The 72,089-nt window shown below is 38.6% G+C and overlaps 2 protein-coding genes across 2 annotated transcripts; one reads left to right on the plus strand and one right to left on the minus strand.

Annotated features, from left to right (window-relative positions):
• Positions 1–4,571: 4,571 nt before the first annotated feature.
• On the plus strand, positions 4,572–7,712 carry RAG1 (recombination activating 1). The gene has a single exon (XM_063318070.1). The coding sequence runs from the start codon at positions 4,572–4,574 to the stop codon at positions 7,710–7,712; it is 3,141 nt and encodes a 1,046-aa protein (XP_063174140.1).
• Positions 7,713–23,771: 16,059 nt separating this feature from the next.
• RAG2 (recombination activating 2) lies at positions 23,772–25,358 on the minus strand. Its single transcript, XM_063293258.1, has one exon. It carries the CDS (start codon positions 25,356–25,358, stop codon positions 23,772–23,774), a length of 1,587 nt encoding a protein of 528 aa, XP_063149328.1.
• Positions 25,359–72,089: the final 46,731 nt, after the last annotated feature.

Raw genomic sequence — 72,089 nt, forward strand, 5'->3', positions numbered from 1 at the left:
GTGTGCTGGTTGGCTCAATGGAAGAAAGTTATCACGAACTTTGATTTAATCAATCCATTGCGGTGTGGTTCACTACAAAGAGTGAAAGCAACCTTCTCTATTATGGTATCCTCCAGGTATGTTGGATCACAACTCCAATAATTCTCAGCCAGCACTGGTTATGCAAATTGGAAATTACAGGAGTAAAGTCCATTATATATGGAAGGAACCAGGCTGGAAAAGCTTGACCTTGAATGAAACATTTCCTTAAAATGTCTAAGGAATGTCTTAATATAGAAGGCCATCAGCAGTTCAATCTTAACCACATTTGTTAATCCATTAAAATGGTGGGCCTAAACTTTGAGTAAACATGATCAGAATTGTTTTGCTAATCATCTGAACCTCTGCTTTAGTCAGTCTACATTCCTGATACATATCTGCATCTCTTTTCTATTTGATTTATGAGAACAAAATTCTAATGATGTATCAGATGATAGACATTTCAAGGTATGTTGTAAAAGCTACAGAGTACTTAAACTTGCATAACAATATAAGTTATATTTGTCCATGCAGACTTAAAAAGCAAAGGATACAATTTTTTCTTGTTCTTTTCAAGTGACATGTTTAAAAGTAGAGAATAAAGCTGTTTCGTTGTGATTACGTAAGTCTCGCAGTGGAACCAACAAATATTTTTAAAAGAAATATTTTTATTTTAGTATTGATCCTATAGAAAAAAGTGGAAGTAAAATGGCTAAATGCAAAATAAATGAATTGAGCCATTTACTGAAAGGAAAAAAAAAACCGCACACACCCAGCTTAGAGTTTTATCACGACTCAAAGGTCCAGATGATTTAAAGGCTTATTCTAGAGCAAGCAAAATTGAAGGTTAAAGCAGAAAGCACTTATATTTGGGAAATAAGCCCCACTGAAGTTAGTGGGGTTGGTTTTGTAGTACCTTTGCAAAGATTGGGTTGTTTAACCTTAAACATGATAATATTCAAAGAGCATTTATAAATGTCTCTTGTAACCTACATATTTCTTAGATTTAGAACATTTTCAGGTAAAAAGATTGAAGAAGTAGTTATCCTGATGTGCTTTAAGCCCATCTGTCTCCTATAATGAGATACTTAGTTCTTGTGGGATTTTATCCCTTATCTGTTTCATATGCTGTCAGGGTAGCTCATAACAGGGCTTCTATAGTGGCTTCAACCATCTGACGCATAGAAAGCAGCTGGTGATTATTATTTTTTTTCCTCAACCTGAATATAAAATATTGGGTAAACACTAAAACTAGATAAAACATGTAAAGAATGGTTTGGAGCACAAACAGGGAATTTATGGTGCTTTGGATGCTGTTGGCTTTGTAATGCAATCAGCCTTGGCCAACATAGCATAGGTAAGGAAATCTGGATATTGTTGGCAAATAACACTGGGAGGATTAGATTAGAACATTGCTTATTGGTTCAGCTACTACTTGTTGTGAATTTCTTCAGGCATTATATAGGGTGAAGGCCTGTATATAAAATAATTCTGGGTTAGTTAGAGTTGGCATTCTGCTATTATGTGTTTCTGATGTTATGGGTTTGATATAATTTGATTTTTTTCTGGAATAAAAGATAATTGAAGAGAAAGCTTAGGAAGCACAATTCTATGTGCCTCTAAGACACCTCTGCAAGCCTATAGGATATGACATAATTTAGATGATATGAATTCTTCTATTAGAATTTAGGAGCACTGAAACAAGGAAAGAGGGCTCCTTTTCTGTGAATCATTATGCAAAATTGTATATTTAGCAGGCTGGGTTTTTTCTATTTCTATTGGACAAGCTGTACCAGCCCAAGTTTCCATCTCCTTTACAGTTTTTAAAAGCACAGCCTTTGTCCCATGACCTGATTAAGAGTTAGCAAAGAATTCCAAAGAAGTGTCTTGCAATGTTTGCAGTGGGAACGAAGCACCTTTCTTTGAATGGTTAAAAAAGCCACATCTTTTGCAAAGTCACACAACTACTTCAAAAGTTGTCTCCTGATGCATGTGTGTGCATCACTGCTTCACTTTGTAGTGGCCCGGTGACAATGTTGCCTGTGCATGTGCATATATGCTTTCAAAACAGTCATGTGAGCCTTGCAGAAATTGTGGCTGCTTTCACAGTCTGAACCGCCTCTTTTAAATGCTTTGGACACATAAGCCTGATTTATATTTGAACACCTTAGTTGTTTTCTGGAAAAAAAAAAAAGCCAGTGAAAATCAGCCATTTTCCCACAGAATTTTGACATATGTTGGAGGTCCACATATGCAGAGCTGGAGCTGAATGATTTTTTTTTTTTTTTACTTCCCAGGCTGGCCTACAGCCCTCCTGATATTTTGTGGAGGTCTTGCTTCAAAGTAGTAACCTGGTGCAATTCTGCCTGGTTCAGACAAGGTCTCCCACTAAGAATATGAGTCCTTTTCCACTTGTACCAAACCATGATACAAATGTGGCCTGGCAACATATTTTTTCTACTATGCCCCCATGACATTGTTTTCATTTCCCCAGCCCATGAATGAGACAGCTTCCAGATGTCTTTAGCTATACCAGTATCAAAGAAGTGTGTTTTCCCTTCAGATAGAACCTTCCAGTGGCAGCTGCAAGCTGTGTAAAATCAGTTATGTTTTGCCACTAATTTACTTGAGAGACAAAGTCACATTGCTGGTGGTGGATGGGAATGAAATCAGAGCAACTGTTTCAGGCTGATGAGAACCTCCCCACCTCAGGTCCCTGGTCAGGATTGTTGGCTTCCATTCTGCTGCTGGCTCTGTAAAAAAAAACAAAACTGAGCAGTGCTAGTGTGGTTTAATTGTGTAATAGAGGTAGGATGGTCAGCCATATGTACTGCAGTTACTCTAACTCTGTGGCCCTTATCACTTTGATGCAAAGCTGAAACAGTGAAACAGATGAATGATTGGACACCCCCCTCCCCCAGTGGTTGTGTCCTGAATAGAACTCACAGGAATCTGGAACTCAGCATGTCTTGCCTAGAGAAAGAAAGGAAATGAAGAAGAGCAATTCCTAAATAAAGGTGCTGGTTGTGATTCAGATCCCTTTATATCTCTGACCTTTTTCTAACATTTATTGATTTAATTTTATTCAATTCAGGTTACAGCAGCATGGTGTCCTAACAGTCAGAAATCACGCTGAGACGAGGAATAGGTCTCTAGTGTTTATTACTGCTACATTAAACAGAATCCTAACAAACTGAAGAAGCGTGGGAAAAACCCAGACAGATAAACCCCAAAAGTTAAGGCGGGTCTGACCTGTGTCTCTTTGAATGGCTGCTTAATTCCTCAGTACTACGCATGCATTTTCCCCCCTGGACAGAGGCCCCCTCCTGCTCGCCATCAGTACTCATGACACATGGGGTATAGGAGGAGGGACACAGGAAGGAGCCTAGGGTTTATGAACAGAGTCCTACAGCCAAATCTGCCCCACTCCTCTTGCATTGCCAAGACTGGCAGATGTTTGTCCCAATAGCTAATGTTGTGCAGAAAAGAGAGGATAGTAAAGTTGGAGGAATCAACTAATTAATTTGCTTATCAGCTGCTACACATGCAAAATCAAGACAGCACAATTCAGCAGCAAGTTAGAAGAGCCTCAACAGAAGCGAGAGAGGATCAGCAGTGGGGTCTGCAAATTTGGAGCCAGTAGTCTTTTCTCATGAGTCAAGTTTGGATAGATAGTACTTTAAGACTGCAGTGAGAAAAAGTCCTGTGTAGGGTTAAAACTCCTTGAGTCAAACATATAAATTTGGGATATAAACATATCTTTGCATGTAGATTTAATTCTACCATTACCAAACTTGACCAATTTTTCGATATGGTTGTAAAATAAATCCTCTCTCATCCATCTGATCATCAGACATCCAAGGACATGTAAGATGATATTTTTCAGAACCCATTTTTTTCCTTTTGAAGCAAGTTTCCCTCCCATGTTCTCACTATTGATTTTCTGATGTTTAGAAAAGTTGTCTACTTTAAAAAGAGCTTTGTTCATTGTTTATTTAAAAAGTCCAAAATTCAACTGTTGTGTTAATAAAAATAGCTTTAAAAAAAATGGCAAATTTGTTCCTAGAGAGGAGAATGTGTGATCACATGGGGTAGCCAATCAGCACTCGGCAGAGCTGCAGGCCATGAAACCAGGATCCTTAAGTTCTGCTTTGCAAAGATGGGCTTTATGTATCAACCACAAGAGGCATGGTTCTAAAGATAATGAAGTAGCTCATTCAGATTTCTTCTTATGTTTACATAAGAACACATGTTCTTATGTGTTTAGAGATGCTTTGTCAAGACTGAAGACTGGTAATATTCATCTTTCTTCTGCTCACTGTGCAGGAATGTATTCATCCCTCTCCTAACCAACATGTTTATACACACTGTCAGTGCTTGATGGGCATTTTGGTGGAGATTAAATAAAATATTGTAGACTGTTTATTAATGATGCATTCTTAACATTTAGCATTGTTTTTAATTCATTTTACATCATATTGTTAATCATGAAAGTCCCTCATCAGTTTCTTTTCTCTCTCTTTCTTTCAATAGGTAATCCAACATCTGTCAGGATGGAGATGCTGCCGCCACCAAGCATGAACTTGTGTTTTGGACCAGAACATGTCCAAGAGCCATACATGAAATTTTCTGAATGGAAATTCAAGCTGTTCAAAGTGAGATCACTTGGAAAGCCTCTTCCTGAAGACAGCCACCAGGCTAACTGTGCTAAAGAAAAACTGACAGGTTCTCTGGACATCACTGATGAACAACCTAATGCAGCAGCTGTAATGCCACAAGTGCCCTTTGAAACAGACACTGAATTGAATAAAAATAGCTTGGCAACAGATAAAGATGCCTTTCGCATGAGCCAAAGAGAGATGGAAGCTCACCAAGCAAACCTGCAGCATCTCTGTCGCATCTGTGGAGGCTCACTGAAAACTAACCCTTACAAAACATATCATCCAGTTCATGGGCCAGTGGATGAGGAGACCCAGGCTCTTTTGAGAAAGAAAGAGAAAAGGGCCACTTCCTGGCCAGATCTTCTTGCCAAAGTCTTCAAGATTGATGTAAGGGGAGATATTGATACAACCCATCCTACCAATTTTTGTCACAATTGTTGGAATGTGATTCAAAGAAAAGTCAGCAATGCCCCACATGAAACACATCTTCTAGGGAAAGACACAGTGGAGTGGCATCCCCATTCATCAAGCTGTGATGTTTGTGATACTTCCTTTCGTGGAGTCAAGAGAAAGAAGCCAACCCTGAATTCACAGCTGAGCAAAAAGCTCAGGATTATTCCTGGATGTACTAGAAAAATAAGATGTGTAAGGAAGGTAAAGCAAATGAATAACAAAAATTTAATGAAAAAGATTTCAAACTGTAAGCAGATCCATTTCAGTACAAAGGTCCTTGCAATAGACTATCCCGTGGACTTTGTAAAGTCAATATCTTGCCAGATCTGTGAGCATATCCTGGCTGATCCAGTAGAAACAACATGTAAACACTTATTTTGTAGAGTCTGCATTCTTAAATGTCTTAAAGTAATGGGAAGCTATTGCCCATCTTGCCGATATCCTTGCTTTCCTACTGATCTGGTGAGTCCTGTAAAATCTTTCCTCAGCATCCTCAACAATTTAGTTGTGAGATGTCCAATAAAAGGCTGTCATGAGGAGGTCTTTTTGGAAAAATACTGCCAACATTGTTCTAATCATAAAGAGGCAGAAAGCAAAGACAGCTATGTCTATATCAACAAAGGTGGCCGACCGAGACAACATTTGCTTTCGTTGACCCGGAGAGCTCAAAAGCACCGCCTGCGAGAACTCAAGTGTCAAGTACAAGCTTTTGCAGAAAAAGAAGAAGGAGGAGATCTGAAGTCTGTGTGCCTAACTTTGTTCCTGCTGGCTTTGAGATCTAGAAATGAGCACAGACAAGCAGATGAATTGGAAGCCATAATGCAAGGGAAGGGATCGGACCTTCATCCAGCTGTTTGTTTGGCAATCCGAGTCAACACCTTTCTCAGCTGCAGCCAATACCATAAAATGTACAGGACTGTAAAGGCAATTACAGGAAGGCAGATTTTCCAGCCTTTGCACGCTCTCCGAACAGCTGAGAAGTCCCTTCTGCCTGGTTATCATCCCTTTGAATGGGAACCTCCCTTAAAAAATGTGTCTAGTAATACTGACGTAGGCATTATTGATGGGCTCTCAGGAATACAACAGTCTGTAGATGACTATCCAGTGGACACAATTGCAAAAAGATTTCGATATGATGCAGCATTGGTGGCTTCCCTTATGGATATAGAAGAAGACATCTTAGAAGGACTAAAAACCAATGACTTGGATGACTATTTGAAAGGACCCTTCACTGTAGTGATTAAAGAATCCTGTGATGGAATGGGAGATGTCAGTGAAAAGCATGGCAGTGGCCCAGCTGTTCCTGAAAAAGCAGTTCGATTCTCCTTTACCCTCATGAGCATCACTGTCACTCATGACAATGGCAGCGTGAAAATTTTTGAAGAAAACAAACCCAATTCAGAGCTGTGTTGTAAACCTTTGTGCCTTATGCTGGCTGATGAGTCAGACCATGAGACATTCACTACCATCCTGAGTCCCCTTATAGCAGAAAGGGAAGCCATGAAAAATAGTGCATTAATACTTTATATGGCTGGTATTTCTAGAATTTTCAAATTCATCTTTAGGGGCACTGGATATGATGAAAAGCTGGTCCGTGAAGTTGAGGGTCTTGAAGCCTCAGGTTCTACTTACATTTGTACACTTTGTGATGCCACCCGCCTGGAAGCCTCTCAGAATTTAGTCCTACATTCTATAACCAGGAGTCATGCTGAAAACCTAGAACGATATGAAGTGTGGCGGTCCAATCCATACCATGAAGCTGTTGACGAACTGCGCAGCCGAGTGAAAGGTGTTTCTGCCAAGCCTTTTATTGAGACTGTGCCTTCAATAGATGCCCTGCACTGTGACATTGGCAATGCAGCTGAATTTTACAAGATATTCCAGTTTGAGATTGGTGAGGTGTACAAACATCCCAGTGCGACCAAAGAAGAGAGAAAGAGGTGGCAGTCAACTCTTGACAAACATCTTAGAAAAAAGATGAATTTGAAACCTGTAACAAGGATGAATGGAAATTTTGCAAGAAAACTCATGAGTAGAGAGACTGTGGATGCGGTTTGTGAGCTAATAAAGTGTGAGGAGAGACATGAAGCCCTCAGAGAATTAATGGACCTTTACCTTAAGATGAAACCAGTATGGAGGTCTTCCTGTCCCACCAAGGAATGCCCAGAACTTGTATGTCAATACAGTTTCAACTCTCAGAGGTTTGCTGAGTTGCTGTCAACTAAATTCAGTTACAGATATGAGGGCAAGATTACCAATTACTTTCACAAAACACTTGCTCATGTTCCAGAAATTATAGAAAGGGATGGTTCTATTGGTGCCTGGGCAAGTGAGGGAAATGAGTCAGGCAACAAACTGTTCAGGCGCTTTCGAAAAATGAATGCTAGGCAGTCAAAATGTTATGAGATGGAAGATGTTTTGAAGCATCATTGGTTGTATACTTCAAAGCACTTACAAAAATTCATGAATGCTCATAATGCATTGAAAAGTCAGGGGGTCAAAATCAGGCCAGAACAGAGTGAGAGCAATGTCATGCTGATGGAAGATTCTTTGGAGATTTCTGATTTCATGGACTTCTAAGTGGAATTAAAGCTTGCATTGGTCTTGCAGCTGAAAAGCCATTAAAGTATTCATTTGCACCCAAAAATAGTGGAGAGGTTTTCTACACTGAGCTGTAAAAGCCTTGAGGAAAGCTGTTTGGTAGTGGGCTGTTCTGACAGCAGGTCCATAACATGAAAGTGTGTGAGCAGAAGTGGTCTTAACAGCCAATTCTGAAGAGGAAAACGGAACCAAAGGCAGTAATTCTTTTTCTGTGACTACATTTAATTACCATGCTGAAAGCAAAATAGAACAATTGCATTAAAGTTTGTAAAGAAATCAAAGGTTGATTATAATACATTGTTTTTATAAATATATATTAGCCATTCAAGGAATCTACCTAATTAAACACTTATTTTACTTTTTAATGGCTTCTGGCCTCCAATTCCTGATCAATCTTCAATATGGAGGCATTTACATACAAGCCCATTATTGCATGCAATTATAACTCCAAATATTGATTCAATATTTTTAACAGTTATTTCTAGTCAATCTCTTTAGACTTCACTGTTCTAAAGTTTTAGATTTTGAGTAAACACAAAGGAAGATTTGAAATAATACCCTTACAATGTATTTTAAGCTAGGCTATATATAGTTACCAGAAGTTAAACTCATTCTGAGGGAATCTTTACCTTTTATGGGCCCTGAAGCCAAAATTTGAAACTATGTCATTAATCTCTGCTTGATATATTCTTTGAGTTTTGAAATAGTTGGCAAATGCTGTAAATAGATCATTATACAGTATCAGTTCCTTAACTTCATAAGAGCTTTGCCAAGGTAGGATATATTTAAAATAACACACGGTTGAATTCAAACCATCCTGTTAATCATCATATATCTAATTAAAATTAATGAGATGGTGTGAATGGGATTTACATGCAGCTAACTCATTCTGAACTAGAGATAGGATAAATATTTGCCCTGTGAGACTTCTGCCATCAAATATATAGTACAGATTTTATAAAATTCACCAGTTCCATCATAAAGCAGAGTTTACTAGCAGAATCTACGTTTATGTAAAACTGTAACACTTTATAACAGGAGTAAAGAACCAGTGTCCTTCCAGCTGTTGCTCAGTTACAACACCCAGCATTTCCTTGAGGTTGCAGTTCAATAAGAGTTAGAGGGACATGAACATCAGCTCTCCATTATTGACTAAGTGTTTACCTCAAAGGACTGCTTGGGGAATATTTTTCAAATTCTTTAAACACATTGAAAGAGCAACTGGTATAGCCATTAGTAACAAACAGCTTTCCCCATTATAGTCAATCTAAACTGTGTTAAGAGTTTTAAAGCTGTTAGAAGAACAATGTAGGGGGAGGGGAAGAGAACTACAAGGATCCATTCCTTGTTCAGAAATAACTCACGAATATCCGGTTTTCATTAATACTTCTGAGAAATATTTTTACAGAAGAATATTTTATCTTCTCATGTCAGATTTCTTTGACTCTACAAGCAGAAACCAATGAATTGGAGCAAGCTGGTAGGAATGGTAGTGGTGGGAGACTTCAAGCATGGTTTCACAGGACATACTTATATTTACATGCTTATGCCTGCTTATTATCATGGGAGCATGTCAGGGAATGTGACACCAAGTTGCTTCATTTATGGTAGGTGGCTGCTACAATTCTTATCAACAATAATTTCTTATAGCTTGAAAGAATTCTCTAAGAATCTCTTTCACCTAAGTTTGCTTTTCTTTTAATTGCTTAGTAGGATTGTAATTAATATAAACTTAGGTTTTTTTGGTGTTGCTTACCTATTAGCCCTCATGGCTAGGATATATTTACAAAAGTATTTACACATTAGGATGTCACCTACTGTAGGATATGTTTTGTATTACACTCTTTTGTATTTGGTTGGCAAGTTTTGCGTGAATATTTCTATTGATGTAATATCAGCTGGTTTGTTTTTAAATAAATGTTTGTTCTATTATTTTAAGAAGAACACTTCCATTTTATTTTTGCATAATGTGATTTAGCTGGGCAGCAGAATTTGCACACACACACACAGAGTATTTAGGGGACAAATTGTGTCTTCTTCTTTGCTTCTAAAAAGGTAGATTTTCATATTCAGTATTTTCATTTTGTCCTAAGCATATTCCTTTGTTTCTGTTTACTAGCTAAGCCTGACACCAGAGACAGATTAGTTTTTGTTGCAAGAAAAAAAATGTGTATTTCTCTGCAGGGCAGTATTGTTTTTCTTCTCTCATACTCAAGGAGCCAGAAACTTTACTTATTAGAGCCAGTAGAAAAATATTACATCTGAGCTATGATTTTTCTTCAGAAGAAAGTTAGGATGCTATGTGTACCCTAGAGAAATTTAAGCACTTTGAACCACATTGTTTTTTTTAGTAGAGCCTCAGGAATACAAGTGGTGTCAATTATTCTCACTTGAGATATTAGTTTGGAGGTTACATTTTGAAATCCCCAAGACTGGTTTCCTTGGCCTGTGTTCTGTTATCAAGCAAAGGAGAGACTATTTTTTTTTGTTTGTAATTGCTCTGTATAAACTTTAATTCCCTTTTGTGTTTTCTTGGTCTTTGTCCCTGTTATTTAAATAAAGTGTCTCTTTAGTTGAGAGATTGGGAACTCATTTAGGCCAAAATAATACTCTTGGAAATGATTCTTTATGTATGGAGGAGAAAAACAATAGGGTAAAAGCACAGGCCTGCATCTGAATGAGATTTTTTTTTTAATGCCAAGAGATGCTCTGTGTATTGACTCAGGGCTAAGCAAATGGTTTATTGTGAAGCTTGGGGAGTTTTGAAGAGGCTATAAATAAGTGGAAGCACTGAACACTTTTTCTTCTCTTCAAAATTACATTTCCCTTCTCCACTAAATGGATAAAAACAAATTCACCTCACATGCTCACATCTTTAGTTGTGGGGGGTTTCGTTTTTTGTTTTTGTTCTTGCTTTTGTTATTAAATTGCTCAAACTGGGATTTCAATGTAATCATTTTCAGTAGTTTTTCTGTCTGAAGATTTATGTGTCTTAACAGCAGGATCCACAGCCAAGAAATCTTGACTGAAGCTAATTGAATTAATTCACTACATTAATTTAGCTATTGACAGGATTTCAATGTCATTTTGATTTAACTACCTTGTGGGTCAGGAGAGAAGCAGTGTGCGCTGGAACAATAGACACATCATCCAAATAAGCTACTTTCTATAGGCTCATCATATTCTTTATAGCAGTGTTTCTCAACCTCAACAGCTGTAAGATGGGTGGACTTCAACTTCATGCACACTGGCTGGGAGTTCTGGGAGTTGAAGTCCATGCATCTTAAAGTTGCTGAGGTTGAGAAACACTGTTTTATAGCACTGGAGTTAAAGAAATTGCCCAGAAAGGCATCAAACTGTAGCCAATATTGGCTGACTTTAGAAAGCCAATCAGAGTTGAACTTGAGTGGTACTTGAATGACAGGTCATCAGGAAATGCCAGGACTGTAGGCTAGACTTGGAAGTTAAAAAAAAGTCTGGTAAGAAGACAATGTAGATCACTTTTATATTGTTGCCAAGAAACCTACATTGTGGAGGTATCTATGAATTCACCATGTGTCAAGAATTTGGCTTCATTTCAGAGTTGCCTGTCATAAAAATTCTAATATCATGGTTAAGCCTTTCAGTGAGTAACAAATAATATGGTTATGAAGTCTCTCTATCCTCATGGGGTTTACTTTACTATACTCCTTTACTTTAATCATAATCATTTTACAATTCTCATTATTTCACCTCTACATACAGTTTAAACAATTACTCTGTCTTAACCTTGTCATCTTCAAGGATGTTTGCAAGATGATAATACTATGTTAACCTTACTACCTCTGTGAATAGCAGTAGACACAATGAGCTTAGGATATCCTGATACAAGAACAATGTCCTAACACTCAGATGACACTTTCAAATAATATTTGTCCAGGAAATGTATTTGTATTCTTTTCATTTTCTATTGTTAAGACAGCTTTTAAAATACATATTTTATTATTTCCTTTGGCATGGTTGAATACATCTCATGGACAATGCATTCAGAACATCAGTGGTCTTCGTCCATCCCAGTTCAATGGTGGGGAACATGTGGTCTTCCAGAATTCAATGAGCTGCATGAACTGGAAGGCAGTAGACTTCCCATCCTACTCTAATCTCTCCCAGCCCTCTTTGTCCACAACCTTCTCATTCAAACCTACTTACTTTTACTGGTACCAGGGTAACTGAGATGGAACAGCTGTATCCAGAAGGGCTATGCAATGCATTGGTTTTGGAGACAAAAAGATGCTTTGGAGCCTGTCAGGGCACTTACCCAGTAGCTGTCAGCAGCTCTTAAACCAGCTGCAACTATTTTTCAGGATCATGCAGCTGCCCTCTGTAGTGGCAGTGTGATCTCAGAAAAAAAAGATGATTTTGATTTAAGAAGTTTCAGACTGGTGCTACATGATTCCCTTGTGCACTCTGAAGTACCTTTTTAGTTTCAAATCTAAAGTACACCACAATTATTTTAAACAGACACAATGCATGCAGACATATCTTAGGAGCCTGATAGCAGCTTTTCCTAGGGAAAATGACATAAGAAGCTGTGAAGGCATTAACCGCAAAATAAGGTGCCTAAAGTTTTTCTACTCCTCACTTCTTTATTTTTGTCTTAAGACACTCCTCTTAAGGTTTAAATATGTGGTTGCTAATTAAGGGCACAGCTGAGATGAACCTCTGCTGTACACTCATTTTGCCAAAACTACCATTTACATAGGCATCATCAGCAGAACATAGATTTCTCTTATGTGGCCTTAGCTGGATTAGAGCATTGCTCCTCAACTGAACTCCCTTACAGAGACATCCACCAATGCATGACATAAATATACATGAACTTTCCAATTTAGCTATATGTTGTAGGCATATACAATATGCTAAAGTCACTTCAAAGGCCATATATCCTCTTACTTCACTGATTCTGATTTCCCTTTTGACTCTACATTCTGTCCTCCTCAGCTCATCCAGCATAACAAAATGGAAAGACCTTTGCTGAATTACAGGTAGTTTTTGCTTAACATGGAGGGACGCGGTGGCGCTGTGGGTTAAACCGCTGAGCTGCCGATCGGAAGGTCGGCGGTTCGAAACCGCGCGGCGGGGTGAGCTCCCATTGCTAGTCCCAGCTCCTGCTCACCTAGCAGTTCGAAAACATGCAAATGTGAGTAGATCAATAGGTACCGCTTCGGTGGGAAGGTAACGGCGTTCCGTGTCGTCATGCTGGCCACATGACCTGGAAGTGTCTATGACAACGCCGGCTCTAAGGCTTAGAAACGGAGATGAGCACTGCCCCCTAGAGTCGGACACGACTGGACTTTACGTCAAGGGAAACCTTTACCTTTACCTTTGCTTAACAACCATTTGTTTAGTGATGGTTCAGACTTACAATGGTACTGAAAAAACTGACAACTAGTCCTCACACTTATGACCATTACTGCATCCCCACAGTCATGTGATCACAATTTGGGGGCTTGGCAACTGGTTTGCATTTATGACTGTCACAACATCCTGTGGTCACATGATTGCCATTTTTGACCTTCCCGTCCAGCTTCTGGCAAGCAAAATCAATGGGGAACCATGTGATTTGCTTAACAACCATGTGGTTCATTTAACACCCACATCAATTCACTTAACAACTGCCACAAAAAAGGTTGTAAAATCAGGTCAGATTTTCTTAATGACCTCTTCACTTAGCAACTGAAATTCTGGTCCCAGTTGTGGTTGTTAAACAAGAACTACCTGTAGAGAATTTCAGAAGACACATCTAATTCTCAACCTATCTCACAAGATTGTTATAGGGTAAAATGGAGGAGTGAGTGCTACTGTGTGCGTATTGTCTTGAGCTCCTGAATGAAAGGTAAGATCCATCCATCCATCCATCCATCCATCCATCTATCCATCCATCCTAGGAGAATGTTTTCAGTGTTGACTCTTCACAACATGTACACTTTATGATTCTAAATTTGTTTAAACACATATAGAACACAATATATGCATTTCTAAGTGTTTGTGGTCATTCTTCATAAATATCACAAATGTTTAATAAAATCTTATCAGGTGTGTAGGAGCTAGGCTGGAAAAAAAGAAAATCATGACTAAAGCTTAGAGTCTTCCAATATGATGCAAATTGGCAGGATGTTTTCTTTTTTCAGGTCTCGCCCAAAAGAGAATGGACTGTTCCAGTGTTCTTTCAGCATATGTTTCAACTGTACAAAAGAAGCTACAACATATAATTCTCAGTAATGGCAGGTGAACTCACCTTGCCTCCATGCAGAATTGGCTTGTTTAATTATAAACAGTAGAAAAAACCCAAGTTTCCCAAGATTTCTGTCCCAGCTGATAATGTATGAGATGCAAAAATTAAAAGATTTGATCACTCAGACTGTGTATATGTATTGAGAGAAAGAGGCCTGTGGAAAAAGGGATACAGAATACCTATTAGTCAGAACTGTGACCTACCATTTATATACTCAGGAGTCTTGACTGTCCCTTTTGTCTAGTAGCATCTTACAAAAGGAAGGGAACTCCTTGTGAATACGATAAGGAATATTTTAGCAGTCTTCCCCATAGGTTTGTGTGGTGGAGACATATCTGTCTTCCTGGATACATTGTCTCTGTTTACTCTGGAGCAAGACATTTCAGACCAGGTATAGGAAACCTGATGTGCTTCAGATCTTTTGTATGTCATCTCTCACCAAATCCATTCCGTATAGCCAATGGCAAGTGATTGTGGGAACTGTGGTCCAACACATTTTGAGGTTATCAAGTTGCTTACCCTTGCTCTAGTTTAGACTGAAAGAGCTGTTCCAACCATATAGCCAGAGCTCTTGAAGCCACAGAGTGTGGCATTGAGTTACTGAATTGATAGTTATCAAGACATCATATATGCATGGCCACCTATTTCTTAGTGTCAGTAAACTAGTGATATTTAAAGAGAGCACAGAGAATTAAATTAATGTGGTATAGTAATTAAGAGAGCCAGTTTGGTGTAGTGGTTAAGGCACCAGGCTAGAAACTGGAAGACCATGAGTTCTAGTCCCACTTTAGGCATGAAGCTAACTGGATGACTTTGGGCCAGTCACTCTCTCTCAGCCCTGGGAAGGAAGCAATGGCAAGCCACTTCTGAAAACATTGCCAAGAAAACTGCAGGGACTTGTCCAGGCAGTCAGCATGAGCCAGCACTAACTCGAAGGCACAAAACCAACTAAACCAACCATGGTAATTAAGGTGTCAGATTGGGATTAAGGAGAGCCTCAAGGCCCTACTTGCCAGTTATAGCCATGAATGATGTGGCGCTTGTCATGATCTATCAGCCTGACCTATCTCAAAGGGCAGTCATGTGAAGATAAAATGAGGGGAGATTCTCATGTATGCTACTTTGAGCTCCCAGATGTAAGTAAGCTGTAAATGTATAAAAATCTAATACTGAACTGACTTCCTCCTTTATTTTTAATCCAGAAAGCCAGAGAAAGGGATACATAGGAAAGAGATATACAGATTTTTGAGAGAGAAATTTAGATTTAGTTCTGGATCAAGCTGGGAGGAGAGTTCTAGTGATTTACACCCCTGGGTTTTCTGATAAGCCATTTATCACATTGTATTGAAGCATACATTTAGAGAATAAGGAAGGGGGAATGTGGTTTTTGAAGTCCATCTATAGAACCCTTGAAGACAGAATATACCTTGGAGAAACATAGAACAATAAACATAGAACTGTTTATTGTTCAAATTCCTAGGTAAATAGAATAGGGTGGCACCCCAATTTCAATATAGTATCAGCTTCTTATTTTCTCTCTGGGCAAGAAGGAGTCTGAACAGAAAATTGCCTCAAAGTATAGGAAGGAGCTCTAATTTTTCAGGAACTGAGGCAAAACTTAAATATAGTTTTGCACAATGGAGCCTTTATAAGTTTATTTACTAAGAACAAAGCTTTGATTACAATTACATCCTGATCTGATTATGGTCATTGTATGTAGATTGAGTCAGGTAAGTATGGCTATTATAGAGTGGCTTGAATTAGTAGGTTATAGATAAGGAGGCTGTCTAACTTCAGGAGGAGATTAATTTGTTTCCTTCTCAGAGAAGTAATGCTTTCAGGAGATAGGATTATTCTAAACAAGAAAAATGAGCAAGAAAAAGCAAAGAGCTTGACAGAATTTTAAATAACTGTTATTATAGCTGTTTGGGAACCAGCTGCCTGTGAGCTACAAGATGGAGCTTGATTCAAAATGGCAGCTGAATCACTGGAACTGATGTGGCTGTAGGTTAGCCAATCTTCACAAGCCAACATGAAGTAGGTAATTCCATCTTCCCTCCAATATGAAACTACTTCCTCTAAATCTTTTTGTGTTATGGTGATTAAACCATTCATTCCCTCCTTTTTTATGCTGACACAATGAGTGCTTTAAGCATTCTCAGGTGTTGTTGTGACCTTTTGAATGGGACTAGCCCCACCTTCTAGAAGTCAAATCAACAGTGAGCACTGCTTTCGAGTTAATGGCGCAACACATGAAATCATGTTAAATTTAAGGATGTTCTAAATAGTTGTAGGAAAATTTTAAAAAAATAAAATAAAATAAACTTTTATTTCCCTCTCTGAACCCTCCAAATATGCACCTAGTTCAACAGCTAAAAGGCTGTATTTATAGTGAGAAGAATGGTACACTAATTTCTTGGAAAATAGGAGGTAGAAAGTCACCAGAAAAACAAAAAATAAAGAAAGAAAAAGATAAGAACAAAATATCCAAATAGCATTGTCTATATTGGTATGGTATATTGATAACATGACTAGATCTTTGGGAGAAATTTCATAGTTTAATTATTAGAAGGAAACAAGTTGGGATGTTCAGTGAATCAAATGGAAAATATGGCAAAAGGTGAGGATTCATGGTGAACTAGACGCCCCTGAAGGAGTGGGGGTGGCATTGTGGCAGAGATTGGCAGCCAGATGGTGAATCCTGGCCAATGAAGTCTCTCTGGAAAAAGGAGGGATTGTGAGATCACCCACTTGTACTCTGGACAGCTGCTCCTCATGAGTAGACTGCAGGCACTGAAATTTTTGTGGTCTGCTTGTGAGCTGAGCAGCTGGGAGTTGAGGGATTTCAATCAAGCTCACAGCTGCGATGCAGCCTACATGGACATAAGCTTTGCACTTTTTCAGATCATAATCCTGTGAGTTTGGTTTCTAAAAGAAAATCTAGTTCTTTTAGATGGAGACAAAATGAAATGTTGTTATAGGAAGAAGCAATAGTGGAGGATTATAAAAAGAAATTATTTTTTTTAAAAAATAATTTAGGTAAAGGCACTGGTTTAAGAATGGTTCTGGATGCAAGTAAAGCTTTTATTAGAGGTTATTTTATACAACATAATAGTGAATTTAAAAAGAAGAGTCAAGAGAAAAAGCAAGCTATTTTGGATGAAATAAAGAGAAAAGAATTAAAGACATTTCCAGAGAAGATAAACATTTCTCAACAAATTAAGCTCTTACAATGACAATTACAAACCCAGGTTGTGCCCAAAAACACCTTTCTGGCTCTTGGCAACATACACCAGAACTAACAGGCAAACACAAACGGCTAATATATTGTGAGATACTAGAATTTTGTCAAGGGGAATGTAAAATAAAATCAAGAGAAGAACTGGTGGGAGAGGGATATAGATGTCAATGGTTCTTTTTTTACAATTAGATTTAAACAAGACAAAAGAATTTATGGTTTTGAACACTGTAATACTGAATTGAAATAGAATTGTGTAGAAATGATGGACATGTAATTGCTAAAATGTATAAACTATTGAAATTTGAAACAGAAGAACAAATGAAAGTATATATGATAAAGTGGGCTAAAAGTTTGGTTATAATATACAGATGGGACAATGGGAAAATATGTGGTTGAAAGGATTGAACTTCACACTATGTTATCATCTTAAAGAATTTTTATAAAATGATGTACCGTTGGTATATGTCACCAGAGAAATTGTGTAGACTGTATAAAGGCACTTCAAATTTATGTTGGAAATGTGAACAACAAGAAGGAACATTTTATCATGTTTGGTGGATGTGTAAAAACGCTAGAAAATTCTGGATTCAAATACACACACTGGCTCAGAGGATTTTAAAGATTAATATACAACTGAAACCAGAGGTTTTTCTTTTGGGATTGATGGCAAACAGCTGGAAAAAAGTCATGGAACTTTGTTTTTGTATATGATAACTGCAGCGAGATTATTGTATGCACAAAGATGGAAAGATCTGGTACTACCCACAACGGAGGAATGGTTGGTGAAGATGATGGAACTTGCTGAGATGGCTAAATTGACTTCCTTAATCAGAGAAAAGACAATATCAGTGTTTATTGCTGATTGGAAGCCCCTTATGGACTTTTTGCATAAAACATAAAAAAATGAATTTATGATTTATGATCTTTATTAATAGACAGGATAGATTATAGAAAGAAGAGAGTTAAGTTGTAACCGCAGAGTAAGAGTCAAACTTGTAATTGTACTTATAACTGCTGTAAAAAGATCAGAAGCTACTTCATTGTATCTTTTCTATTTTTCTTTTACTTTTTTTCCCTTTCTTGCACTTTTAGCTTTCTCTTTGATTTTTCTTTTTCTTTTCTTTTTCTTACTTTATATTAGTTTGCATTAGTTTTTATCTTCCTTTTAAAAAAAAACATACACAAACAAGAAAGTATGGCGAAGTGTGAAAAATGGTTGTGTCCATTCCATTTCTGTCTTCCACCTCTCATTCTTTGTACACCCTTTCATTCTGTCTCCAAGTCATCTTATTTTTTTAAAAAAAGACATTCCTTTTTTTATTCTTGAATGTTCTTTTTGTATCTTCTACCTCATCTCTTATTCTCTGTAGCATTCCTAATGACTGAGGAACATAAAGGGTCATTGAATTAAGCTCCAGAAGAGAAGAATATTCTCAATTTTTCAATTTCTTGGCCTAGCAAAGGAGGCAGGGATGGGCTGTGCTGCTAATTAATCTCTCAGGACCGTAGCCCTATTCAAGTTTACTTTCCCAACACCCGCTTTCCCTAATACAGGCAATCTCCAGATAAACAGAGAAGTCCCAGAATTCCTGAGAGTGTAACTGGGCAGTCTACACATTTAGGGGGCTACCAGCTTGGAAAAGTCTGCCCCCAGGTGCATGAAGGGACAGATAGCTGTACTGCTGGCTTCATTTTTTCAGACCCAGCTATCTATAAACTGGGCAGTAAAGTCCGAAGCAGGAAAACAATTATACTGTACTTCTTCACACATTCTGTTTTTGAGAACCCAGCACAAGCAGGATTCTCAACAATGTAGGGGAAACTATATACATACAGCAGACTCCCTGCTTCAGGCTGTACTTGGGCTGTACCTAGACCTGGTGCAGGGATGGGATGGAAGCCAGAAAGCACAACCTTGTTCTCTCTTCACTTGATTCCAATCCTGTGGGAGAGCTAACGTCTAAGTAGAAATAATAGCAGATGATTTTTAAAAAAATGCTTCCTCTGCACAGTTGTTCTGGGAGTGTTGTGTGGATTATGTGATTTATAAAAGAGAAATGTCATTATTTGAGTCTCCGTAGGCAGCATTATTTTACTTGTTGAGTGTTACTTCATTGTTGATTTGGTACAGACAGTAGTCTCTTGCTTGTGTCAGCAGGATCATTGTGTCAGTCTGCTCAGAGCAAGAAAAGTGATCTGTTTAGCAGACAACTCATACAAAATAGCAACAATTTTAGCTTGGTTCTTTGGAAGACAAAGAAACTCTCCTTTACCATATATTGTGGGTAACTATACACTTTGGAGCAATGTGGGTAACTTTCTGGATTCTCCTCCAGTTGTGTTGAATTAGAGCTCCCATTGCCGTCAGCCAATGTAGCCGCACAATTCCCACTGACTTTAGACAATATGAGAATAATAGGAATTGGATTCCCATAATTGGAGTTCTGGTGGGTACCATGTTCAAGAAACTGTCATAGGTCAAAGAAAATTACTTTCTACATTATATTTTATACTAAAATTAGGAAAAAATATGGTATCCTGATGAAGTTTCTTATTTATTTATTTTTACAGAATTTAAAACTGTAGGCAGAATAAATAAGAAATGAAAGCCATCCTTAAGATGCATCAATGCTTTAGGCATTCAGAGGGATGGTAATCTCTCACTAGTGTTGTTGAGTATTCAGAATGGCTCTTGAAGATGAAGGAATAGCTGTGAGCTAATTTATACTTTGAAAAAAAATCCTATGCAGAAGTTATACATGTCAATTATGATATACTATGATTCTACACATAGATAAGAACATTTCACATTTTGGTTTGGCCATTCTTTTATCTGTTTCTTCTCTCAACACCATGTGAGGTTGGCTTAGTGGGAGCCATCTCCTGAGTTAGGAGAGACACACAGCTGTTCTTGATCCCCATTCTAGTATTCAACCATTAGAGCAAAAAATCTCAGCTATTCATTCAGTAAAGTGTGTAAAGTGGGGTCCTGAGCTCGGTTACCAGGCAGTGAGTTATTTGTAGGCAATTTGAATTTGAATTGTCAGGCAAATGTGCGTAATCAACATTCAGCCTTGCAATCCCATCAGTCAAAGCATTCCTAAACATTCTTATGACAGAGTAGGTTTAATTGGACAAAGTAAGACCTCTCTTTTTTAATGCAGAGGTGTGCCACCTTTTCCAGCAAAGAGTTATTCTTGATTGTGAGTGGCATGAAAGCAGCTATACTCTCAGAAGTAAGAGGGGCCAGGAAAAGCAGTCAGTGGGGGTCAGGACAAAAGGTAAAATGGATTTAATTCAAGTTTTGTTACAATTAATTCAACTCTCTATGTATTTAGCCATTTCCTGTCCTGATACGTTAGAACTGCAGTTCAGCAGTAAGCTTTGGAGGGGCTTAATGTGTTTGGGAAACACATGCAGCCACCCGTGCACTCATATTTTCAAGCTGCAGTTTTGGTACTGGTCCTTAGAATTATTATTACATAGGGTTAAAATAAAGGAAGTTCTATGCAATATGCATATAATGCCATGCAAATTCAGTGTGGATTGAGTTAGGTTTTCTGACTATTTATACAGAGGCTGAATGGATAACATCTTCAATGGTTAAGCTTTACACTTTTCCATATATCAATAGAAGCTCCTTTAAGGTGCTTCTCAATGGATCATGCCTAGTGCTACCTATTCAAAGGTATTGTATAGATGTTAGGCTTATGCAAGGTGGTGTGGGTTCATGTTGACAATGAGCTTTGCACCGCAAAGGGGATGATACAGTTCTCTTTTCAAGGAAAATGAATTGGCCGTAGCAAATTCACATGCATTGCCTTAAAAGCACATCCACCAAAGCCTCTTCCAGCTACTTGAGCTGTTAGAAGAAGTCTTAGAAGTGAGGTAGAGTAAAGGAATCTCTTCTAGAATTCATTCAGAATCAATGTCTTTTGAAAAAAAAAAATCAATGTATTTGAGTACAAACCCTCACAGTTCCCAAATTATTACTTTTATCACCCACCCAATTCCACTACTACATAAAAACAAGTTGATTTCTTTGTAGAGGACATCACACAGCTATTTATTTACTAAAAGTGTTTATTTGCTGCATTTCCACTGTAAAATAATTTGCCCTAAGAGGGCTCTTATAACAGCAGCAGCAGCAACAACAAAAGCAATTCAAGAGATACATCCAGAATAGAAAGGAATTAGTGAGAGCAGATATAAACTACTTTAAAACAAAGGATCAGCTCAGAGGAACACATCAATTAGAAAAGTCAGCTGCTTGCTGGCAATTAAATATCTCAGCAAAAAGGAAAAATGTGGCAACCCCAAGGTTTAATTTCTAGCAACTCCAGATGTTAAAGACAATATTGAACTATGTAGAGCAATGGCCCATCTCAGGAGGAGTGGCATTTTTATTTGGTATGCACATATAGCTAAGCATAGTACAGGGTTTATTTTTCCCCGTCACAACAATCCTTGTGGTAGGATGGGCTAAGAGAGAGTTACTAGCCAAAAGTGAGCCTTTGTGTTAGAAGGTGGACTAGAATCTGGGTTTTCCTGTTTCTAGTCTAACAACATAACCACTACTTGACCCTGTCTCTCCCAGTGTGACCTAGCATAAAGCAGCTTCTGATATTCCCCCTTATGCAGTGAGTTCTGCAATCCAGCTATGATCATAGAGCATTCTCTCCTGTTAATAGAGATTCTTTGCATGCAGTTGCTCAAGTATCTCTATGAAAGCTATTAGGTGACCCCTCATAGGCTGTGAACCAGAATGGAGTGACTATTTGTTTAAGTTTTGAGACCACCTGACTGTTCAATGACTCTGGGCAGCTTCCAGATAAAAGAAGAAACAAGACATATAAAAAAGAACATGGCCAACCAGAAGAGCAAATGCCCAATCTTGTTAAACAAAATTAAATTAACTAACGAAAAGTAGCTACACAACCACCTAATCTCAATGACTTGGAGAATAACCAGCTTTTTAGTAATTTCTGGAATGACATAAAGGTGGGAGCTACACGAATCTCGGGGATATTTCAGAAAGTAGGTGCTGCAGCTGAGTAGGTGTGCCTCCTTGCTCCTGCAAGATGGCATTGTTTGATAGAAGGGATCCAGAGGGCACTCACCCTGCTTGTTTGCGCCAAATGGGCACAAAAGGTTGGAGGTAAGCGGTCCCTCAGAGGCCCAGCTCTGTGCCACAAAGGGCTTTAAAGGTGATAACTAGTGCCTTGAATTGCACCCAGAAGCCAATGGGCAACCAGTGCAGCTTGAATCACATGAGCATAATCCATCACTGCCTGCACTGCTGCATTCTGGACCAACTATAGCTTCTGGATGGTCTTCAAGGGCAGCCCTATGTGGAACTCATTAGAGTTAATCCAAAATGGGAGGCTCCCGACTCTCCATCTGCATACAGCTAAACTGGGGGTTCAGTGCATCAGAGGGAGGGAATTTGACCAGCAGTTTGTTTGGTGGTTGTTGCAGGGACCGGCATGGCTTCTTTCTTTGACAGTCTGGCTTCTTTTGGTCTAGTCTGGTTGGGGAAAAAGTGATAGCCAGTGTGAAAAATGGATATGGGGAGAGAGAGAGAGAGAGGGAGGGAGGGAGGGAGAGAGGGAGAGAGAGAATGAATGAATGAATGAATGAATGAATGAATTTGCACAATGGCCAACTGGTTTGTTTGTGTATCTGGGTGAAAGAGCAGTCAAGTGAAAATTCTCAGATTGTTTTACATCTTCAGGGAAAGTTTGCCTGAGCACTAAACACATGAAGCAGGCTTATATTGAATTAGATCACTGATCCATCTAGCCCCATCTCTCTCTTGCAAAAGTATTTCCATTCATTATAGTAACTCAGGTTGATATGGAATTTGGCTTGATTACTTGAGAACCTTTCATCTGGGACCTAGTTGCATGGCAATCAAGTGCCACATAGGCTGTCAGAGACTGTTATTGAGCTCATCTGCCCCCGGGGCAATTGCTGAATTTAAACAAAGCTGAAATGATCTAGTTAATATGCAGGCCTGATAATGCCTATAATGTTTCAGCACTGATTTTGCCATGGTGCTATAACTATATTTGTAACTTTATTTATTATTTATTTATTATTCAAATTTAATTACCGCCCATCTCCCCCAAAAGAAATAAAAAAATAAAAATAAATATCATCTTAATGTTTTAAAAAGAGCCAGTCTGGTGTAGTGGTTAAGGCACTAGGCTGGAAACTGAGCAACTGTGAGTTCTAGTCCTGCCTTGGGCACAAAGCCAGCTGGGGACCTTGAACCAGTCACTTTCTCTCAGCCCTAGGAAGGAGGCAATGGCAAACCACTTCTGAAAAACCTTGCCAAGAAAACTTCAGGGACTTTTCCAGGCAGTCTCCGAGAATTGAACATGATTGAATGGATTAAAAAAAATGTTTTTTAAAAAATGAAAGTCCACCACCCTTTGGAAGTTTAACATCTGTTTAAGTTGGCAGTGGTCTTTGATTTGGTATCTGAGCTTTGCACACTATAATATTCATGACTATGATTCTATTCAAACAGTTTACGAATAAAGGACTTTTTTGCAGGAGTGAAAATTCTCATAGGCTTTTTTCTCTGTAATGCTTTCATGGATTTCTTTTCTAGAGGAGGAGTCTCCTTGGGAGTTTTCAACCCCCTTGCCAAACAAATATGTTCACTGCAGAAATACTTGATATTTACTTGTGACAAATGAATAAGCATGTTCTCAGACAAGTCCATACATTGAGCATGGACCCAATGGCCCTCACCATTTGAACAAAATATCATGGCTGGTTTGTTGAGTTCTGTGGAGTACAAGGGCACCCAGGTATTGATATCAACATCACAACCTGCACAGCAGGTAATCCAGTAGCCTGCTTCAGACTCATCTTCCTCATCATCTTCATTATAGGTGTCAGTATCAATGTCAAAGCTGAAAGTGAACTCCTCTGAATCTTCAAATGGAGTAGACTCTCCAGCATCTTCTGTAGAACTCTGACTACATACTTGTGCCATCTGTTCTAAGCTATCATCACTTTCTCCCTGACATTTCAATATGTAGAAATAGTTTGTATCTGACAACGGTTGCCTGTTGTCTCCTGGTATACCAAATAAAATGGTTCCATTTCCCATATCACTCCCAAACCATATCTTGCAGTGCTTGATCTCTGGGGTCCATTCTGGTGCCTCTCTTTCCACTATCTCTATTTTGTTATCATCTAGATTGATGGTATTACAAATCATCCTTTTCTGGTTGTCAGAATGGTAACCTCCAACAATGACAAATTCCTTTTCTCTGGTCTGAGTCATGATGGCACTGGAGACTGAGATTCCTCCAGACAAAATGAAGCAGCTCACTGCTGGACTGCCTAAGGGAAGATCAATTTTTATCTTATAGAAATTTGGAGGTCTGATATTATTTTCCAAGCAATGGCCTCCTATGATATAGATGGTGTCATTTTGGACAAGAGAGAGATGAAAGGAAAAGCCATTCTGAAATTCTGGGAGAGCATATGAAGTACAGCATCCAAATTCAGGGTTAACCAGAAATATATGAGGCATACAATCAACCACACTATTCCACTTTTCAGTTGTCCTCTGCCCCAGAGCTATGTAAGATCTTCCCCCAATTATAACTATCATACTTTTACCTTGACTGTAAACCACATTAATGGTATGACCATATCTGGCTTCAGGGACCTCTCCAACTAATTCTTTTTCAGTACATGTAAATGTGACTTTTTTGCTATTCTTGCTAGCCAGACACATAACATACAGCTTATCAGAAAGCTCACTGTTTGGTGTTTTCCCTCCATGGATGAGATATTGGTATTTCTCTGACTGTACCGTACTGTCTTTGATAGTACAGATAGCAGGATATCTTAGGGGAGGAAGGTAGCAAGAATCCTTGGTGAAGTGTGCTGGCTTCAGTTTAACTTCATTATTTTTGAAATCAAGAAGGAAAACCCCAGTAGGACAGGACCTCCTTGGCCAGCCCTTCTGTCCAAATAAGAAAACTTGTCCATCAAAGTTCAGCAAAGAAAATCCTGGCTGAATCAGAGAATTGTTAATGGTTGATATCATCTGAAGAGACATCTTGTCTGGCAAAGAAGTCATAATGTTTCTATTTCTGAGAAAAAGAAAACAAGAACATGAACCATAAGATAATCAGTTTGGTTACCATTTGGATGTGTGGCATTGCCTGAACATATGCAATACACTCTACATGGAGCTGCCCTTGAAAAGTTTCTAGAAATTGCAACTGGTACAAAATGTGGCATCTAGGTTACTGACTGGTATAAGGTACAGGAATCATATGAAGCCTGCACTGGAATATCTGAACTGGCTGATAATATCTACTGGCCACAATTAAAGGTACTGCTGCTAACCTTCAGAGTCCTGAATGGCCTAAGCATGATTATCTAAGGGACTTCCTCTCCTGCTAAAAATTTGCCTGCTTACTTAAAAGGTAAAGGTTTCCCTTGACGTAAAGTCCAGTCGTGTCCGACTCTAGGGGGCGGTGCTCATCTCCGTTTCAAAGCCTTGGAGCCGGCGTTGTCATAGACACTTCCGGGTCATGTGGCCAGTATGACTCACGGAACGCCGTTACCTTCCCGCCGAAGCGGTACCAATTAATCTACTCACATTTGCATGTTTTCGAACTGCTTGGTGTGCAGAAGCTGGGACGAGCAACGGGAGCTCACCCCGCCATGCGGTTTCGAACCGCCGACCTTCCGATCGACAGCTCAGCGGTTTAACCCGCAGCGCCACCGCGTCCCAGCGCCCTGCTTACTTATATGAGCAGAAAAGGCCCTTTTGCAGACGCGCAGCTATCTGGTACATGGTAGAGGGGCTTCTCCTGTGTTGCTCCCAGACTATGGAAAGTTCTCCACATGGAGGTGTATTTACCCCCTACTCTCTCAGTATTTAGGGCAATGGCAAAAATGCATCTCTTTCATCAAACTTTTTACTGATAATTAAACAGAAAGGTGGTATATACATTTAATGATAATGATAATAATAGCAGCAGTAACAACAATATTCTTGTGACCCCAATATTGTTGCTTTCAACTGAAGTAATTCCTTATGATTTCTCCTTAAATCCTTAAGAAAATTGCTAAGAACTCAGCAAAAAAAGGGTGGTAAAATAAATAATCAAAAAGCTAGAAAAGATGCAATAGGGAGAGAATGAGGTATCTGTCTCAGTGTTCTTGCAGAGGAATAAATGTTCAGTGAGATCTTAAAGAAGCAGAATAATAGCAGAACACTGCATACCACTTTTTGCTCAGCTGACAAAAAGAGAAAAAGATTGGAAACAATAAATGAACAGCAGGGCTGAGCCTTCCAATTGGATTGGTTCTTCAGCCAGATGTTGAGAAATGAGGAGCTTGGACTACATAAACTGCCCTCAAGCTAAAGGCCTCGGCTTATGTAGGTGTCATCCTTCTGGTATTTTCCATGCATAACTTATACTGAAATCAGTGAGATATGGGTGATATGGGTGAGAGAACTGCCATATTCTTCCACAACTCCCCTTTGTTTCAATGGCAAGAGCAATCTATTCCCTGCAAAAGCAATAATGTATGTGTAGGGAGGGGAGGGGAGGGGTGATGTATTGTATAGACCAAGTTACAGATCAATGCTTCCCTTTCCCCACAGCAGCTAATAAGGACTATTTTCTGGTGAGGGTTACATGAAAAAAAGACACTTTTGATTTCATGTTGGTTAGTTGTAATTGCCAGGAATCAAGACTGTCTTAAAGGCATTAAAAAAAAGTTATCTTATATATAAACAGTAAGAGACTATGGCTGATATAAGAATTCTGTTTCAATCAAACAAACATGTGCCCACAATAAAGGTGTTGAAATTTTGTATTTTGTTTCTTAGGTAGGCAAGAGAAGAAACAATGAAAGCTGAAACATGGCTGTGTATTGAAATTGTTTTCTCATCCTCTTCTGCAGGAAACCCAACTTTCAAAAGTAGCTTTTCAGGAGCACGGAAAGGGGAGGGAAGGCAGAGGAATCTCAAAGACTGCTCCCTGCCTTCTTCCAACACAAGAAATCCAAATCCAGTGCAGTTGTTTTTTAGGCTGTTTGCCTTAAGCAACCTCTTCATTTTCTTCTGCATAAACTAGTAATATTTTCTTTTTTTCTAGAAGTTTTGAGTATGGATAAGTTATTCCCTCTCCTCTGATTATGTTTTCATTTTTGTATGTGCTTTGTATGTTATAAAACCCAAACTGAACAGTTTCATGATATGTTAGAAAAATAATATATGAAATGGGCTCCATTTTCACGTTGGCTCATGAGCCCTATGGGAATTGGTTGGGCTGGGCCATTCAGTTTCTTCTACATAGAGTATGTTCTTCTCTCCTCTCCTAAATTTTCTAGGACAGCTCTAATAAATAAATATGTATCAGATCATTTGGAAAAAAACAACAGTGTATGTTCTGAAGTTTAATATCCTGATTTACACAATGCAAGGGATGTGGATCCTTTGTTAAAATTTCTTTCCCATAAAGATTTGAAGCCAAGCAATTAATGCTGTAAACCACCCAGCCTTGACCTGGTGCCAGTGGCTATGCTGGCTGACAATTCTGGAAGTTGTAGTCCCTGCACATCTGGAATATCAGATTGTAGTATAGCATTCTGAAATTCTCCAGCCGAGCACTTTGGATAGTGTACAAAACCCAAAAGCATTAATATGGGTACTCTGCAATCTCAGCTAGAAGGATTTCATAGCCTCTCCTTTTCGCATCTCAGAAACAGGATCTAGGAAATTAGTACAGAACTTAATTTACACAAAAATGTTCTTGTAGAAAAATGAAAAGTCTTCCTTGTATTGTAAAGGAGATGGCCGGTTAACTAACGGGCCTGATGTAGGTTGATTCCAAACTGTAATGAGTATGAATAGCTCCAAAGGTGCCATGAACTCTATATACTTAACCTGCAGCATTCCAACTGTTGCCAAAGTCCCATTTCCAGCAGCTCCAGTCAGCATAGGTGTTGTTTATTCGTTTAGTTGCTTGTGACTCTTCATGACTTCATGGACCAGCCCACGCCAGAGCTTCCTGTCAGTCGTCAACACCCCCAGCTCCCCCAAGGATAAGTCTGTCACCTCTAGAATATCATCCATCCATCTTGCCCTTGGTCGGCCCCTCTTCCTTTTGCCTTCCACTCTCCCTAGCATCAGCATCTTCTCCAGGCTGTCCTGTCTTCTCATTATGTGGCCAAAGTATTTCAGTTTTGCCTTGAATATCATTCCCTCAAGTGAGCAGTCTGGCTTTATTTCCTGGAGGATGGACTGGTTGGATCTTCTTGCAGTCCAAGGCACTCTCAGAATTTTCCTCCAACACCACAGTTCAAAAGCATCGATCTTCCTTCGCTCAGCCTTCCTTATGGTCCAGCTCTCGCAGCCATATGTTACTATGGGGAACACCATTGCTTTAACTATGCGGGCCTTTGTTGTCAGCGTGATGTCTCTGCTCTTAACTATTTTATCGAGATTGGTCATTGCTCTTCTCCCAAGGATTAAGCGTCTTCTGATTTCCTGACTGCAGTCAGCATCTGCAGTAATCTTTTCACCTAGGAATACAAAGTCTTTCACTGCTTCTACATTTTCTCCCTCTATTTGCCAGTTATCAATCAAGCTGGTTGCCATAATCTTGGTTTTTTTGAGGTTTAGCTCCAAGCCAGCTTTTGCACTTTCTTCTTTCACCTTGATCATAAGGCTCCTCAGTTCCTCTTTGCTTTCAGCCATCAAAGTGGTATCATGGGCTAAATAAAGTGCTAGCACCTGGTTTTGTTATCCCATTATTACTTTTTTTGTAGGATGCATTTAACAGAGTCATTTCTTCATGAGAGAGAATGGCCCTACCCCTATAGCAAGGCCTATGGGATGGTTGATGTACATTGAGTTCAAGTAAGGTACTGCTGGCAACCACTTACTTCGAAAGATACCTGCAGGGCCGCAACTAGGGTCTGTATCACCCGGGGCAAACATGGATTCTGCACCCACTTTGGTGTTCCCCAGTGCTCATTTTGCTCCCCCACCCCCAGCGTGGCACCCAGGGCACATGCCCCACTTGCCCTTCCCCTAGTTGCAGCCCTATATACCTGAACATAACTCTACAGATCTGGGGTGACAAATGTCTTTTCTCCCATGAGGAAGGAACCATCATGAGACTTGGGACTGAAAATGAGGAAGGAGCTTGATTAAGATGTTTTCACAAGGACACTGCTCTCATTTTAGAAGAGCAGGTCTGAACCACTTATCCCTGCCTTTCCCCCCCACTCCCATTTCCTTTCATTTGTGCTTCCTATTTAGTTCTTCTATTAATTTATAGTGCTTTTATGTAAAGACAGTTTTTACACCACCCTTCTCCAACCTCCAGATAAATAGGGTGGCAGGTTTGCAAAGACTGATTTGCACACTGCAAACAATGCACTACTTAAACCCTCTCTGAGAATGTTTATTTACTCTGTCAGCATTAATGTAACTGGTTTTTAATTATAAAAATGTATTTGTAATCCTAGCATCAATTACACTTTATAGTTTTATGTACTCTTAGCTTTTGTTTAACACAGGCTAAAATACATTGCAAATTCCTTACTTCCAGTCCTCCATGGCTGAGTTTTAACTGCACTTATTTAACAAGTATGCATGTGACCAGCTTACCTATTAGAAGTATCTCATAGAGTCACTTTAAATGGCAAGCTGGATGCAGAGCAGCAATTATTGAGAGTGCAACCATTTGGCTCCCAGCAACCCAAAACAAATAGATGTGATGGCCTGGCACCATTATGTGCTCACATACATAGACAGTCGTAACTTTCTTTTATTTTTTGACTGCAGCTGTCCTGTATTCAGCATATCAGTCCCTGAAGAATTTAGTATGCACGAGCCCATGTTTGTGTGTGTGCGTGTACATATGAAATATTTCCAGAAAAAAGTCAGTGGAGAAAAATACATTCCTCACTAAAGTCATGCATAGAAAACAAATCAATTAAATGTTTAGAAGACAGTCATAGAATTGTCTTCTTCTTTCTAACTTAAACATGGATGATTATCTCTGTCTTTAACATTCCTAAACCTCCATTCCCAATGTTAGTTCTCATGATCTCACAAGTCTTATGCACAACTATATTTAATATTCATGGGTTCCATACATACCAGGTGTTTGATACAACAGATATATACACTGTTGTTTGTTCTGATAGTGCTTGTATTTGAGGTTCAAAGTACTTAAGAACTTCTCCTGCTGTTTTTGGCAAATAGGACCAACCGGTTAATTGCAATGTCTAATAAATTGAAAAATACTGCAGTGTGCACATGAAAAATATAAAACAGCATGAATAATGAAGAAAAGATGATACCTTTCAATTGTGATCCAGGTGCTGAAGTTATTTCCTCCTTGCCTAGAAGCCTGCTATTAACAGGAAATGGATAGAGAAGAACGGCAGGTTAGTACGGTAGAGTAAGTAACTCTCCTGCTATATTGCAAACGATGACCTTTAAAAGTAGTGAACTCCAAATGGATTTAGGTTTACTTTCTTAAATTTAAACTTTCTTAAAAGCTTTTTTTAATCACAAAAACATAAATATAACATAAAAAGGAGGAAAAAAAATACATGGAATATATTAAACAACATGTAACTCCAGTCTGGCAAGTTACAAATACTGGACATCATTGGGTGCCAAAGAATGCACGATATGATATGTGAGTGTGCCCATGTGTGTTTAGTATACAGTTATATGAAAGTATGACTCCATATAGATTTAATAATATGTACAATATGATTTTTTTTTTAAATCCTAAGATTTATTGAGTAAATCTTGGCTGGTTTTATAAAGAACTGCTTAAGATAATGCGTCCAAGTTCTTTTTAATCCTTTTCCAGGTTTTGGCTACTCTGATGTTCCTCTCCTTTTGCTGAAACATGCATATATCATTTCTCGAAATAGGTTTTTTTCCCCCCTACAAAAAGTGCATATATGTTAGTTTTGGGACCTACCTGGGTGATGTAGAGTTTTACTTCGTATTGTTATATTTGCATCAAAAACAGAGACTCAAATGTCAATACTTGTGGATCTTTCTTGGACTGCTTTGTGGCACAGAAATGAGGCAGGCAGGAAAAGTGTTTATTTAGCTGCAGATGTGCTCTTGAGGGCTTCCTGATTGATGTGACTAACTGACTGTGGCCATTTCCCCCACTTCAGATGGTGTAGAAGGAAACTTACCACCCGTTTACAACTTTAACCCTTTCAGGTGCTACCAGCCCTGAATCCTGAAAAACAACTAGTCTTAGGATATTTTTCTACCTGGAAAATTATAACTTTATGACAGCCTGGATGATTTGAAAAATTGCAGTGATTTCAGAAAACTATGTGAGATATAGTTCTGTTTTGGATTATATAGTAATGCAAAGTATTTCTTTTAGAAAAACGTGGCAACAGATATAATGTCTCTATTACAAGGGGCTAAAAAAAAGCTGAGAATTCATTTATACCTTGAACAGAGTGTAGCAGAAAATTATACATATACAAAATATATCACTGAGCATTCAGAAAAGGCATATTTCCATAATACTCTTAAGAGTAAAGACACAACAATACATTTAGATGCCCTAAAGATAGCAGTACAGCATGACTACTGTAGGTTGTTTACACTTTACACTAAAGCTCCTTCCTTCCTTCCTTCCTTCCTTCCTTCCTTCCTTCCTTCCTTCCTTCCTTCCTTCCTTCCTTCCTTCCTTCCTTCCTTCCTTCCTTCCCCTAAGGAGGTATACATAGCACGCACTCCTCCTATTTTTCCCACAACAACCCTGTAAGGCAGGTTGGTCTGAAAGAAGGTGATTTGCCCAAAGTCAGTCAATGAGCTTCTGTGATTGAGGGCTGACTTGAATCTGGTGCTAACCTAACTGCTATACCATGCTGAGTCTCTTAATAGGGAGGTGATATATATACCTGTAAAGTAAATGATTCTCAAAATTTCTGCTTGCTATGTCCATATTTCTTCATCTTAAGAATCCATACAAAGATTTTAGATTTTATACCTTGAACATGGAATGAGCAACTAGGCATTGTTTTGGCTGTTTCTAATATCCAAGTGAAATTTTCTATAGTCTTTTATGAATTAAATAAGCATTACAGGCATGGCAGGATTCAGCACTTCTGTCAAAATGATAGAAGCAACATTGCCATGTTGTGATGAAAGCCCCACCCCTTTTGTGATGTCATGACATATGTATAAAAGGGTGGAGCTTGTATCAGGTTGATGTGGCACTGCTTTCATCATTCCACACCCCCCCCCCCGCCCAACTCCCCTCCAGACACCTGGTGTCAGGTTATCAGAACCATTTTGTCTCTCTACAGCCATCCTCCATGCCTGCTAGCTTGACTGGGAGGTCGCATATTTGAAAGATGTGAACTGAGAGGGAACTTCAACATAACATTTCCCAAGGGGTGCTAAATCTGTGTATATAAGGAACCTGCTTAATACTTCACAAGTTCTTTGGAAAGAATCAGCCAGGCATTACACAGGCTGCTGTCTTTTCAATGCCAGATGTCCTATCTCTCTCACAGCCCAAGCAGAATCGCCACACAGAATAGTGTCCAATGACTAGAAGGGAGGAAGTGGAATCATTGCAGTCTATTGTGTCTAACAGAGGCAGCTTTAGGCTAAGGCTGAGTAGGCACCAGCCTAGGGATGCCAAATTTTAGAGGGCACCAAAACTGAAAAGACTTCTGAAAAACAATAAAAAAGCAAAAAGAAGTAACAATGCGTGCCTGCTTGAGGGTTAAATATAATTTTGCAGAATTATATGGCAACAGTGGGTCCTGATGTAATTACAATTACTGTGTAAATAGGGTGAAAATGTCTGAGAAAAAAAAAATGGGGCTTAAATCATAAGTGTAAAACTCAAGAACTCAAAGAGAAAAAGAAACAAGAGAGTACCTTTTTGAAATTCCTAACAAAATGTGAGCCATACCATAGGGGATGCCAGACTATGACTTTCCTAGGGCATCAAAATGTCTAGAGACGACCCGAGGTGACCAATAGGAGCTGGGCACATCCTATCCCTATGTCATTAGCCATATCATCAGTGAAGTGCCCAAGATCGTGTCCCTGACAAAAGATGTATCTGAACAAGAGGAAAAACACCACTTTCTCCTGGAACAGGAGAAGACAACTTTCAGCTGACTCCACTGTGGGCTGGGGATGAAACAAGGCAGAGTTATAAGAACATCCCATGGTTAGGTGAATCAATGAGGATGAGCCCTTTGTTCAAAATATGTAGACCATAAATGTATAGGGTTTTTTTCCCCCATAACTTGTTTTAACTTGGATATCCAAGTATTTATTTTGCTTATTTTGTTTTTGCTGCTAGCTAAAATGTATTGACTAAAGAACCATGGCATAATGTTACAGTACACCACATATAAATTGGTAATGTGTTGCCAGGGCTATGCTACATTTTTCAGTGTTTAATGGAATTAATAACTGTGTAATTGAAAGCATGCTAATCCTCAACTGACCTCAGTTATGGCATTCTTTATTTGACTTAAACAATGGGGAGGAAGATTCTCATTTGGAGACACATAAATTGATTCTGCACAATCTGCTGATGATCAGCAAAGCTTAATGAATGATAGCCTCAAGTAACCTCATTACAAGGAACATGGATGGATGAGCAGCGAAATGCATATTTTTCAGAGGAAAGAAAGTAGTTTCTGCTTCAGTGAATCATTTTCAGTTTCTCTGCAGATCTTCGAGTACACTATTTTCCATACTTAAGAGAACTTTAGAATAAGATCTGTTATTATTATTAACAAGTTTTGGAAAATTGTGCACATTTGATTAATGAAATGTCATGCAGAAGAGAAAAGTGGTGCTATCTACAAGATCAAGTACAGCTAAGACTCACTAGAATAAATGAGGTGATTCCTATGTCCTCTTATATAAGACGTAGGAAAATTTAATAGGATTTACTATAGGCATATGAAGGATTGTGCTGTTGAGTACTCCAAAACATAGGACATGATCCAGATATGCATGAGCTTGCACTGCACATCCCTGCCCCCTGATATGATCTACCTACTTGCCCAGAAAATGTATTTGGGTGAACAGCTCCAATAGATACACATAGATACATCATTATTGTACTACCTGTTATCCCTGTAGTCCTTGAGAATTGTTAACCAAACAAACAAAGAAACAAAATGTGTGTGCACATTAACTTTGGCTCCACTTGACAGAAAAACAAGCATTCAGGGCTATTCTCTCTCTACCCCATCTGTTGCTTTGAAAGTAATACTTCTTAATTCAGTAATTATTCTCCCCATTTTCACAAGTGGAATCTGCCTCTGATTTTCTCACTTTCATGGCACAAACAGGCCCATCTCCCCAGGATGTTGCCTTCATCTTATCCCCAGACTGTCTCCAGAAATAATCTTAACTTGTCTTTAGCTGTACTGCTATTAAAGCATCTGTTTCTCCTCTATCTGACACCAACCAAAGGCCGCCACATGATGTAGAAAAGGTTTATCACCCATTACCTTGTATGGAAGTTAGGTGACTGATGGATTGGGAACAAAGGTAGTAGAGGCAGGATAGGAATAAACAATGGGGACAGCAGATTTCCTGCAGTGTTGCCTTCTGTCAACTCAAGGATGAATGGAGAGCACTTCAACCCAACAGTGGTAAAAAATGTTGACTTAGATATCAAATACTTTTAATTTAAATATTGATAACTACCAAGGCCAGATACACCTGACACTTTTAGAGTGGCTATTAGCTGATTCAAATGATGGTTGGTTCTGAATAGCCTGTCTGCACATCCTGCTTGACCCAACATGAGGACAGCTCACCTAGCATTTCTGAAGGATAGGAATACATAACATTGTCCTCAGCCTGTCCTGCCCTGGCTGGGAATGCAGCCTCCAATCATTTTCTCTTGCTCTGCCTAAAAAAAAAATGTTTTCCAATCTCAACTGGTTATCACTAATTAGATGCACTAGTGGATCCTGCACTGAGCAGAAGTCAGACTGGAGAACCTCTAGGTGCATTTCAACTTCTATTTATAAAGCCATACAGTGCAATCTGCCTGCCGTGTTTCATTTTTTTGATGGGCATAATAAATTCATTATCTCCCTCTGGGTCACCATCTCCCACAGCCATTTTGTCCTAGGCTGCTGGGCTGCCTAGCCACTTGGGAAGGTTCCTTCCATTTAAAGCCATGGTCTGGGCAAGGAAAAGTTGGTCAGAGAAGTCTGGTTAACTGTTGGATTGCTCCCCACTCCCTCCATGGTGGAACAGTCAAATGGTGAGCTAAACTAAACTCATTTAAGCTTCACTAAAAACACCCAAGTCCACCCTGTGAAATGATTGGACATTAAAACTGCTTTTTGCTTTGTTTTGCTTTGTTTTTGTTTTGTTTTATCAGTTCATTGGTGGTCTAGTGAAATGGTGGAAAACTGAAACCAGTGGAACAGACAACCGCTTGGTGAGTTTCTCCTTCTATCTCATCTGGCAGCAAGAATGGTAAAACTATCTAGTCCACTGTAAGACTGGTAAACATCTGTCCAGAAGAGAGCCAGGCTCAAGGAAAAGATGGATAATTGCAAACTACATGTCTTCAAAAACAGCCAGCAGAAAGGAACATAATTCATGGGTCGGACAGAGCGTGAAGGAAGAAGCTTCTGCACAAGAGGGAAGTGGTTTAAGACTGCTGTGTGGATGAGCCTGACTCTCTGTTTCTCAATTTGTTTGGGTACACAGCTGTCACTTCATCTACCATCTGTGTGTAGAACATGAAACTGAGTGGTCTTGGAACAGTCACTATCCTTCAGTCTAACTTACCTAAGAGGGGCACTGTGAGAGCAAATCCTAGGGCCCAAAATTGGTACAGAAATGTGTTTATCTCCCTTTATAAGCACACAGCATGTGCTGAGGCACAAGAAAGACAATCTGTGATATTTATAATAAAAAGGTTGCTTTCCTCACCTACTAACTGAGAACATAACTTTGAGCATATCAGAATGTCATCCTGACCAAACATATATAGTTTTGCAAGAACAACTAATAGATTTGATTACAATTACTTGTCTCAATTAGCTTATAACATGATATTTTAATGATTCACTATACTGCTTGATATCACTTACAAATCAATATTTAATTGTTAGCCGCCCAGAGTCATGTATATGAGATGGGTGGCCTTATCAATTTATTAAATAAAAATTAATAATTCAGCTTAATTAGCCTGTTGCCAGAAAAGTTTATTTAGGTAAAATATTCTTTTCTTAAAATCATTTACTTAAAAGTGAGTCCCACTGAATTCAACAGAAGAATGTCTAGGAATATGGTCTAAGTCTACTACAATGTATTTTTTGTTCTTTCTCTCCATTCTTCTGGACAAAATGACTTACTTTCTGCTTCAAAAGAAGAGTAAAATTTAAGGGGTAAAAAGTTATTACTTACTTACTTAGATACCTGTGCTGCTCCATTCCAAGCTGTCTCCAAATAGTGTGCCATATCATTCAGAGAGCAAGCAACATTCACATCTATTATTTGTAGTACCTGCTATTCAACACAGAATATAATATTATGTATTGCTCATGATTATATAACATTATGTATTGCTTAATTGATAAGTGTATATGTGAATGAACTGTTACCAATTGCTTTTAAGTAGATGGGCTCTAGGTGAGGATGTTTGGTCAGGATGACATTCTGATATGCTCAAAGTTATGTTCTCAGTTAGTAGGTGAGGAAAGCACCCCTTTTATTATAAATATCACAGATTGTCTTTCTTGTGCCTCAGCACATGCTGTGTGCTTATAAAGGGAGATAAACACATTTTAATTCTAATTCTTGATGAGGGAAAAGAAAGGAACTTTCTTTTGGTGAAGAGCAACTGAGGAGCCTTATGATGAAGGTGAAAGAAAAAAGTGCAAAAGCTGGCTTGCAGCTAAACCTCAAAAAAAAAACCAAGATTATGGCAACCAGCTTGATTGATAACTGGCAAATAGAGGGAGAAAATGTAGAAGCAGTGAAAGACTTTGTATTCCTAGGTGCAAAGATTACTGCAGATGCTGACTGCAGTCAGGAAATCAGAAGATGCTTAATCCTTGGGAGAAGAGCAATGATCAATCTCGATAAAATAGTTAAGAACAGAGACATCACACTGACAACAAAGGTCCGCATAGTTAAAGCAATGGTGTTCCCTGTAGTAACATATGGCTGCGAGAGCTGGACCATAAGGAAGGCTGAGAGAAGGACAATAGATGCTTTTGAACTGTGGTGCTGGAGGAAAATTCTGAGAGTGCCTTGGACTGCAAGAAGATCCAACCAGTCCATCCTCCAGGAAATAAAGCCAGACTGCTCACTTGAGGGAATGATATTAAAGGCAAAACTGAAATACTTTGGCCACATAATGAGAAGACAGGACAGCCTGGAGAAGATGCTGATGCTAGGGAGAGTGGAGGGCAAAAGGAAGAGGGGCCGACCAAGGGCAAGGTGGATGGATGATATTCTAGAGGTGATGGACTCGTCCCTGGGGGAGCTGGGGGTGTTGACGACTGACAGGAAGCTCTGGCGTGGGCTGGTCCATGAAGTCACGAAGAGTCGGAAGCGACTAAACAAATAAACAACAACAATTGCTCATGAACCGGGGACAAAAGAAGTCATGATGGAATCTGTTATGAGCAGATTTGTGTCACAGATTTGACTGAGGTATGGACAGTAGTGTAAAATGAAATCTGCTCTGACATTTTTCTCCAATAAAGGGCTCTGCAAAATCCATCTCTGAAAAAGAATGTACTCTTCTGAAAGTTGCATATAAACAATGGTGGTCATGTTTAAAGAGAGTTTACAGTGGTAACAAAGGCATTATTAAGAAACTACTACTGTATGTAAATTAGAGGAAAGATCACCTAGAGCCCATCTACTTAAAAGCAATTGGTAACAGTTCATTCACTTATACACTTATCAATTTTCTGGTTTTTTAGAATTGTAAACAGTTAAAGGCTTGAGAATTCTGTTCAACTAATGTGGACTAGAGTCCTACTAATTCATACATTGTTAGCCTGAATTTTCTCTATTCTTATATTCAGGATTTTGTTTTCCCTCATCAAGAATTAGAATAAACATCTGAAAGTCTATTGTTAAACCTTAAGCCAGCATCTAAGAAGCGTATGGTCATATCTGATGTCCCTCTTCCCCACATCTGTGTGCAGGTTCACTTCTAACCATATAAACAGTCCCACTTGTATTCATATGAACGTAAGTAGAACCTGTTCCTGCATATTTTGCTATTTTTCCAGCAAATTCAGAATAGGGAAGGTAAGTCTGAGAACATTGGGGTCTGCATTAGTATGCCACTCCTGAGTAAACCCTGTTCTTTCACACATACACACTTCTAGCTATCTCAAGATTTCTTCAGTTCATCAGTATAATTTAGGATTGTGAAGAGAATGAATATGGGGGATCAGAAATCCTTGCTGATCCGCAAATCATTTGAGATTTACCAGTAGAGCTGAAACTATTATCTTCACATGCCTCATCTAGAGTCCAAGAAATAAACTGTAAATGCAGGTTAAACTGGTTTGAGTCTCAGTTGCTAGGGATAAGGCATAGGGGCCAAGGAAATTTTTAAGTGACATCCACTGGTGTTTCCTAACCCTCCTTTTATTTCCTTCCATGTAAACAAATATCATTCACTGTACTGGAAAAAATTAAAACTTATTTGTGGACTATGTTGAGCTAAGAACAACTCTGCCTTCCACCCAAGAAAGTTAGTGGCCTGGTACACAATGACTGGGAACATGCAATGGTAATAGCCTACATTTTATGTGCTGTGTACAAACTCTTCCTTTAAATGCAGCCATCCTTTGTAACAACAGTCATCAGGGAGGATAATAAAGGTTGGCATCCAAGAGACAGCACAAGGTGTAATTTTCAGGACTACATGTGCTCTTTCACATTTTCTAAGGGGAGGTGGTATATAAGGGCAAAATGTTTGCAATTGCTTTATTTATTATTGGCTGGATACTCATATGTCAAAACAATTACTCTTTCATAAAAATCTGTAAGCGAGTAGCACACAATGAATGGTATTTAGAGTAATGACTATAATAACGGAACAGTAATGAAAAATAAAACAACATTTCTTCCTCTTGCAAAACCACTAGTATTTGCATAAACCACTCTGATGGTCTGGTGAATGATTATCTGCACAGTCAGTCCCCAGAGAGATTAATATTATCTTTGTTTTTGTGAAACTTTAAAAAAAAGTATTCTGTTTTTTTAAAAAATCATTCAAAACAATGTTTATTTTTTTCCTGTCAACATCATCTTTCAGTTGGTGCTGTAGTCAGAAGTCCTGTTTCATCCTATTTTGAGAACATAACATTATACCACTGTAAATGTGAACTTGGGCACCTGCATTCAAATTCCCACCCAGACTTACTGAATGGCTTGTGTGCTTAGACCTTACATAGTATATCCATCAAGGTGTTGGATTTGGACTGGATAGTCCTAGCTTCAAGTTCCTAGTGGATTGTGGAGCTCCCTATGTGTCAGCCTTGCAAGGTAGTCCAGACAAGAAGCACACCCAGAAGTACTAGCTTTACCTTTACTGTAAAGTTACATTAACATAATCTTGCAAGTCTGAAAGTACATCTCTCCCCCCTCACCTTTACAGACCAAGAAACTAGAAACAGTCCCTTCTGAAATATTTCATTCAATGGCTTTCATTGAGATATCCATTCCTCTTCTGGACTCAGCTGCCATTTGTCTGACTGTTGTCCAATCTGAGGCTCCACCTGTCTCCCAAGATCATTCCCACATACCACCACACTAGGTTACTCTTTACCAATGTTTTTCTTTCAGTGCAACCTACCACACAGAGTTAATTAAATAAGCTATCTGATTTTCTACTTATGGGCCCTAAGCTACCAGTAAAGGTCCTACAAAGAATAAACTGTGATAATCCTTGGAAGAAAGAAAGGATAGACATCTGTTATCATACATGAATATTTCAAGAATGTGTCTCCATTGTTTGTTAGTGCAAGATGGAGTGCTTTTAGCACTCTAGACCAGCCTTTTCCAATCCAGCCTTCTTCCAAATCAGTTGGATTTCAGTTCTGATATTTTCTAGCAATGAAGTTGGGATCTTTGAAATGATATGATGAAAATCAACTTGTTTGGAGGGACCAGATTAGAGAAATGTTGTTGGATTCTAATTTCTATCATAATGAATGAAAACAATAAGTAGCCAGCAAGGTTAAGTTAAAATGGATTAGAATTTCAACTTACCTAGCTGGCTAGACAGTGAACTTTTTCATTATGTCAGGATCATTTTTAATTATTTTTTTAATAGTTAGTTTTAATAATATGCAATAATATTTACCAACATTGCACTAAAATTCATGATATGTTCCAATAAATCAAAGAGCTCTAGTAAATTGTAACTGGTGGGTCAGATTTAATTCTCTAGATCTGATTTGATTCTATTTGAGATCCATAGCTATGGATACATCTTAATATTAACAGATCATTATTAAATTATTGAAGCTGGCCTCCATATGATATAGCTTACTTTGGAGGAAGTAAGTCATAAACACAGCCTGTAGAGGAGGCTGGAGGAATACGCTCTACATGGGGCTACCCTTGAAGAGTATGCGGAAGATTTAGCTGGCCCAGAATGCGGCTGCACGGGCTATTTTTGGCGCCCCTAGAAAGGCGCATATAACACCTTTGCTACGCGAGCTGCATTGGATACCAGTCTGCTTCTGGGTCCAATTCAAGGTGTTGGTTATCACCTATAAAGCCCTACATGGCATGGGGCCAGGTTACCTGAGGGACTGCCTCTTCCCTGTTTCATCAGCCCATCCCACACAATCATGCAGAGAGGGCATGCTACGGACCCCGCCGATAAGAGAATTCCATATGGTGGGTCCAGGAGGCGGGCCTTCTCTGCAGTAGCACCTGCCCTCTGGAACATCTTGCCCCCAGAGGTGAGATTAGCCCCATCACTCCTAGCCTTCTGGAGGAAGTTGAAGACCTGGCTCTGCCACCAGGCTTGGGGCAGGGAGGAGAATAGTCATACTTGGCTAGTGCCTTGAAGTGCCCCTCCTATACAATGACTGAATTAGACCATAGCCATCAGGATTTTATTATATTTGGTAGTTCTGTGAAATTGTTTTATAGTATGTTTTATATTGAAATTTTATTATATATTTATTGTTTTATATTGTAAACCACCCAGAGTTCCTCCGCTCAGAGGAGATGGGAGGTGGCAAATTTGATAAATAATAATAATAATAATAATAATAATAATAATAATAATAATAATAATAATAATAATTGGCTGTGTTTAACTAATGATCCCAGCCATTATGTGCCTTGGGTGAAGGCAAACAATACACAGAGATATAGAAATATCACAGCTGGGGATATTCATCAAACCCATCATATCACAAAAATCAATGTTCAAGCCATGTTGTAGTCAGCTGGGTCAATATTTGGGTTTGCAAAACAGGAAGCTGATGAAGATTGCTCTTAACTGCTTGAAAGGCTGTCCTAGCACTTTTCAAACTGATTTCTGAGTCAATGAACTTACAGTCTAAATTTCTACAAGAGAAGATGGGTTGAGAAAAGAAAATAAGGGCAGAAAGCAATGGACTGAATGCTTAGGAAAGAATGGGTTTGCAACCCAGAATGGTATGCAGGGCTTCTAATGGGTTTGCTTCCCAGAGAATCTTTCTGGTAAGTCGGGCTGTAAGAAGCACAATATTTAAAATTTCAAAATGCCTTTTTTAAAACATTTAGGTATACATTTCAAAAAGTTCTGCATGCATTTGAACTTCTCCACTCTTAAATACAACTCACTGAATTTTAGATTGTGTGATCTCCTGCCTTGTTCCAAGCAGTCTCCACATATCCCATCCGGAGTCTTCTCGGAAAAGTTCTTGTATCTCAGGCATATCACAGGGAAAAGTGTTGAGCAGATGAACTCTTTAAATCAGCCTTTGAAAATTACCATGGCAGGTCCATCTTAGCCAATCACCTTCTATGAAGAGTAATGTCTTCATTGTATTCCAGAAGCAATGTGTTTTCCAGTAACATCATATGGCATGCTCTACTGATTGGCGCTTAGCACCTTGCTTGTCCTTGTCCTTCAGGCAGGATTCAGCCCTCAGTCACTCATGTCAAGCACCGAAGAAGAAAAAAAAATGTGGAGGGCATCAAGGGGAGGAAAAGATGTCACAAGAAAGTAAACAGTGTTTGTTCCTAACTTGATATTTCCATTGGCAGATAAATGTAACACTTTAGGGGAATGAAGAGTAGATAACTGAAGGCTAAAGAACTGGTCATCATCAAATGAGTTCACTTCAAAATAAGATAAAATAAAAAAAAAACCACAAAAGGAAAAAACCTAATAAAGGAAAATATTAATTAAAAAACAGCATGAAGAACTCCATCTTCTGCTACATGTGCTTTCTTAAACACATAAGGCAAGACGATGGAGGGCAATGGAGCTGAGTATATTTTCTTTGTACATGTATGCTCTAACCCTTTGTTTCTGACCTTGCTGACTTCAGCAGCACAATCTTTAGAGCAAAACTATATTGTATCTTCAGGGAAAAAAATAATAATTTGCATCTGTTTCTTTACAGACATCAATATAAAGTTTCCTACAAGTCAGACTTGAGTTCTGGTGACTTCATAGACACATTCATGTAGTGTTTCTGGCAGTAGTGTAGAAATGGCTTGATATTGCTTACTTCCAGGAAGTTTTTTTCACTACCCAGTCTAGCCTACCATTATGGTATTCCTTGGAAATCTCCCATTCAAGCACTAATCTAAAGTCAGACTGTGGTTAGCTTCTAAGCCCAGACAATATCAGCCAGATGATTCAATATGAATAAGAAAGAGATAGCTTTAATCTTCAGCAAACATAAATGGTTAGGTCCCAGATTCAATCCCTGGAAAGTGATGGAACCTGTTGTCCATCAGGTACATCAGTCTTCCCCAATTTGGTCCCCTCCAGCGGTGTGAGACGATATCCTCTAGAATTTTCAGCCAGAATGAGCAACAGAGAATTGTAGTCCCAGTATATCTGCAGGATGTCAGAATGGAAAGGCTGGTGTAGGCAAGAATTTGCTGAATGGACTAATAGTCTAGCTCAGTATGAGAAAGCTTTCTGTGACCCTGGCAGAAATTGTTGCCAGATAAATAATAGTTTGTGTACATATGTATGTAGTGGGTAGACCTTTAAAACACTGTCAGGCTTCATTTCTGTCAATGGGGCAAATTTCAAATAAGAAAAGCCTTCTACCTATTTTTTTTTTTTTTGCACAGCTTGATTATGTATGCTGGCTGTGCTGATACGCTAGTGCTCATTTGAGAACTTTGTGCTCATATTTACTGGCACATACGAAAGAGACAGATAATCTCTCACCTTCCTCCCAGAGTTCAAAGATGTTTCAAAACCTTTTCATCCTCCATAATCAGGAAATGGTTCTCTGCTTACTTTTTTCTCTACTCAAACTTAACCTTTTGATCCCCAAATTTCCATGGATCTTTCACCTCAATAGTTGTCCATCTTATTTCTGGCTCATTTCTGTTGATGGCTGCACAAGGTGAACAAATTCATGGACCCATTATTTAGTGTTCCAGTTTGATAATAACATATAGTATTTCCCTTCCAAGTTTTACAGATATGTAATTGCAGGTGGCTTATACTGTAGAGCAACAGTGCAATTCATGGCTGAACTAAACTTTGAATCAGGGACTCTTTGTGATCTTAAACATAATACTTCACCATCTTTATGTGTAGTTACTCACTATACTATTAGGCTGTGGATGGGATCATGACAATTTTGGGGGCTGTAATGGAAAAAAAATCTCTGCCCAAAATATCTGAGGATGCAACAACTTCCTCCATGTATAGTGATTTTGATGTTGAAAACCCTATTGGACATCAAGCAATCATAGTCCAAACTGGATTAGAGATACTGCCAATGATAATCCAAAATTTAGCTGTTCCTCTCTAGTTTAGAGGCAATTTGCCTTTAGTTTCCGTGGGAAATTCTATATTGTTTGATCTGAAATGTTACAATTAGAGATCTACTATCATTGTACTGGAGGCCTTTCCCCTCTAGTTCCTTTAGCATCTTCTAGAGCAGTTTCTCAAGCTTGGCAACTTTAAGATGGGTGGACTTCAACTCCCAGAATTCCCCAGCCAGGGTGGCTATATAGAACTTACCAGGCTGGCTGGGGAATTCTGGGAGTTGAAGTCCACCTATCTTGAAGCTGCCAAGGTTGAGAAACACTGCTCTAGAGTGTTTTTCTAAATGAAGATAGGTGGACTTCAACTCCTAGAATTCTTCCATCAGCATGGCCATTGCTAAGAATCCTAGGAGTTGAAGTCCACACATGTTGATTTTGCTGAGGTTGGGAAACACTGCTCTAGAGTCACCCAGCCATTACTGAAGTGATATAAAGATAGTACTTATCACTGGGACAATGATGCTTTGATGGCTATAGAAGGTTCTCTAAGTAACAAGTGGCACTTGCATGACAGTAGGCGTTATTTAAATGCCGTGCAAAATAACACATAACAAAACTGTGTTATTTTGCACGGTCTGCTTAGAAAAACAAAACAGGAAGCTGGAAACTTACTGACTATACTGTTTCCAGGTGGCATTCAATTGGCATCTGCTGTGCTGTTTTGGTCAGCATCATTTAATTCCCTAGTGAATTTTGAGCAGTGTTTTTAGTTCACAGTCTCTTTGGCAATATCTATTTGCTTCTTATTATCTGCTAACCATGCTGGGGATAGGGATGGGGGTGTTGGCAGAAAGCAGCGAATCAAACTTTAAAATTCTCAGTCTAAGTGGCCATGAAGGCACTGTACAAGTGTAACTTTAATGGCAGAGACTACAGCTGAAAATAACACTAGGCATGGCAATAAATTTACTTTAATTTAAAAAATGGGCCAATAGGATTGTGTTATCCTCCTGAGAAATTTGTAGGAGGCCTCATATGAGTGGATTTGCCAATAAAAGCAACTAGGCAGTTCAATAAAACTAATTAAATTAATCTGTCATCCCCAGGGAACTTAAGCAGGGCATGAAATAAGGAAACAGCTTCAGTTCTCAGGCTGATTTTTTTTTTTAAATGATAGGTTTTATTTTATCATTGGAAGGACCAAGTCAGGAGAAAAAGGTTTACATTTTCTATTGATCAGAGATTTAGGAACCATCTTGACATAATTGCCTTTCCTGGTCTTATAAAAATCAACTATAATTTAGATGTCACATGAAATACTGGTTCTATATCAACTAATTTCAGATTTTTTTGTGGTCAACAGGAGCGGTAATATCAGTGTCATCCTTAACCAGTAAAGATGCAAAAGGGAAATGCAAGCAGACTAAGAGTAAAGGGCTGACCCAAGGCATTTTCCTGACAAAGGAATATTGAGTCCTTTATTTCCTGCCTAGAGGAACATGTAATTCCTCATTGCATTGATAGATATTGATGTGATTGGTAGCTAAAACATACTTCAGGGTTGACAGTAGGATAATATTCTCCACTATCCTAGGCTAGTTGAGGGGATGGAGAACTGATTGTCTGGCACACACAGCTATCTTTTAACACTTTGCTACTTATTGTCTTTTCCTCCTCCAACTTCTGCTTCTTCAGTCACATCTAATGGTAAATCAGTGAATGAAAGAAGGAACAAGATGGTGACTGAATCAACACTGCAATCCCCAGGGATATGTATTTATCTTTCTCATTAAATTGGAAGGAAGTTAGGCTCAATTCATGACTGAATAAAAAATGTAGTCACTGCAATTCATACGTTCATGATTTATTTTGAAATGTTCAGTGAAATTTTACAGGGGTTTATGAGAAAATAATGTATATCCCACTGAATTCAGTGGCTCTTGTTCCAAACTAAGTGAACGTAAGATTGAAGACTGGGAAGCAAAATTGAACTTGTAATAAATTGGGAATTCCTATATTGCAAGCTATACCATATTAATGCTTCCACGGTTTGACCTCCAATTATCATATGTCACAAACACAGAGAAGAAATCTATTTATGTCATCATATAGATGGATAGGGATTGTTAGACCAAGGCAGTGGGCTTAGAGCATAAATTGCATCTTACAAACTATATGCCTTTGTGCTCAGGATAGTGGTTTAGAAATTCTGTAAAATACAAAAGTCTGGATAATGTAAAATTACCATGTAAAGCATAGATTAGATATATGGCATTCAAAACATGCAACATACATTCAGAAATGTTTGTTACAAAATTCTTGATCTGCTGTTGTGAAGAATCTGTGTTAAAAAGATGACAGATACATATCATGGAATCACAGAATTAGAGGGGGCTATTTAGACCTGCAAGTCCAAGTCAGTCAGAAATTCAAATTAAAGCCACCCCAACAAGCAGCTGTCTAGCTTTCACTTGAACATATCCAGCTCACCATCTCTTTGAATAAATGGTTCCATTGTGAAACTGCTGTCACTGTTAGAAGTTTTTTTCTAACATTCAGTTAGAATCTGCCTTCATGTAACAAATCCATTATTCTGTGTCCTGCACCCTTGAACAAGAGAGAATACATCTCAGCCTTCAGAAAAGTGCTATCATAATCCCTCTTGATCATCTTTTCTCAAGGCTGAACATCCTCCAGTCTCTTTACATAGGAGTTCATTTCCAGTTCCCTGATCATATTCATTGCCTTCTCTGAACCCTTCCTAAAGAAATGTGTACCCAGAACTACACACAGTACTCAAGATGGGGTATGAGCGTGATAGAATAAAGTGGAAACATTTGTGTGATTTGGAAACCTCATTTCTGTTGCCGCTGCCTAAATTTTTTTTGCAGTCTTATAACACTGTTGGCTCATATTCAGTTTGCAACAAATTATTCCAAGATCTTTCACAAGTATTAGTAACAAACCAGATTTCCCTCAAGAAAGGGTAAAGGTGTTTGAATTTACCACTATTAAATTTCATTCTGCTACTTTCAGCCCAATTCTTTAACTTATCAAGAATGTTACAATTTTTATTACTGTCTTTTAGGGTATTAGTTATCACACCAGTTTTGGATCATTTGCAAATTTAATAAGCATTTCCTCCATGTCTTCATCCAAGTCCTTCATAAAAATATTGAAGAGTAGAGGAACCAGGACTAATTCTTGGGACATTTCACTTTATACTTTTCTCTAAGTTGGTAAGAAATCTGGATAAGAACTGTTCAAGTACACTTTTTGAGCCAGATGAGTATTCACTTAATTGTCATGCTATCTAGCCCACACTTTCCTAGCTTGCTAACCAGCATGTTAAGGGATGCTTTATCAAATGATTAGCTGAAGTCAAGATCTACTATGTCTATAGCATCTTCAGAAACTGTTATGTAACATACCTGATAACAAAATGAAACAAGTTTACTCTGGCAAGATTGTTTCTTAACAAATCCACAGTAACTTGTGATAACTGTTGCATTGTTTTCAAGGTACAGCAAAATATAATGTTTTGTTACATAAATCATATGAGCATTATTTAAAAGCTGGAAATCTGAAGATTTTGAATCATTTCTTGAAAGAAACAGCAATGCTGAGGAGAGCAGAAGATTGTGATTCAACTGAATATGTACATATTTTCAAATTCAAAAAGTTATTAGCATGTGCTGCTGCTAAACCACAGAACAACACTTTTTCTGATGTATGATCTAATAAACAAGGAGTTTATTAGATCTTACATCAAAAGCAGGAAATGTTTCCTTAACAAAGTCAAGCAGCTCAAGGTAGACATAAGGAATGGTCTTAAATTTGTGGTACAACGTAATATAGACAGTATACAATTTAGAGCTGCTACTCTAAATTACAATCTCCTACTCTATAATACCAAGAAAATAATGTTTGGAATTGAACAGAATAACTTCTGTGACAGTGTAATGCTGTGCTAAGGTTGGCTTAAGACATTTTGCTATTCATAGATGAGAGCCTTGGCAGTTGGACATTTCTTCAATAGTCCTCATGAGATTGTCTTGCCCACTGCACCTCAAGGGACAGCCTGACTTAGGACCATGTGTCATAATCCCTCTGTCCTCCAAATCTGAGACTCCTGGCCCTTGGCCCCCTTAAAGTAGCCAAGGCAGGTGCCACATCCTGCCAAATGGTTGAACTGGCCCTGAGTCAGTAACTTGAGTATTATAAAAAAAATCAGGAAGTGTCAGCTACTGTGAAGACTAGATGAAATTTACATTTCTGAAAACTCTAGTAGTTGTGTAAAAATCGCTCCTAGCATATGAGATGGAGTTGGGGAATTTCAGTGGCAATTTTTAAATGCTTCATGCCTAGGATGAAAGCGTATTCTTGGATTAGCTTTTTGAAATGAGCAATATTTTATCAACTTTTTAATATTCAGTATCTCTAAAGATTTTAAAGCTAAGTTTTAAGTCAAGGCTAGTTATTTTGATATTTATTTGGGTTGCATTGTTGCTGAGTGTCTCCTATTCACTTTTAAAATCAACAGAACACTGGCCTTCTAGTGAATATGGAAGACCAAAGGAGTTTCACCACCATGATGGACAAGTAAAGGATCAGAATGGGCATGGCAAATTGGAAATGTTCCTGAAAGCAAAGTAGTTTGCAGACTGAAACATAGTACTGAGTGGCATTTGATTATTCACTCATTTCTTGGAGATACAAATCTATTTTGTGCATTCCCTTCCCTACTGTTATTCCTCTGATAGCTGCTTTGAGATATTGGCAGAAGAAATTCATAGCTGTAAAATTGAGCTTAGGAAAAAGTGTTTTCTAGTTGAATGATCGTTCATTATGGAAGCCTCCTTGTCCTTCCCTTGTGGTCCTTCTTTTTCCCCCATTCCCCCAACCCTCAATTCTGTGTCTTCTGTATGGACCTTGCTTTACCCCATGATCTAAAGGGTAATATTTCTCACTTGGTTCTTGACAAATTGAGCATTATAGTTCCAAATAATGTGTCAATGATCCCCTAGCCAGGGGGAAGGCTGAACATTTCCCTTTGCTCAATACACTAACATGACTTTTCCCCCTTGCCAACTCCTTCTGAAGGAAAGATAAAATATAAAACTTGGCAGCCTTCAAAGTGCTGATAAAATATTTTAGCCAAAAAAGTGCCCCTAAATTCTTTTTTAAAGACTCATTTCAATGTATGAAGAATTATTTTGAAATTATTTAGGTTAAAACCCTCTAGAAAGTCTCTAGTACAGCTCACATTTATTTTACTGGAATCTGTCCAGATGACTAACCAGTTGCATGGCATAAAAATGGTCTCTAGTGTGGCAGCCATTTTAGATTAAGTCAGTAACTGGATTCACAGACCAAGATGAGCTATGGTTTGCTTTAGCAGTGGTTTGAGAAACAACAAATAGCTGGATTTATACACTGCATAAACTATAAACCATGGCTAAAAATCACAATGATGGATTAATACAATATGTTAAGCCAAATGTACCAATATGAGTTATGCTTAGTAGAACTACACAGGCTATATAAGGTTTCCAATTATAATGATTTTCCAAATAATAATAATAATAATAATTAATAATAATAATAATAATTATTTATCAAACTTATATTTGGATAGTAAAGTGCCATTAAATGCAACTCTGAATTTTTAAGGTAAGTCTTCATTACATTGTCACTAAATGAATCTCCTGTATTTTTTGCATTGACTCTTGCTATTTTTCCTTTCCTTTCCTCCTGCTATTTATAAATACCAATAATCTGTGTCTTCTGATCATCAGGTACAGATTCAGTCTCCTCCACGATGTCTCATCCCTTGCCATTCATATTATAGTTTTATATTTCTAAAGTTTCTGTTCTGTTCAGATTCAGTCTTCATTGAGGTGTTAAACAAGCCATCTAGCCATTCCATAAGCAAACTACGTTTACATTTAGCATTTCTTTAACAGTATTTAACAGTTACATATTCCACACCTGCAGGCTTAAAGAATTTTTTTCAACATTCTTACAGCATTTACAACATTCTTTTCATCCATTTTTCTTAGACACTAGCAGGTACAACCTTCATTTTAATTTTATGTTCAATGTATGTATGTATTTATTTAGCATATTTATATGGCTGCCCATCTACCAAGGCACTCTGGGTGGTGAACAGATAAAAACAGAACAATATCACAACCCATAACATAAGAAGTTTCAAACTAAGCCCCTAAGAATATCTCACTAACAGCAGCTACACCTGAGCTCCATTAGCACCTTGGCTCCAGTGCCTGGGAGAATAGCCAGGCCTTCAGTGGCCTTCCAGAAGGCTCATAGGGTCAAGGCTGTCTGTGGCCCATCGCTACCCTTGCTACAAAAATCTCTAAAATGCTTCCTCATTTCCGCTTCATCCTGTAATGATTGCCCTAGCCCAAATACTCAGACTCACAAGAGGCTGCTATATGAAATCTGATTTATTAAGGAACTAAAGGCAAATACAGAGAAAGCTGAGAATGAGCAAAAGCGCGCCAAATACAAACTTAAACCCTTGGTGCAAACGTATCCCGCCTCCCTCGTAACAGCCCCGCCCGGCACAGGTGCTAGCAATCGTCAGAGTTGCTAGCCTGGGAAAGTAACCTTGAGCATAGTAGATAATGCAAATACATTCCAGAGCAAAGCCAAAAGATAAGTACTCCCATCCTCCCGAGAAAGATGAAACACGCATCCTGCTAATGACATGCGAAATGTTACGATGTATCAAAGACATTGAAACGGTGAACATGACACATCCCAAATAATGTGATCACTTTTTAAAAAAATCATTCATTCTGGTGGAGGTTACTTGTTTAAACCTCCTTACCTTCCAACAGCAATATTTCCATCAAAATTCCTTTGCATTTTCTCCCCTTTTCAATCTTAACTGTTCCTTTCTCTTGCTATTCCTTGCTATTACCTTTTTTTACATATACAAATTATATAGCTCCTGTCTTCTCATCCTAATTTTTTCTAGTAATCATTCTTTTGTATGCATCCAGAGGTTTTTTTTTTTTTCTTCAGTTAATCGTTCAATCAAACAATGGTGTCTGCAGGGGAGGTAAAAAAAAACACAGGTAAGATGGTGGATGTGGCATTGCACTGACACATATACAAAAGGGATAAGATTTGGATCACAATGCTGCATCTGCCATCTTGACTGTTTGGACCACCTCCCATCCTCCCTGATAATTGACCGGGGTGCATTGTGCAACTATCTCCAATCTATAGAATTCTACTTTAATACATGCCCGTAGTAATCTAGCTGAGATTAATTCATACCTTCTGATACACATTTTAGCCCTTTCATAATTAAACCTACAGCTTCACTTCCTGCATGTATTCATCAGCTCAACTCCACAGGATCAAGCTACTGTACATTCCTTCAGACCTATTATATCCTTCTCCTTCCTCTTAGTTTCACAAACCCACAACTTGTTTATTTTTCTTTCTTTAAATTTCATTTGTTAATACATGCTTTTTATCATTTACTCCTCTCACATTCTAAGTTGAAATCTTCCATATCCTCTGATCATCACTAAATAAGCACACAGATATTGACTTCTGGTACACATCATGGCTTTGGGCAGTCCAGGCTTTCATATAATGCTTTTTAGTGATATAGAGAAGGTATAGACTAGGTTACTAGCCTTACAGATAGGTGAAAATTGCTACATTTTGTGGCAGTCAGTTCCTTAGCTTAACTCTGAAAAGTCTGAACAATTTCTTTTGATCTGTCCTTAATCTCCCAATGTGCAGCCTTTCAGGAAGATCCTACGTTCTAATATTATGTGAAGGTATTCCCCTTCTACCTTATGGACACAATGCTGAGCTCTATAAAACATCCCCCAAAGTGTAACTTTTCCTCATACGGAAGCTGCTCCAGCACACAGAACAATCAGGCTATTCCTGGATCATGAGGATTTGTTGATGGTCATTCATGCCTTTATCACATCATGGCTGGAGTATTGCAACTTGCTCTACATAGGGCTGTCCTTAAACCACATTTGGAAGCTTCAGCTGGTACAGAATGCCACAACTTTGCTCGAGATCCAGGTATCTGGGAGACTGTCTTCTCAAAGTGGATTCTGCCCATCTGGTAAGATCCATTAAAGACGGCTTCCCTGGGTCCATGTTGACACCACAGCCTCCAAAGGTAAGCATCCACTATGTTGGCATTCCCCTCTGGAACAACATCCCTGAAACAAGAGCAGGCCTTTCATTGCAATTATTCTGAAAGAGCTGGCTTTCCCAAAAGACTTTTGAGGATGTCACAGATAGCCGAATGACTCCTGAAAGCATGGCAACAGGGACTGTTGGGAGATGAGGAGGGTTTAGTAATGCTTGTTACACTGGATTGTTTTGTTATTTTAGCTGTTTTTGCTGACTGTTAGCCTTAATTGTGTTTTAATCCAATTACTGGATTGTAGAATGCATGCTGTTCAGAGTCAGAGCTAACTGAAACAGCATATAAGCCCTTGTAATAAATTAATTAATAAATACATTTGTGGTGCCCTTTTCAGCAGCTATCCAGCCCTACTAAATCCTTGAGGTATAGCAACCATGAAAACAGTATGCAAATGATGCAATCATATAATTCAGATTAATACACCTCACTCAACATACTTTTCATAATTTTTATGTCATCACACCTTCCCGAGAAATATCTGAATAAAAAATATCCTGGTACAATTTGAAATCTGGTTAATAGTGTTTAATCCACAAGAAATCCTGTCAGTGATTTGCTTCTTCATCCAGACTTGCCTTTTGGGCAGAATGCACTTTAAACAGGAGAATTATTCATTAAAATATCTTGAATAGTACAAGAGAATGCTTGTCTTGTGCTGTTTTTCTCATTAAAAATATGGCCTACTCATTGGAGTAAACTGCCTTCTGGGCTTTCTTTAGCCACCAAGGGTTTAAATTTCAGCTTCATAAAGCACCACAAGGCTTCCATTATCTCTTCATTAATAGAACATCCCAATATTTGTCTTTGTTACTGCAGTAAAAAAAGTTTCAGGCATGTTTTTGTCACATTAGTAGCTGCAGATGCAAAGGGAGCAATAATTGAAGGGATATGGGGAAAACAGCTAAAGCTACAGCAAGAAGAATTTGCTATGCATTGAACCCTAAAGCCTTGAAGGAAAAAGAGATATTTATATTTAAAAACCCTGGCTTCTAATGAGAATGAATGTCCAAAGAATGTTGTTATACTCTTTTTCTGGACAGAAGTTTTCCTTACACTCTACCAAACTTAAGTGGCTAATAATCCCCTGCTCTCTGAAATGTTTCAATGAATGCATGCATGCTATAGCCACACCCCCTTGCCTCACCTGCAACCTCAAAACTAATCTTTCCTGTGAAAACCTTCATTTAACCTTGAATAGATTAGTACCAATAGCCATCGAGAGAATGATAGAGTTGTGAGTGTTATAGTAGAAAGGTTTGCATGACATGTTAATCTCCTGTAATAGGTTAAAAATGGTAGAATCTTATCTCCCTTCCTTTAACCAAGTCTGGAGGCTTATCTGAATCTGAAATGCCACTAGTTTTGGCTTACAGGTCCTAGAACATGAACTGCATGGCTGACCTTGGCATTCAAATTTCTGCAAACTAAAGACACCAGCATGTGTGAGGTCACATGAGATATCTCAGCTATGCATCTACACTTAGTTTAAAAAATGATGTAGCACCCCACTCATTTACTATAGCTAATGCTTATCATAGAAGGCCCTGAACTGGCCTGTTGCTCTCATCCATTCAGTTCTGTTGAAATACAATTCAACTTTTACTCTAAGTTACTTCTATGGGGGCTGTTCAGCCAGCTGATTCACTGGCTGCACGGGGATGGATGTCAGAACTTGGAAAGCTCATAGGAGATTGCTACAGGGAGATGTACAGTTTAGCCCTATAAACAGCCTATGTTTGTTTCACAGTCTGCAGGTTCCCTATTAGGCAACACTAGTATGGATTTTTTCTACAGAAACAGAAAAAGAAATGCCCAGTGACAGTGTTCATCTCCTAAAATTTTTTATCCCCCTCCCAAAAAAGTGGAGGAAACCTTATAGACTTTCCAGCAGTGAAGTGTACATTTTCTATGGAGTTTTTTTTCCCTTCCTGCCACCAGTTCTCATCAATTTCATCCCCTGCTAATCCTTCCATGCTCCAAATTGATCAGTTCTCAGGGTTTTTTTTAAATAGAGGTTTTCACCTGAGCATCATTAAAGAAAACATGATTAAATACATTGTATAAGGCCACTTTTGTACAAAATATTACCTCACAAATTATTAAAGAACATCCCTTAAGCTTTTGTAAACACTGCTGATGGTCAAATATATTGAATAAAAATATTTAATTTTTTTCATAGACTCTGCTGATGTAAAAAAAGTACATGTGAGAACAATTTTCATAATTTAGCTCTCTGCACCCAAAGGAAAACTGACTTCAAAATCCGTTTTCTAAAATTCAACAGTAACATGAATCTCAATTGTTTCAGAAGACTTCATCTGAGGAAAATTCTTTGATTTTCCCTCACAGGTAATGGCTGAAGTTATTTCATATTTGGGAAATCAGCATTTTTATGATCATTTTTGCAACATTGTGGTTTCATTTCTTTCTCTTACTTTAATGCCTTCATGGTATTCTTTTAGCCACAGCAGAACAATTAAGCACATGGAAGTGTAGCCAATTTCCTTTTGATTTTTACTGGGCATCCAGGTAACCAATTAATTTAATTTAGATGATTTTTAAAAATGAAACCTTGGCATAGATGAAACATCTGCCCAAGGAATATGCATCATTATATTTGTCTTCCACTGTGAGAGCTCTCTGTCTCTTGGCTGTAGCAGATATAGTTTTCTTTTAAAGATTTCAAGGAAATCTAAGTTGCGTTTAGTGGGGAGAAGACTTTTTTACTACTGTGCACTTTTTCTGTCAGTAGAATATGGAACAGGAACAATTCTATCTTCTCCTTTCAATCTTTCCTCGAGAATGGGAAGATTGTTTGGAAGAGAATTTGGAGAGAACAGGAGAAAATCACAGTACCTTCCTGAGAACAAAAAAGTTGTACACCAGTAAGGTAAAGGTATCATATTATATGAGAGCCAGTTTGGTGTAGTGGGTAAGGCATCAGGCTAGAAACCCGGAGAGCTTGAGTTCCAGTCCCACCTTAGGCACAATGCCGGGTGGGTTGCCTTGGGCCAATCACTTTCTCTCAGCCCTAGGAAGGAGGCAATGGCAAACCACTTCTGAAAAACCTTGCCAAGAAAACAGCAGGGACTTGTCCAGGCAGTCTCCGAGAATCAGACACAACTGAACAGATTAAAAAAAAATCATATTGCATAATAGAATCTCAGCTACCAGTTATGGTTGGTATTCTCCTTGACTGGTCATGCAGAAACAAATGCTGTTAAGTGGTTTTATTTTTCTCCAAATAAAGAAAGCTAACATTGAGTCAGTTTAGCTAGCTTGTAGTAGCTCTCTAGAGTTTCTCTGTTCTACCTGGGCTTGCCCAGCATTGAACCTGGGAACTTTTTCATGCTCTGGCATTGAGCATTGTCTCTTTTCCATATGACTTCATATGACTCTTGAAAGTTCATTTTAATTCATCTTGCTTTTATTACAATGTACAGCTCAAGTTTGCATCACTTTGTACTTCTCTAATGCAAGTTATTAATGATAAAATTATTCATGGTCTTAATAAAGGTGACCAAAACAATGATAGACAAGCAAAACTTTCTCCGCTAAGAATGTATGAAAATGCACGAGACAAGAAAGATTACAAAGGTTAGGGATTATCTTTCAAGTAACAACAGCTGTGTTGACATAGGGTTCAGTTCTTAGGCTTTTCTATGTCTTTAGTGGCATAAGTGCAGCTATTTTTACAGCTGCTCCTGTCTCAGAACAGATATGTGAATAGTCTTTAGCCCTCATGATACAGTGTTTACTTACCACAGAAGCCATCTGTTGAGGCCATGCATATAGGTTGCCAATAACTTGGCAGAAAGCATCACTTGTTACATGTAAAGGGAGCCTTATGTAGGTTATATAACCAAACCTTATAGTTGGTTTTAGTGCAGACAAGCTCTTTTCTTTTCCAGTCCTTGCATAGCCATAAATCATTAAAAATATAAAGCATGTTGCTCATCTCTTTTCTTCCTCTAATTAGTAAAAGAAGAATTTGGGGTAGGTATGGACAGCTGTTACATTCCAGATGTTGCTGAGTCTCCACCTAGTTTGGTCAACAGAGAGGGATGCTCGGAGTGGTGATACAACCGTTAAGGTCTGCAACTTGCCTATTCCCTATTAACAGCTTAGTCATATGATTTATTCCCTTTAGATATGTGAAGATAAGCTGGTCATCTGGCACAATGATATAATTTACTGTTCAAGACAAAGACTGCAACTACTTTTTGAATTCAATTGTGATGAGCTTCTGTGCTAATAGGCCATGGCCTAGTTATCTAGTGTCCTAATGTTTCACCAACAACTTTAACAAGCAGGAAGACAGTCTGAAGGTTAATAAAGCTTTGTTTCCAGCTTTATGTCACATCAGAATAAAACAGGCCTTAGCTAACCAACCCCATGTAGAATCTTCAGCAATCTCCTGGTGACTTTATAAGCACATCTAGATAGAAGACTTGGTAACAGTATGGAAATTGTTTCCCATTGCATTTTTTAAGACTAGTCTTGGTAGTCTCCCTGTGAAGTACTATGAGAGGCCAACCTTGCCTAGCTTCTGAGTCAGCAAGCTTGACCAAATGCTATCAACTATATTTAGAATTTCAGAAGAATTTTTTCTAAAAACAAGAACAAGTTCAACTGTGAAAATACTGTTAAATCAATTTCGTTCTCTCTCAGTATATATATTTTTAATATTATATATATCATCAAACTAGAAATAATTGCACAGCAGCCTTATTCAATCTGGTGTCCTTCAGACATATAGGCCTACATTTCCTCTAATTCATAGCCAGCAGCCAGACTGGAAATTATGGATGTTTTAGTCCAATATAATTGGAAGGCAACAGTTATTAAGCCAGAGTGAAGACAGCTGATATAATACCTGATGCAATTGGAGTGACCAGTAAGAGGCTGATCAGAGGGGTAATTGGAGAGTTGAATAATTGACTGCTAAACCATTCTCCTTCCTCTCTTCTTCTTATGACATTTTGTAGAAGTATCACTGGTTTGGGAAGCATGGGGTGGGAGCAGAGGTGTCATAATGATGCAATTCTAGCATGCTGGTTGTCTAGAATGACCATTCAGGACCAGAACTTCATGGAGGTTTTGAATGTACAAATGACAGCTTGATCTGCCTTAAATTTAACCTCTGACTGGGTCCAGTGCACAGGCCTATTCCAAACATAGTAGTTTGCACTGAAAACAGTTTCTATAGATTCAGGCAAGGGCAGATGTATCCAAGATAGACAAATTCATTTTTTAAGTTTCAACTACTTTCTCAATGTTTTGTGCTTCCTTTTAAAAAAAAAAGGCTTAATGGGTATGCTGCAAAAATACCAAATAAAATGGCTCAATTAACTGCCTTTTGCTTACTATGATTAATCTAGGAAAATAACTGAAGGTTACATACTGCATGGTTTCTAAATTTGCCACACTCAACCACTACTGGAACCTGAGTGTTACATTAATGCATCATTCAAATAGGCATTCCTCCTTGAAGTAAACAAGGTGAGATCCAGATTGTCCTTAGCTTTTCAATATCAGTGTATCTCCAATTATATCCCCCTGTAATATGCCACTGGCAGTATTCAAGGCCTCCTGGTTTCTAATTAAGAACCTCCAGTGTGAATGTAATTAGCAGCTTAATTAGGATCATCATTCCCTAGTACTGCTTTAGCAGTCTAAACCAGCTGTGAGATCCTGGCTAGATCTTAATGAAACCCAACTGCTGTTATAGACTTTCCTACTGAGGGAGAAGGCTGTCACTTTATGTATTTCTGTAGGAATTCATTGATTAATCATGATCAGGAACATGCATTGCTACCTAGTCAGGGAAAGGAGGGACACCACTCATTTTTGACATGTTTACTGCCTGCCCACACTGCTGATCTTTTACTTTCTTGCATAGATGATGAAAAGCAATGTGAAACAGGGCTTCTATTAATAAAGAGCTTTAAAACTCAGAAGTGACATTTTGTACACTTGCCTTTCCATTCTTTTTTCCTTAAGTGGTTGTCTTTGGGTGACAGTACCATCTCAAAGTCTGCTGCTGCCTAAAACAGAGCCCAAATATCCAGCATCTCTTTGACAGCACCAAGGCATCTCAAGAAGATGATATATCTAGCTGGGTACTGACATCTCTGTTAATTAGACAAGGGCAGAATAGCAGGTTGTAAGTCAAGTCTCCCTCAGATTATAAAGAGATTTGACTTTAACCTATTTATGGTATTTCAAATCTTGCTTTATTGACAGGATTTTTTTTTAATTCTAGGAGCTTGCTGCTCAGAATAACATGTAGCAAGCATGGTGAGAATCTGGTCCAAAGTCTAGCGATAGCATTCTATTTATAATGTAGGAGGCAAGCAAATACTGTAGTCAGGAGAGAGTCCAATGTCAAAAAACAAACAAACAAACAAACAAACAAAAAAGAAAAGTGTTCTCTGATGAGTATCTATGGCTGTACTGTTAAACCATAGTCAAGAGTTTCAAGAATACTGAGTTATCCAGGAAATTAGTAACAGAGTCTAGGTTCAGGCTCATCGTCATAAGAGTAGGCTATAATAAATGTTCTAGTACCCAACTGTGCTTCTTCAGTTTTTTATGCAGGAAGTTCTGCATTTCCACTGGAGCCACCCTGATGCTAATCAACCCTGAACAAAACCCAGAATCACTCAAAAGCTGTAGCATCTAGATAGATTGTTCTTTCCAGAGTGTTCTATCATGGAATCTGATGCTCCTATACCCCTTGGGCTTCTGGTATTTGACTCAGTGGCAGCATTGCTCCAGATGGCTTTGTAGTTGCATAACTAAACGTTTTGCAAGAGGAGTTTAAAAGATTTTTTTGACATCAGTTTGGATAAAGGGACTGACCTAAAAACTGTTTGGGACACCAGTAAGGCAGTTATGAGAGGTCACTTTATTTACCATAACTGCAATATAAAAAAGAAGTGTTAACAAAAAAATGCAAATATCTTGGATCAAATTAAGGTAAAAGAAATTGAGTTACAGAAAAACCCAGTGGATACTTGTATTTTACACCAACTTAAGTTATTACACCAACAGTTATCTATGTTGACTGTGAGGGAAATTGAGACAAAATTGGATTACATTAAACAGAGACATTTTGAGTTTGCCAATAAACCTGGAAGATGGCTGGCCTCTAAATTAAGGAAGGAAAGAGAAAAGAAATGATATTAAAAATTCAAGAAGGAAATAATGAAGGAATTAAGAAATCGTTCCACAACTTTTTTTCCAATTTGTATAAAAGGCAAGAAGTTTCTCTGGAAAAGATAGATGAGTATTTGGAGAAACAAAAATTATCAAAACTCTCACAGAAATTATTAATGAACAATCCTATAACTACTTTTGAAATAGTGGAAGCTATAAAAAGAACCAAACTGGGGAAAGCACCAGGTCCAGATGGTTTGCCAGAGCTGTATTATAGGTGCTTTGAGGATCAGCTTCTTCAGCCCTTTCAAAGATTGATGAATTCTATTGTCAAGGCTCTGCAATGCCTGACTCTTGGAAAGAAGCCAGTATTGCACTTTTACCAAAAGAAGGCCAAGATAGTGCTTTAAGAATTATAGACCAATTTCATTGTTGAACAATGACTACGAAATATTTGCTTCAATATTGGTGGGTTTCTACAGAAAAGGTAATTAAGAGACAATGTGAGAATAGTTTTGGACATTATAGAATATCTACAACACCACAATGAACAGCAAGCAGCTGTCATCTTTTTAGATGCAGAGAAGGCCTTTGAAAATTTGAACTGGACTTTTACGTTCAAAGTTTTGGAAAATATGGACTTTGGGGATAATTTTATTCAAGGAATTAAATCAATTTATGTGCCTCAAAATCGTGTATTATTGTAAATGGCAATTTAAATGAGCCTTGTCATATACAGAAAGGAACAAGGCAAGGATGTCCTTTGTCACCTTTACTCTTTATCCTAGTTTTGGAAGTCCTGAACAGAGACATTAGACAAGACGATCAAATAAAGGGTTTGAAGATAAAGAAGGAGGTCTTCAAACTGTGAGCCTTTGCTGATGATTTAGTTTTAATATTACAAGACCCTTTGAATGTTGTTGAACATTTGATGAAGAAATTAAAGGAATTTGGGTCAAGTAAATAAACAAAAAACAAAGATGTTGGTCAAAATATGACTATACACAATCAAGAAATGTTGATGGGTAACACTGGTTTTATAATTGAAATAAGGTCAGATATTTGGGGGTGACATTATCAAACAGGAATTGTATGTTGTTTCAGAATAACTATGTTAAGTTGTAGAGTGATGTTAAGAAAGACGTGTTGTTGTTGTTTATTCGTTTAGTCGCTTCCGACTCTTCGTGACTTCATGGACCAGCCCACGCCAGAGCTTCCTGTCGGTCGTCAACACCCCCAGTTCCCCCAGGGACGAGTCCGTCACCTCTAGAATATCATCCATCCATCTTGCCCTTGGTCGGCCCCTCTTCCTTTTGCCTTCCACTCTCCCTAGCATCAGCATCTTCTCCAGGGTGTCCTGTCTTCTCATTATGTGGCCAAAGTATTTCAGTTTTGCCTTTAATATCATTCCCTCAAGTGAGCAGTCTGGCTTGATTTCCTGGAGGATGGACTGGTTGGATCTTCTTGCAGTCCAAGGCACTCTCAGAATTTTCCTCCAACACCACAGTTCAAAAGCATCGATCTTCCTTCGCTCAGCCTTCCTTATGGCCGCTCAACCTTATGGTCCAGCTCTCGCAGCCATATGTTACTACAGGGAACACCATTGCTTTAACTATGCGGGCCTTTGTTGTCAATGTGATGTCTCTGCTCTTAACTATTTTATCGAGATTTGTCATTGCTCTTCTCCCCAGGATTAAGCGTCTTCTGATTTCCTGACTGCAGTCAGCATCTGCAGTAATCTTTGCACCTAGGAATACAAAGTCTTTCACTGCTTCTACATTTTCTCCCTCTATTTGCCAATTATCAATCAAGCTGGTTTCCATAATCTTGGTTTTTTTGAGGTTTAGCTGCAAGCCAGCTTTTGCACTTTCTTCTTTCACCTTGATCATAAGGCTCCTCAGTTCCTCTTCACTTTCAGCCATCAAAGTGGTATCATCTGCATATCTGAGATTGTTAATGTTTCTTCCAGCAATTTTAACTCCAGCCTTGGATTCCTCAAGCCCAGCATGTCGCATGATGTGTTCTGCATACAAGTTGAATAGGTAGGGTGAGAGTATACAGCCCTGCCATACTCCTTTCCCAATCTTAAACCAGTCCGTTGTTCCATGGTCTGTTCTTACTGTTGCTACTTGGTCGTTATACAGATTCTTCAGGAGGCATACAAGATGACTTGGTATCCCCATACCACTAAGAACTTGCCACAATTCGTTATGGTCCACACAGTCAAAGGCTTTAGAATAGTCAATAAAACAGAAATAGATGTTTTTCTGAAACTCCCTGGCTTTTTCCATTATCCAGAGGATATTGGCAATTTGGTCTCTAGTTCCTCTGCCTTTTCTAAAGCCAGCTTGTACATCTGGCAATTCTCGCTCCATGAACTGCTGAAGTCTACCTTGCAGGATCTTGAGCATTACCTTACTGGCATGTGAAATGAGTGCCACTGTTCGATAGTTTGAACATTCTTTAGTGTTTCCCTTTTTTGGTATGGGGATATAAGTTGATTTTTTCCAGTCTGATGGCCATTCTTGTGTTTTCCAAATTTGCTGGCATATAGCATGCATTACCTTGACAGCATCATCTTGCAAGATTTTGAACAGTTCAGCTGGGATGCCGTCGTCTCCTGTTGCCTTGTTATTAGCAATGCTTCTTAAGGCCCACTCAACCTCACTCTTCAGGATGTCTGGCTCTAGCTCACCGACCACACTGTCAAAGCTATCCCCGATATTGTTATCCTTCCTATACAGGTTTTCTGTATATTCTTGCCACCTTTTCTTGATCTCTTCTTCCTCTGTTAGGTCCTTGCCATCTTTGTTTTTGATCATACCCATTTTTGCCTGGAATTTACCTCCAATGTTTCTAATTTTCTGGAAGAGGTCTCTTGTCCTTCCTATTCTATTGTCTTCTTCCACTTCCGCGCATTGCTTGTTTAAAAATAATTCCTTATCTCTTCTGGCTAACCTCTGGAATTTTGCATTTAATTGGGCATATCTCCCCCTATCACTGTTGCCTTTTGCTTTCCTTCTTTCTTGGGCTACTTCTAGTGTCTCAGCAGACAGCCATTTTGCCTTCTTGGTTTTCTCTTTCTTTGGGATGTATTTTGTTGCCGCCTCCTGAACAATGCTGCCAACTTCTGTCCAGAGTTCTTCCGGGACCCTATCTACTAAGTCCAGTCCCTTAAATCTATTCTTCACCTCCACTGCATATTCCTTAGGAATATTAGTGAGCTCATATCTAGCTGATCTGTGGGTCTTCCCTAATCTCTTTAGTCTGATCCTAAATTGTGCAAGAAGAAGTTCGTGATCTGAACTACAGTCAGCTCCAGGCCTTGTTTTTACCGACTGTACAGATGTCCGCCACCTTTGGCTGCAAAGGATGTAATCAATCTGATTTCGGTGTTGTCCATCTGGTGAAGTCCATGTATAAAGCCGTCTCTTAGGTTGTTGGAAGAGAGTGTTTGTTATGCAGAGTGAATTGTCTTGGCAAAATTCTATCAGCCTGTGTCCTGCTTCGTTTTGTTCTCCCAGGCCATACTTACCTGTAATTCGAGGTGTCATTTGACTGCCCACCTTAGCATTCCAGTCTCCTGTGATGAAAATAACATCTCTTTTAGGCGTGTTGTCCAGTAGGTGCTGCAGATCCTCATAGAACTGCTCTACTTCAGCTTCTTCAGCATTTGTGGTTGGGGCGTATATTTGGATCACTGTGATGTTAGATGGCTTGCCCTGAATTCGAATTGAGATCATTCTGTCGTTTTTTGGGTTGTATCCAAGCACTGCTTTAGCCACTTTACTATTAATTATGAAGGCTACTCCATTTCTTCTGTGGTCCTCTTGTCCGCAGTAGTAGATCTGGTGGTCATTTGATGTGAAGTGGCCCATTCCAGTCCATTTCAGTTCACTGACGCCCAGAATGTCTATCTTTAATCTTGTCATCTCACCAATAACCACATCCAATTTGCCCTGGCTCATAGATCTTACATTCCAGGTTCCCATGGTGTGTTGATCCTTAGAACATCGGATTCACCGTTCACCACCAGCACCGTCGGCCGCTAGGCATCCTTTCGGCTTTGAGCTAGCTGTGTCATCACGTCTGGGGCTAGTTGAGCTCATCCTCTGTTCCTCCCCAGTAGCATTTTGACCATCTTCCGACCTGGGGGTCTCATCTTCCGATGGTATACCGACATATCTCTGGTTGTACTGATCCATTCAGTTTTCACGGCAAGAATACTGAGGTGGGTTGCCATTACCTTCCCCAGGGATCGCATTTAGTCTGATCTCTCTGTCATGACCTTCCCGTCTTGGGTGGCCCTTCACGGTTTAGCTCATGGCATCATTGAGGTGCTCAAGCTCCAGCACCACGACAAGGTAACGATCCTTTGCTGAAGAAAGACGTTTTAAGGTGGGAAAAATTAGAACTGTCAATGATGGGTTGGGTATCTGTGATTAAGATGAATGTTTTGCCTAGAATGTTGTATTTGTTCCAGACAGCACTGATTTTGACAACAGATTTACCATTTAAACAATGGCAGAAAGATATCTCTAAGTTTATTTGGCAAGGGAAGAAACCAAGGATCAAGTATAAATTGTTACAAGATGCCAAAGAATGAGGAGGTCTAGGTTTGCCTGATTTGAAATTGTATTTTGTTGCCTGCTGTTTGCTATGGATAAAGGTGGTTTTGAAGGACACAAAATTATTGGAATTAGAAGAATGTGATCTCTGATTTGGATGGCACACCTACTCGTGGTACAATAAAGCTAAAGTTAATAAAGATTTTAAAAATCATTTTGTTAGACGTGCCATACTGAGGGTTTGGAATAAATATAAACCAATATTGTCTCCTAATGTACCTACGTGGTTATCCCCTCAAGAAGCTTTTGTTTTGAAGAGAGGTGGCACGGAAACCAAGCTGGTTGAGATATGAAGATCAGCTGAATTTTGAAGAAGGGATACCTAAACTTAAAACAAGGGAACAACTAGAATTGGAAAGTCATATTTGTCACTGGTTTAATTACACACAATTATCAGAACAGTTTAATTTGGATAATAAGGTATATAATTTTGTTAATAAAAAAAGACAATTTGAAATGGAACTTTGTACAAACAATGAGCATCTTATTAAGAAAATGTATAAAATGTTGCAATTGAATTTTGAAGATGAATATGTTAAAGATTGCATGATTAAATGGGCTAAGAATTTTGGGTATAATATTATTCTTAAACAATGGGAGAATATGTGGAACAAAGGTATGAAATTTACTCTGAATTATAATTTGAAAGAGAATTTTTATAAACTGATGTACCATTGGTATTTCTTCAGCAAAGGATCGTTACCTTGTCGTGGTGCTGGAGCTTGAGCACCTCAATGATGCCATGAGCTAAACCGTGAAGGGCCACCCAAGATGGGAAGGTCATGACAGAGAGATCAGACTAAATGCGATCCCTGGGGAAGGTAATGGCAACCCACCCCAGTATTCTTGCCGTGAAAACTCAATGGAACAGTACAACCAGAGATATGTCGGTATACCATCGGAAGATGAGACCCCCAGGTCGGAAGATGGTCAAAATGCTACTGGGGAGGAACAGAGGATGAGTTCAACTAGCCCCAGATGTGATGACGCAGCTAGCTCAAAGCCGAAAGAACGGCTAGCAGCCGACGGTGCTGGTGGTGAACGGTGAATCCGATGTTCTAAGGATCAACACACCATTGGAACCTGGAATGCAAGATCTATGAGCCAGGGCAAATTGGATGTGGTTATTGGTGAGATGTCAAGATTAAAGATAGACATTTTGGGTGTCAGTGAACTGGAATGGGCCACTTCACATCAAATGACCACCAGATCTACTACTGTGGACAAGAGGACCACAGAAGAAATGGAGTAGCCTTCATAATTAATAGTAAATTGGCTAAAGCAGTGCTTGGATACAACCCAAAAAATGACAGAATGATCTCAATTCAAATTCAGGGCAAGCCATCTAACATCACAGTGATCCAAATATACGCCCCAACCACAGATGCTGAAGAAGCTGAAGTAGAACAGTTCTATGAGGATCTGCAGCACCTACTGGACAACATGCCTAAAAGAGATGCTATTTTCATTGCGGGAGACTGGAATGCTAAGGTAGGCAGTCAAATGACGCCTGGAATTACAGGTAAGCATGGCCTGGAAGAACATAACGAAGCAGGACATAGGCTGATAGAATTTTGCCAAGACAACTCACTCTGCATAACAAACACTCTCTTCCAACAACCTAAGAGACGGCTTTATATGTGGACTTCACCAGATGGACGACAGTGAAATCAGATTGACTACATCCTTTGCAGCCAAAGGTGGCGGACATCTATACAGTCGATAAAAACAAGACCTGGAGCTGACTGTAGTTCAGATCATGAACTTCTTATTGCAGAATTTAGGATCAGACTAAAGAGATTAGGGAAGACCCACAGATCAGCTAGATATGAGCTCACTAATATTCCTAAGGAATATGCAGTGGAGGTGAAGAATAGATTTAAGGGACTGGACTTAGTAGACAGGGTCCCGGAAGAACTATGGACAGAAGTTCGCAAACACTGTTCAGGAGGCGGCAACAAAATACATCCCAAAGAAAGAGAAAACCAAGAAGGCAAAATGGCTGTCTGCTGAGGCACTAGAAGTAGCCCAAGAAAGAAGGAAAGCAAAAGGCAACAGTGATAGGGGGAGATATGCCCAATTAAATGCAAAATTCCAGAGGTTAGCCAGAAGAGATAAGGAATTATTTTTAAAAAAGCAATGCGCAGAAGTGGAAGAAGACAATAGAATAGGAAGGACAAGAGACCTCTTCCAGAAAATTAGAAACATCGGAGGTAAATTCCAGGCAAAAATGGGTATGATCAAAAACAAAGATGACAAGGACCTAACAGAAGAAGAGATCAAGAAAAGGTGGCAAGAAGAGATCAAGAAAAGGTGGCAAGAATATACTGAAGACCTGTATAGGAAGGATAACAATATTGGGGATAGCTTTGACGGTGTGGTCAGTGAGCTAGAGACAGACATCCTGAAGAGTGAGGTTGAATGGGCCTTAAGAAGCATTGCTAATAACAAGGCAGCAGGAGATGACGGCAGCCCAGTTGAACTGTTCAAAATCTTGCAAGATGATGCTGTCAAGGTAATGCACGCTATATGCCAGCAAATTTGGAAAACACACGAATGGCCATCAGACTGTAAAAAATCAACTATATCCCCATACCAAAAAAGGGAAACACTAACGAATGTTCAAACTATCGAACAGTGGCACTCATTTCACATGCCAGTAAGGTAATGCTCAAGATCCTGCAAGGTAGACTTCAACAATTCATGGAGCGAGTATTGCCAGATGTACAAGCTGGGTTTAGAAAAGGCAGAGGAACTAGAGACCAAATTGCCAATATCCGATGGATAATGGAAAAAGCCAGGGAGTTTCAGAAAAACATCTATTTCTGTTTTATTGACTGTTCTAAAGCCTTTGGCTTTGTGGACCATAACAAATTGTGGCAAGTTCTTAGTGGTATGGGGATACCAAGTCATCTTGTATGCTGAAGAATCTGTATAATGACCAAGTAGCAACAGTAAGAACAGACCATGGAACAACGGACTGGTTTAAGATTGGGAAAGGAGTACAGCAGGGCTGTATATTCTCACCCTACCTATTCAAGTTGTATGCAGAACACATCATGCGACAAGCTGGGCTTGAGGAATCCAAGGCTGGAGTTAAAATGGCTGGAAGAAACATTAACAATCTCAGATATGCAGATGATACCATTTTGATGGCTGAAAGCGAAGAGGAACTGAGGAGCCTTATGATGAAGGTGAAAGAAGAAAGTGCAAAAGCTGGCTTGCAGCTAAACCTCAAAAAAACCAAGATTATGGAAACCAGCTTGATTGATAACTGGCAAATAGAGGGAGAAAATGTAGAAGCAGTGAAAGACTTTGTATTTCTAGGTGCAAAGATTACTGCAGATGCTGACTGCAGTCAGGAAATCAGAAGTCCCTTAATCCTTGGGAGAAGAGTAATGACAAATCTCGATAAAATAGTTAAGAGCAGAGACATCACACTGACAACAAAAGTTAAGAGATTAACTTTTATGTGCTTTTGTATCTGTGTTGGAGAAGGTCGGAAGTCACCTGTCTTTTATGTTCTTCTGCCTATTCTTGCACTGTTTTAATTTCTTTAGTTTCTTTTTTAGACTTGTATTCTATCTGTTCTATATTCTGTATTTTGTGTTTTAATTATATCTTGAAAATTAATAAAGCTGTATAAAAAAAGGTAAGTTTGCCACCTTGACTTATTTATAAAAATAAAGGCAGGATAAAAAAAAATCTAAAAAAATGATTTCTTAACAACCCGCATCAGTCAAAGTATATAATATACTAGACTCAATATCATTGTGTAGCAATAGATTGGAGTAGGAGGTCAATAGTGGGAAAAAATTGTCTCTTAGGGAAACCATTTTTCCATTCCTAAACTTTATTCTCTGAACTCCTGTATCGTCTAAGTATCATCAGGGATAATTGGATCACTCTTTGAAAACTGCTGCTTTAGAAGTCATACACGTGAACACAATAAAAATGTAGTTCCTTTGCAAAACTGAAATTCAAGTATTTGAAGTTAACTGTACAGTGACACCATTCATCAGTTAGGAACAGATGAGCTCAGTCAGCAGCAATCATATGTTTTCAGTTAAAATGGTCTTTTCCACCATCAGAATTGTATTTTAAAAAACAGAAAAATGAAGTCATGGAATGCTTACAAAGTTTCATGGCAGATGAACTAGAATCAATGTTCATTTCAGAGCAAAGGATTTTTAGAGGATTATTGTCTGAGAAAGTTGGAATCTGAAGAGTGCTTCTAATTCAAACCATACTAGCATTAGAGTCTAAGATCAGAATGGGTTAAACCAGGCTTATTAAAGATGTGAGTTGATTAAAACATTGCAGCTGTTTTTTTTCAAAAAAGCATATAGCAAATGCCACACAGTTAGGATCTCATTTATAATTAGTGATGTTTTTCAGATGGTTATTTTTGTTGATGTGATGAAAATTGAGTTGTGGAGAGGTCTGTATATGCTGAACCACTCTTAGAGGGAAAAAGGAGATATGAAGGAGATCTGTGATTAAATCTTGTAACATGTTCTTCCTGCTTTAAATGAGTTCTCAGTGTTTCTGATTGGGGTAATTCTATTTGCCTGACCCTTCTAAAGAAAATAATTCAGACTAAGGAAATGAGAAAGGGTCAAGCAAATACAATCTGTTGTATTCATTTCTGGAGAAACAAATGTGATGCTCATATTTGTTCTGCTATAGAGCTAATAACATTTGAGTGTGGTGGTAATGGCATTTAGGCTGGACAAACCAAGTGGATGGATGTGTTGTGCACTCTATCTCCTGCCATAGCTGATCCCATCAAAATCAGGATTCATCTTACTATTTTAGATCATTTATATCTATATCTACAGTATATCGATATATATCTTGAGAGAGAGAGGAAGTGAGAGAGAGAATGATGACTGTAGCTATTCAATGATTTTGACAGGGTTTTTGCTTCCAGATTCTTAATATACATATAGAAATATAGAGTCATTAGAATATTATTTTGGGTGGAGGTTACTAAGATACTAAGATGTACAAGGCAGTTGGAAACCACATAGATTTGAATTGTGTCATGGAATGGAAACACTTCTAATAGGATTTATTTGACTTTCTTTAGATTCACCTCCTACAAAACCTAGAGACTTTGGCCTCTAAAGTCTTGAGTTCACTTTATTTGGGATGACAAATCCTCTTCCAAAGCATAGAACTTCCTTCCAAAGATATCTCTCAACTTATTTATTGATAAAGAGTTTTTTTTTCCTTGCTTCCTTTTTCTTTCATTTCAATTTCTGCATTGCAAAAGGCACATTAAGAACATAGGTAATGAAAAAACTTAGTAGGTATGCAGAAAAGCAAATTATCTTTTACCCCAATTGCTTTTTTTTCCTTTTCCTGATTTTTTAAATCAGAAAAGCATTCTAATCTAATCCTTTCACTCCTTTTGTTTAAAGAAATTGAGCTAACTTTGTTCTGGAATGCCTATCACATAATTAAAGGGGAATAATTTCTCAACTGCTGAAAGAGCTTCAGCTTCGGTTAATGTAATCATATGTCATTCATGTAGTTGATTCTTGGCATGTTAAAGAAAAATGTGAGAGGAAAGTGTTTGTGTGTTGGCACAATCCCAGATTCATCAATGAATTCACTTCACTTTCACTCATGCAAATTTTAGATTGAGGCAATGAGATTATTGAACATCATTTGTTGAATTTAGCTGCAGAGAGTCAAACTTACTGCAGGATACAAATGCAATAAATAAATAAAATTTAATGAGGCCGTGTCAAGAGAAAGGCTATCAAGGCTACCATTGCCCCCTAAAGTATCAGTAAGAGTAATGGTATTGGTCATTGTTTCTAGAAATGACAAATTATTCTAATTAAGCACCTTCTCATTCTTGAAAACTAATTAAGTCAGTGATGCACTATTTGCAAATTAGATGAAGAAGGAAACTATCAATAAAATCATTCACGCATTATACAGTTGAAATCAAATCTGTTATACAGAAAGTGGGTTCATGACATCAGTTCTATGGCTAACCAATAGTAGCTTTTATCCAGGTGACAGAGAATTTTCTAGAATGATAGGTTAAACTGGAAGCTAATCATTGCCCCAAATATGAGGCTCACAACTGAGGGAAGATGAGGAAGATCTATGAGAAGCTTCAGTTTCATGGCTATTCATCTAATTAACAGGGCAGTGGGAAGAGGTAATACTGTGACAAGATCCAATGCTTCCATATCATTGTGTGGGAAGTGGTGGTAATGAAGATACAAAGATATTGCATTCCCTTTCCCTTTCTCCCTCTCTGGAGGAAGAAAAGCAAAGCCAACTGTGAAAGTGATTTTGATCTCGCTCACAAATAGATCCTGTAGATAAACAGCAAGCTTGTGATTTCCTGGGGTTTGGATAAAATTCTCAAGCTCTATAGCAGTTTTCAGTAACTTCTTTTTTTAAAAAAAACATGTTCCTCCAGAAATTTATTTATTTATTTGATTTATATGGCTGCCCATCTCAAATACATGACTCTGGGTGGCTAACAATATTAAAAACAACAACAAAAACCTACACACAGAAAACATAACACAGGAGAGATAATGACAAAAATAACATATAGTCAATACAACTGGAAACAGGCTCCATCCCACACCTGAGGCCCAAGACTTGGACACAGAACCAAGTCTTCAAGGCCGTGTGAAAGGCCAGCAGGGTCAGGGCCAATCTGATCTCTGAAGGGATGATATTCCAGAAAGCAGGTACCACGGCAGAAAAGGCTTCCCTCCTGGGCCCCATCAAATGACATTTCTTAACAGATGGGACCCAAAGCAAGTTTCTCCTGCAGGACTGGATGGGGTGGGTAGAAACAACTGGGAAGAAATTGCTCATGCGTCTTCTCTGCCTTGTCTTGCTGAATCCTGCCCAGCGATTTGAACACAAATCCAACATGCTATTTTGGCATCTGTTTTAGGTGACCACCCTCAAATATTCAAAGATTACAAGACATGGAGGCAGAGCTTTTACAAACTAGTTTCATCCCTGCTAGAACTGCACCTGTGACTACATTCCCTGAATTTCTGAACCTGACAAGAATAGAACAACTGCACGGAAAAGCAAAGCTGAAAGGCTCCAAATCTCTCCTCCACTTTTCTTGGCAAATGAATAGAGCCCTTTGCCAAGCATACTGAGTGCTCAGACAATGCTGGGAAGGCCTGGGGGAATATATAAAGGACTTGCTGGAATCATCCCTTTCTTATCCATAACATCAACAGATATTTATCTGACTCAGTACAGTTTATATTGACATTTACCATTGTTTCTTGCCTGTCACCTATGTACAACACTGACACACACATACCCGCACACACACTTCAACAGCTGGCATTGTGGGAGGGAAGGGAAAGACCCACTTCCTGTAATTTACAAACAAGTGCTGTACAAATAGAGGTCAGGAGGGGCAGTTTTAACCTTTTAGTCCACCTTATCTGCTCATGCATTAAAAAAAGGAACAAAATAGCCAACACTTAATAGCCTTTTGGAATGCTCAAGTTAAGGTGTTTTATTTACAGCGTTCTCTTCCAAATGAACCTCTGACAAAATGTTCCTCTTCTTATTAATATGAGCTTTAGATGCTTTGCACCTTTCTTCTGAATGTGCAGTGGCTCCAAATGAAAATAATTTCCCCCTTCAGAGGTGTCTCTATTCATGTTAATCACATGGGCAAAGCTTAAAGAAACTGGCAGTTCTTTAATAGAGCACAAATTGTATTTCCAGAAAGTCTCCAAGAGAATTCAATTAAATGTTAAATTAGATACCTGAAACTCACATATTTCCTTCAGCTCCTTAGGCAAAACT

This window comes from Candoia aspera, chromosome 1 (genome assembly GCF_035149785.1).
Source record: "Candoia aspera isolate rCanAsp1 chromosome 1, rCanAsp1.hap2, whole genome shotgun sequence".
Taxonomy (NCBI): Eukaryota; Metazoa; Chordata; class Lepidosauria; order Squamata; family Boidae; genus Candoia; species Candoia aspera.

What these genes read in the sequence shown, in the direction of transcription:
- RAG1 (XM_063318070.1), top strand. Translation starts at nt 4,572, where the DNA reads ATGGAGATGCTGCCGCCACCAAGCATGAACTTGTGTTTTGGACCAGAA.
- RAG2 (XM_063293258.1), bottom strand. Translation starts at nt 25,358, where the DNA reads ATGACTTCTTTGCCAGACAAGATGTCTCTTCAGATGATATCAACCATT.